Here is a 72,089-nt window from a genome sequence, read left to right on the forward strand (position 1 = left end):
CATGGCAATGCTTCGCCCAAGCCCATCATTACATGGAGAGCGGTTCACTTCCCCAAGTCTATTACTCTCTGAGTCAAGCTCAGACTTAGAGAGTAAGGGGCTTCTGTTATGGGTAAATTCGAACCGAGCAGCATTGAGGCTAACTCTAGCACCAAAGAGCAAGGCCTCAGACTGATAAGCTTCAAACCTGAGGTGAGCATCTGACCCGAGGGCTCTTGTAGAGTTATGACACCTACCTGGGACTGGGAAGAAGTCTTTACACCTACGAGTAGAACCTCGGAGTAGTGACAATACGTCCAAGCCGATCTGTCCTTTGCAAGAGCTCTCATGAAAGCTTGAAGAATAGTAGCCATCGCGCACCCGTTCGTCCTACCTCCGACCCGAACCTCTCTACTTAGCGTGTCAACGATCCACTTATCCATGGGCTCGGGTGGTTGAGCAAGATCCGAGCCATGAGGTCGGCTCGGACGGGAACCTGGTCAATGACAGCATTAATAGATAACCTAGTAACGCATGACAGGAGTAATGCTCTATGCACGATCTCCAGGTAACTGCCGACAACTACACACGCGTAGTTCTCGCGTAGTGGCAATTACCATGTCGAGATTATCGGACACGTTCAAGATAACCCTCATGTATAAATACGGATCATTTCTACAGGACCAGGTATGCAAGATCTAGTACCCTCGCGCTACTCTACACTACTTAGACCTGGTTTCCTAGCCTGACTTTGGCATCGGAGGCTCCCCCACTCTAGCCAGGGTCTCCTTTGTCTTCCATTTGTGTAGGACTAGGTTCACTCCGAGTACGCAGAGCTCAGCGGAGGGTGATCCAGATTTTTGCATCAACAACAATGATGCCTCAGCCCACGAATAGGTTGATCCACGGGTTAGGTGCACCATCGTTTGCAGAACAAATGTACAATTATGAAAAACTTACGCCGACATTTTCTAGCCCATCCAGCTGCTTTCAATAATGGGCCCACATGCTGAATATACCAAATTTATTTTTAGATAAATAAGTAGAAAGTGAGACTAACCTGAGGGATGGATTGGATCTTGAACCTTTGGCACACACTTGATGCTACATGAGATTTACTGCAGACGCATGTATGCTTAGGAAAATCTCTGCATAGGTTTCATTTATGACAAGTGTGGCCAGTATTTAGTGATCCAGGCCATTGATATGTTGCTTCCACACCTCAAAATGTCTCAGAACGAAATATTTTAGCTATCAATATTTCACCCTTCTTCGGTTAACCTTGGACGGTCATTGTGTTTTTCTTTCCAACCATTTATTTGTGAGCCAAAAGTGGAAAAGTTATGATTATCTTATCAACAAAACTCTCTCACGCTACCCATCTACGGCAGATAACATAAGATCAATGGTTGGATCATTGAACGGTCAGAGCGGGACTCGGATTCGGTAGAGCCCCCTTACCATCCTAGGTGCTAGAAAAACTCTGTGGGCCCACTATGATGTATGGTTCTATCCACGTCATCCATCTCATCTTGCCAGCTCATTTTAAGACTTGAGCAAAAAAAAAATATGGATCCTTTGCTGCTAGAAAATATTTTTTATTTCCTGCATTTTCATTCATCCTCCAAATATAAGGTGGACCATACCACAGGAAATAGTGGTGATGGAATGCCCACCATTTAAAGCTCACGGGGACAACAAATTTTTTAAGGGATTGACCATGTTGGCCTCATATGGTTAAATTCTCAAAAGAGATTCGACCTTCCAAATATTACAAGGCAACCTTCTAACGGGTCTTGAGAAGTTTTTTACAACAAATTGCCTTTATTCTTGGTTAAGTAGTTGTACAGTTTTTTTAGTGAATAACAAGTTACCTTGTATTTAATGCTGAGAAAGTGATGTGGAAGCCTTTTTGGGCATGGGCAAGGCCCAACTCGTGAGGCCCACATTGATGTATGCGTATAATCCATGTTGCCCATCCTTTTTGCCGTGTCATTTTAGGACTAGGGCCCAAATATCAACCTGATCCATAGCTCATGTGGGCCACATAATAGAAAAAAATGGTGACAATGGCACCCACTGTTAAAACTTTCCAAACTTATTGTGATATTTGTTAGAAGTGGACATTGCCCAAGTCAGGAGTTTTTGAGCCCATGGCGAGCTGGCCTACAAGGTGGATGGAACGGATCACCCCATTGTGGGCCTCAACTCCTATTATTTAAAAATAATCAAGTTATTAATTACATCACCCTAACAACCATGACCCTTACCACATTACAACCACGACCCTTACCATATTATATGGGTATGGGTTGTGGTTGCAATGTGGTAAGGGTCGAGATCGTTATGTTATATGGGTCAGGGTTGTCATGTTATATGGGTCGGGGTTGTCATGGGTCGAGGTTGTTATGTTATATAAGTCGTGGTTGTCATGTTATATGGGTCGCGGTTATCATGTTATATGAGTCGAGGTTGTCATGTGATGTGCGGAGGTCGTGGTTGTAACGTAATAAGGGTCGAGGTTGTCATGTTACAAGGGTCATGGGTCCTGTCGTGATTTATGTGTCTAATTCAATCTGTCCATTGGATTTAGAATTTAATTTAACATCATTGGCCAAAAAATGAGTTACATCCAAAAATTTTATGGCCCCCAAAAGGTTTTCAATTTCACTACTTTCCATGATGTGGTCTACATTAGCCTTTGATATGCCTCATTTTTGGGCTCATTCCTTAAAATGATATTTCAAAATAAATGGACAGCGTGGATAAAATATATACATCACAGTGGGCCCAATAAGACCATCCATCTCTACATAGGTCCGGTTACTCTACCCGCGTAAGTCACGTTACATTGACGCTGATTTCGAGGGTAGGGTAATGTGACTTACGCGAGTAAGGTAACCGGACCTATGTAGAGATGGATGATCTTATCGGGCCCACTATGATGTATATATTTTATCCACACCATCCATTCATTTTAAGGAATGAGCCTGAAAATGAGGCATATCAAAGGCTCATGTGGACCACACCATAAAAAGAAGTGAAATTGAAAATCTACCATTGAAAACTTTTGGGGGGCCATAAAATTTTTGGATGTAACTCATTTTTTGGCCCATGACGTTAAATTAAATTCTAAATCCAATGAATGGATTGGATTTGACACATAAATCACGATAGGACCCACGAGCCTTATAACATGACAACCTCGACCCTTATTATGTTACAACCACGACTTCCACACGCCACATGACAACCTTGACCCATATAACATGATAACCATGACCCATACCCATATAACATGGTAAGGGTCGTGGTTGTAATGTCGTAAGGGTCGTGATTATAATGTAGCAAGGGTCGTGGTTGTCAAGTTGATGTAATTAATAACTTGATTACTTTTAAATAATAGGAGTCAAAGCCCATAATGGGGTGATTCATTCCTTCCACCTTGTCGGTCAACTCGCCATGGGCCTAAAAAAGTCATGACTTAGGCAGTGTTTTGTTCTAACAAACATCACGATAAGCCTGGAAAGTTTCAACAGTGGGTGTCATTGTCACCATTATTTTCTATTATGTGGCCCTCACGAGCTCTGGATCATGTTGATATTTGGGCCCTAGCCCTAAAATGACATGGAAAAAAAGATGGGCGGCAAGGATTATACACATACATCAATGTGGGCCCCACAAGTTGGGCCTTGCCTATGCCCAAAAATGCTCCCGTACACATCACTTTCTCAGTATTAAATACGATGTAACTTCTTGTTCACTACAAAACCGTATAACTACCTAACCAAGAACAAGGCTAATTTGGTCTAAAAAACTTCTCAAGACCTATCAGAAGGCTACCCTCAGACTATTTGGAAGTTCGAATCTCTTTCGAGAATTTGACCATACAACTATGTCAGTACAGTCAAAATTTCTTTTTTTAATAAGGTGATATTTGTGTTTTTCCTTCATTTAAGTTCGAGTGACTTAATTAACAGCTTTTATGGGCAATAAACATTTTAATGGGCCCTAGGAAATTTTTCTTAGTGAAAGCTTAGTTACTGTTGTTTCCTATGGTATGGTCTACATGCAATTTGGATCTGCCTTAATTTTGAGCTCATGCTTTAAAATAAGCAGGCAAATTGAATGAACGGTGTGGATAAAATGAGTTCGGCTCCTCTCGTTGCCACAAGCAAAGCAGGGATTTTTTGCTTTTTGTAATGTGATTAGTATACATCATCACTAAAATTATCAGCATTGCTGGATTAGTAATAATGTGGTCTGTTATGGGAAGACCAGAGATGCATACTTTGGGGTTGTATAAGCGAAGGATAATCATCCGATTTGGCGACTGTAATGTTTCGAGACCCCAAACGGTATGACCCGAAGGTGAGTTGATATGTCCTAAGGTCATAACGAAATCCTGTAATACTTCGAGGATGGAGGTGTCGGCTCAGAGTCATTTGGGGCCGAGGTATTCGGATAAGGCCTCGGACTAAGATCCACTAATGAAGAAGGCTGTGAAGTATCCCACTATCACACGACTGGTGACGGTTACTCAACCGCCCACTTCTGCACGACTGTACTATGATGGGGTGACCGAATCACCCGCATGATGGGGTAAATGCCTTAAGACGCGCCGAGTTATGCTGACATGGCCATTCTAAGCATAAGGGTATAAATAGCATCTTGTGAGGAAGAAACAGGTACGCAATATCTCGCACTCTCCCTCTACTAATCAACTTAGACCCAATTCTCTTGACTTGACTTAGGCATCAGAGGGTCCCCTGCTTGAGCCAGGGTCTCCTTTGCTCACCAGTGTTGTGTAGGTTCAGGACACTAAAGTAACTCAAAGTTCATCAATTCGAGCAGAGAGTCATCCAGATTTTTTCAGCAACATTTTTTGGCGCCATTTGTGGGAAGCTGATACAAAAAGTAAGTTTCCTATTCATAAGTACAATGACAAGAGGAAAGAAGAAATCTACAGTTGTAGAACCGAAGCAGAATGATCAGACTCGGTCTTCCTCACTACTTCATGCCGAGTCAGCCCCGGGACCTTCCCAGCGTTCTCACAATCGGGCAAGCAAATATCAAGCTATGCAAAGCGAGATACAAGCTCTGCGCGACGAGATTAATCAGATGAAACAACGACAGGAGCAGCCGCAGCCGCATCCCGTCCAGGAAGCGGTTGGACCTGTGGTGGAAGTCCAGTCCGCACCGCAGAGCATGAGACCCGAGGGATCTCAACATCAATCCACTCGGGTTCTAGCCTCGGTCCCGAACCCTCTTCCGACTCAAATCCAAGTTCCAACTCAAAACACAACGACCCGAGTTCCAACGAATGCCTCGGTCACCTCGACTCTAGCACCAACGGATCTCCGTCACGAGCTAGAAAGGAGGAGGGGAAGAAGAACTCCTGAAGTGGAAGCTACACAAGAGATAGTAGCTGAAAACAAATATCCATAGGAGACACGGTTTGCTGAGCTCAATAACAAGATTCTGATGCTAGAGCAGAATTAGCAGCCCTCATCGGTTCCCACCGCCGTTCAAGCGATGATGGAAGAAACCGAACCTTCCTTCACCTCTGCAATTATGAGTGAGGTGATGCCACAGAAGTTCTAAATACCTCCCGTCATCCAATACTTTGGGTCTAGCGACTCGTCCGAACACGTAGAGGCTTACCGCTCATGGATGTAAATCCAGACAGCAATGGACGTGATGATGTGCAGAGGGTTTTCAATCACACTCACGGGATCCGCTCGGAGTTGGTATCGTCAGCTCAAACCCAATTCCATTAGTTTCTTTGTAGAGATCAGCAGATTATTCTTTACCCAATTCATAAGTGGTAAGAAGAGTCAGAAACCGAATACCCATTTGTTCACCATCAAGCAAGGGCCTAAGGAATTATTGAAGGGACTACATCGCCCGTTTCAATAAGAAAGCGTTGCAGGTGAAAGACTACGACAACAAAATGGCACTTTCTGCTGTGTTTAGTGGTTTGAAAGAGGGGAAGTTTACCTTCTCCATTGGAAAGAATCCACCGAAGACATTAGCTGAGCTCATCACAAGAGCTCAGAAGTATACTAACGCCGAAGAATTCTCTAACGCTTGTAAGAATGTTCGAGTAGCAAAGGCTCAAGGTTGAGGTCCGGATAGAGCTCCTGGACCACATCTATGCAAGCATCAAAGCCACAGTTATAGAACTTAGTGGCTTCGGCGGTCCTCTCCTCCGAGGACTTGAACGTATCCACTGCAACTGCCACCGCCGAGGCTAGGGAGGCCTCGTCTTCGGCCCGCTGAGCCTCCTTTATCAGGGTGACCGCTCATTACTACTCTTCCACCGCCTCAGCTTTGGTCCGCTCCAGCACGTACCCCAATCGGGCGCTCTCCTTAGCGAGCAAGTCGGCATGGGCCCTGGCTCGGGATAGTTCGGCTATAATAGCAGTGCATCGAGCTTCAAAATCGCTTGCGACCCCCTTTAGTTGTAGCTCACAGGCCTTTCCCTCGTCAAGCTGCCGGCGTAATTTCGTCTGCTCCATCCGGAGGAACGTAGCCTCATCTCGGAGGGTCCCTATCTCTGCATCTTTTTACGTAAGATCCCTCAACCTCTCCTGGGTCAAAAGGAGCCTCAGAACGGACTGAATCAAAGTAAGAGAATGAGCATATAAACGCAACAAAAGAAAGCAAAGGCAAGAAAGGTTAGTAGAAATATCCGGTAAAAGACGGAGGCCATGTCGTTGATGAAGGACTCATCCGACTTATTGAGAAGGGTTGCTATCTCCTCCTCCAGGGCATGTTTAGTAGCCCAGCAAACCAAGCACGACATGTGATAACCTAACTGAAACCTCTCTCCGCTTGTTCCAACCTGAGCCGACCCCGTCGCTCCCCTACCCCGGTCCTGCTATTCGTTGAGGCCTGGGCCTCAGCTTTGGGATCATCTCCGACCTCAGGAGGGGAGAGCATTGTGTCTGCCATCCGAATGGCCTCCTCCCATTCAGATGAAGATGGGTGGCTATGCAGGGCTCGGGAGCTGGGGGAGGCGCTTCGGGGACATGAGAGGTGAGGATAGGAGGAGGGGTTGGAGCTGGAGCGTTATCGGTTGTGGCCTCAACCACGACGAAAGCTGGAGCCGGAGCTACAGCAACAGAAATTGGAGCTACAGCCGAAGTTGCAGCGACAGAAATTAGGGCCAAGGGGCCCTCACCGCGAGGAGCCCCCTGTCTCCTCCGAACAGTCATTTTGTTCGAGGTTCAACCCTCAGCATCTCCTCAACGGTCAGAGCGGCCTTCCTCTTCCGGGATGCAGAAGCCTCGGCCATGCCTGCATACGGAATAATGAATCAATATTCGAGCTGAGGGATTCAGTTCCTTCAAAGTAAAAGATGAAGGGAAACTTACTGAATGAAGTGGGAAGTGGCTTGGACTTGCAGAGCCCGGATCGATAAAGATTATCGGCAGTGATCAGATCCGACCAGGAGCGTAGGTCTCCCGAGCATGCCTTGGCCTTGGCGATCTGGTTCTTTTAGCCCGAGGTGACGAGAGGCGAGCCCCTCGAGACGTCTACAAAAATAAAAAGAAGACTTCAGTCAGACCACAATAAATGAAGAAGTATCGTGAGAAGACTGTTCAAAATCCAACCTGAAGAGTTAAATCGGGTAGGAACCTGAGTCCTTAGGTTCCCGAGCTCCGCCGTCGGTGCCTCCCACACGCCCAAAGCCCAAAACCACTTATTCTTCCAGTCCTTGTTAGAGGATGGAAGTTGCAGGACTAGCCCCAAGCCCTTGCTGCCGCGAGTTGCAAAGCAATATCACGACTCTTGGCTATCGTGTTTAACTAAGTATAAGCTGATCAGCTCCTCTGGAGTTAGCTCTGGGTTCCTGACTTGGCGCCAGATAATGTAAGCAGATATCAAAACCCTCCAAGCGTTGGGGATAAACTAGCCTAGAGTCAATCCCAAGTTGGCCCTTAGGGCTCAGATGAAGGGGTGCATGGGAAGTCGGAGCCCACATTACAGCACACAGAAGAAGATCGCAACTTCCCCTTCGGTAGGAGCTCCGATGGTATCGAGGGGCTCTGGAGCCTGTATCTATATGGAGTCCAGGATTTCGAACTTCGACCGGATCCATCCCATCTGAGACTCAACTAATACAGAACCTCGTGGGATGGTTTCCGAAGCCTGCCCGCTCGCAGGCATCTCTGCTCCGCCCGCCGTTAAGTCTCGGGGGGGCTCGGGAGGTTTTCTTCTTGCCTATGAGGCGTGTCCTAGCCCCCACCTCTTTGCCCCTCCTAGGCGGAGGGAAGAGGGGTACTGCTTCAAGGGGGCCTTCGGAGGCCCCTCTTTTATTATCCGAGCTCCCCGGCCCGGAGTCATCATTAAAGTCGTAATCGCCTCGAACCATATTTGATTCGTCCGACATCTCGTAGAGGTGAAGGAAATAGTAGTAAAGCGAAAACGAAAGGGGGGACTCACCGGACGGTCACCGGGAATCGCTTCTACTAGAAACTTCGAGTCGGTCGGAATCACCCTCGCTAGAAATCATGGTTGCTGGAAATCATCTTCGTCAGAAATCGCCTCCTCAGGGAACCCACAGCAACACAAATTCAGGACGCGGAAATGAGAAACGCTTCCGAATGTTTGGGGTTTATATAATCCTTGGAGGATTCTTGCATTAATGGCGAGATATGATGACCGCAGCCGAACCGTCGTAAGCCGACTTCGGAATACATGTGGGTGAATGTCACTAGCCTAAGCACTGTCAGGCCGCGTGCCTCTGAGATTGAGCGACGAGCTCTGAGCGGTGGAAGCGTCGCTCGAGCGTCTTCTGTGGCTTATGTGGCAATCCTTCATAGGTTCTATGATGATTTGAGATCCTAACCGTACGTCGCCACGCGTCCATTCAAGGATAACTCGTGGGCAGAAAACCCCGAGGATGTATCTTTTTGGATATACATACCATGATTATAACCACACACGTCGGGATGTAACGAGGGAAATCACTGATCTTCCACGTATATTTACTCTCTGAGTCCGTGTCCAAACTCGGAGAGTAGGGAGCTTCTGTTATGGGAAGACCAGAAATACATACTTTTGGGTTGTATAGGCGAAAGATGATCATCTGATTCAACGACTGTAATGTTCCAAGACCCCAAACGGTATGATCCGAAGGTGAGTTGATACGTCCTAAGGTCAGAGCGGAATCCTGTAATACTTCAAGGATGGAGGTGTTGGCTCGGAGTCATTTGGGGCCAAGGTATTTAGATAAGGCCTCGGACCAGGATCCACTAGTGAACAAGGCTGTGAAGTATCTCACTGTCACACGACTGGTGATGGTTACTTAACTGCCCACTTCTGCATGATTGTAATACGATGGGGTGGCCGAATCACACACATGATGGGGTAAATGCCTTAAGATGCTCCAATTTATGTGGACAAAGTCATTCTAAGCATAAGGATATAAATAGCATCTTGTAAGGAAGAAATATGTACACAATATCTCGCACCCTCCCTTTACTAATTAACTTAGACATAGATTTTTTTGACCTGCCTTAGGCATCAGTGGGTCCGCTTGAGCCAGGGTCTCCTTTGCGGCTCATCAGTGTTGTGCAGGTTCACGGCGCTGAAGCAACTCGGAGTGTCACCGAGATTTTGTCAGCTAGATGGTACAATCACACTGTAGCTAATCCAAAATCCGCAAGCAGATAAAATGCATATATGATAGCACTGACCAGTACTACGTCGGTACTGGAGAGGTCATCCCCGAATCCGAGTCTGGAGCGGTGGGACCCACTTGACAGAACTGAAAACCCGAGCATGCCCAGATAAACCTCGGGTCCCAGTTCTCATAAATTATAATTCCCGCAGGGGGAGTCATTTGATACTCGGGCTGCTTATGATGCTTGATACGCAAGCACTTAAAAATTATCCATGCGGCATAATTTTACAAAAATTAAACCGTATATATTGGAAATTCATTTATCTACAAATTACACGTCAAAATCCAGATTGGTTGCACAATCTTAACCTGTGATTCTTCGAAACTTATTTGTGCAGAAAAGAACATTCGATATTTTCATTTGAACCGTCCAATAAATGTATACTAATCTGATAGCTAGATTAAAAAATAAGATTATTTTTTCTCTAATTATACATTTAAACTGGTATACATACTTTAAACGGTTTGATTCGAATTTATTATATGTCAATCATGAAATCTATAAGCAATAATTAAGTGCCTGTGTATCATCCATCACACTCCGCCAGAGTATCAAAGCTCTTCTCTTCCCCGAAAGCAAGTGTCAGGACATCCCCATCGTCCCAACGCCTTTTCAAATCTCGTTATGAGTTCCCAACGGCAATTCCAAACGAACTCTGAAAGTATGAAAAAATTAAAATAAATAAATAAAACCCAAAAATTCCGTCTTCTTCCTCTCATCAGATCGGAAGAACCGAACCCTAGAAAAATTGCCAAATGCATTTCCTCCAACGAGAGAGAGAGAAACAGAAACCCTAGAAAAACCGGTTCTTGATGAAGCAGAAGATCCGATGGCAGAGGATTCTCATCCTCCTCCTTCTTTCCATCACTTTCGTCTCTCCTATCCTCTATCTCCCCCGAAAAGTCGCGAATTTCACTTCTTCTTATGGTAATTCTTCCATTTTCTCTTCTTTTCTTTCTTTTTTTTCTTTGCTTTTTGTTTCTCGATTAGAACTTTTCTTTGGAAATTGAGCTTTTTCATTTGGGATTTTGATTGCTGCGATGAATCTGCCTCTGGCCGCTTGCAGCGCATGAGGAATTTATTGAAGATGTTTCCAGCATTGTAAGATAAATTCTTTTCTCAAATGCTTTCGAAGGATTCATGGTTCTTTTTTTTTCTTTTTTCTTTTTTTGAAATTTTATTCCAAGATTGATTCTTGATGTTTCGATTGCAGAAATATGCAACCGATACTCTGAAACTCAACGTAATCCAACAGGTTCAATCCTTTCTGTATTTAATTTTCCTGCTTTTAAGAAAAGCATGTATAATGTTAGGATCACCACTGTGGTGGGACCTACCTTTCTTGTCCAGTGGGCCCCATCATGTATTGGGTCATGTCCGAAAATCTATGATGTTGGAAATCTTTGCTGTTTATTTGGATTGTTTCTTGTTGGATGTGGGGCTGTTTGGTGGCCTGTCCACTGCATCAGAAAAGTAATTTCATCTCACAGAAGAGATTACTGGGTATAGCCCATCGATGATTGCCCCACCTGATGAATGGTCTGGATCTAGAAAAAGGTGGGCCCGCACTGTATGGTTGCTAGCCAAATGCAAAATGACGTTTTGTTCGCGGAGCATCATCTGATACCTCTCTTTCCATGGATTGATTGCTTTTGCGGAGTTGAATGTGCATGATTCTTTTTCCTTACTCTTTAAGGAAAGAATGTGTCACGTCAGGCTAGAACCCGTACAGTGGGACCCACCTTTCTCACGTCCCAGAAATTATCAATCATGGAAAATATTCGCTGTATCTGTAGATTGCTTCTTGTTGAATGTCGGGTTGCTGGTGGCCTGTCCACTGCAGGCAACTAATCAGAAAGTTTCAGTTCATCTGATGGAGGAGATCACTGGGCATTGGCAATTGATGATGGGTCCAACAGATGAACTATCTGGATTTATAAAATGTGGGCACCAATCGTATAGTGTTGGCCAAATGGAAAATATCATCTTAACCGTACGAGCATAGTACAATATCTCCTCTCTCCACTGATGATTGCTTATGCAGTGTTGAATGTGTGTGATTCCTTTTTCTTTCATGTTCTTGGATACTTTTTTATGTCAATACATAGCATTTTCACTGGTTGGAATTGGGTCTGGTTTGTAATTCAGGAAATAGATGAAGGTTTGAAAGAGCCAGCAGGAATTGTTTATAAAGACAGGGATTATAATTCAGTAGTTAGTGGGAATTCTTCTCATAATGATTTTGTGATCAAGGACAGTGAGAATGCCAAAGAGAGAGGTGGTTTATTGGCTAGAAATGGTTGGTCTTTGTAGTTTTGAAATTTTGCATTGTTGATAATGTATGGTTTTCCCCCCAATGACTTTAATCACTCTGTTTCTTCCAGTTAGTTCAGGGTTTGGTACTGTCAGAAGGGAAGGAAATCAACCCAGAACTATTTCAATTCCTTTGGGAAGAAAGGTACGATCTTGGTAAATTTTTTTACATTGGGATCAGAACGGTTCCTCATTTAGATGCTATTGATTTAGAAGAGGGACTCTTCATTTGACTTTTCAGTTGTTTCTACAGTCCTGAGTAGCTTTTTCTTTTCTTTTTGACATGACAGAAATTGTTGAAATTTGTGAAAGAGAATTGATAAAGAAATTAAAATAACATGTACAACATGCTTTGATTTCAATAAAAACCATGCATTTTTATTTGCACTGTAGCGTGCTACATTTTACCTTCAGATTTAGCTGTAGCTTTTGTCTTCATTCCAAACAATCATGGCCTTAAGAGTGATATTCCCAATTTCCATTATTGGTAAGAACTCCATGGCACCCAAAACAAATGAGTGTTTTGTGTTGAATCAAAGTAACGTCTCGTATTTGTCATCTGCTTCTAAATTTAGATTCGTAAGGCTATTTAACCGAAAACATGTCAACCAAGCTTCACCTAAGACAGTCCACCCGGTATGCGATTAGTGGTCTCCCCTACAGTGGATCATCAATGTGCGAATCAGAGATGCCATAGTCTTCAACCATGGCTAAAGGAGAATTTCATCCTTGCCTCTCAGTAATCCAGGCATATAATCACGCTGACATCCACAAACTGGCAACTGTATCTGAGATTTGAACCTATTCTGGCACACACCGGCGATTCCTATTGTTTGATTCTAGGCCTGCTTGAATTACAAGCATCAGATCTTCCAATTGATGGAAATGCAAGGATCAGATAATGCTCAAATATATACCAGAAGCACAATAAACGATGTCATCTCTACACGATCTCTGTGAGCAACTCTGACAAAAATGGAAGGAACATCGGCAAAGAAATGCCTTTCCAGGCAATGATTTTGTAAAACGTATGGTCATATTTGTCTGATAAATCTTACCTTTGGTTAAACTATCCAAGGATTTAGATGAAAATCACAAAATTACAAATATCATTAATTTTTTTAACATAAAGAACCCCCAAAGTTTTCCATCTGATCACTGTTAAATTTGCAGCGTGCGATTTCAGTGCATCGGAGCTACTGAGTCAATAATTTCATTGGTTCATGGTTAAGATCTGTTGTACAAAAGAAAACTCTTCATCAGCATTATGTACATATATAACTGGAAAAGGATTATGCCCTTCGCCTGTAGGTGCAATACCTCCCTCACCTCATCTATGCACCATAGCCTTCAAAAGTACCATTTTCTTCTTCTTGACAATCAATGCAAATTTTGTTCAGAAGATGAAAAAAGATACATCAATGGGAACGAATTTCTTCATTGAGAGGAGAGAGCCATCCCTCTATCTTAAACACTAGGTATCTCATTCTCCTCTACCAACATGGGCAAAGGAATGTTTAGTCTCGAACTGCTGAGCTAAATTGTGTTATTAAAATTAATAAATAAATAAATAAACCGTGAACTTCCCTGGCTCAGAATGGTCCTTGCCCAATTTATGGCATTTGAGTTGCTTTCAACAATCACGATTAACCTCCGCCCTTCTCTCAAGGCAAGAGCTTTCACTTTCATGTCTCCCATTCCAGCTGGCCCTGAAAAAGTGAAGATAGTGTTGCCCTTATTGTCATGTAACACACCACCCAAGCTGCAAGGGCCGGGGTTCCCTAGGGAGTAACCATCGAAATGAAGCCTCTGCTACCCTCCAAGTGGGCATCTCTAACCTGGCACAATTTTGGGACAAGAAGCTTCACTATTCACCACCAAAGACCAATCCACAAAAGCCGCATGACGTCAGTATCTTGCAAAATTCCTGGTACAAGATTACTTTTATTTTGTTCAGCTCGTATCCATTTGATTGGTTTGTCCACTAATGTCTTGGAATTTATAGGGATTTTATGTAATAGTGACGACTGGACAACTTGCCGTTTAAGTTGTGCTCGAAAGGTCCTTGTCTCTTGAAAGCTTCCCTCAAATTGTACTTGGCCATCTAAGGAGAATATTCCCAAAACCACCATTCTATAAAATAATAGGTAAATGCTGATAACAAAAAAGTATACCCGATAAACTCCCACTTTATATGTACAATAGGTAAGTTGGAAATGAAGGCTACCATTTTTATCAGCAGAATAGATGAGTTGGGAATAGAAGACATCCATTTTTGTAAGTAGAAGAATAGATAAGTTTCAGTGATATATTAGAGCTTTCAATGGGCTAGGCTGTCCCAATTCTCCCCAAGACCCATCAGGGCTGGTCTTACATGGGTTTAAATGCTGGGCCCATTCACAGCCCATTGATAACCAATTCTGCCCTGTACCTGGACCCTGTTCAGCTTGATATGCTGAGAGCCCTAGTGATTATAAATCTCTGTATTGATTTTATTTTTTATTTTTATTTTTATTTTTTTGGTTTGGAAGCAGTGGCAATCTAACCAAGCAACCGCTAGAGCAGAACCAAGCAAACCCTCCTCCCAGTCTCGGAAAGTAACTGTTAAGAAGATAAGAGAGATGAAAGATCAGCTGATCACGGCGAAGGCGTACTTGAATTTTGCACCACCAAAAAGCAACCCCCACTTGGTAAGAGATCTGAAACAGCGGTTAAAAGACGTAGAACGAGCAATTGGTGAAGCTACAAGGGACTCACATATGTCTAAGAGGTAAACGAATATGTGAGTGTGTTCTATTCGTTTTTACTCTATTCCTTTCTGAATTGATTGGGATGAAAAGTACAGAGAAACAAACCTTGTTTTGGATTGATAAATTGAAGGACAAAGTAAGAGCCCGATTGGTGCACTGCTATATAGTAGTAGGCAGGGCTTCCTGACCGTACTTAATGTGCATGGTGTTCGGGGCAGTACAGAAGATGAACCTCTAGTAGCAGGCTTCTGTTTTCCCACCTTTTACACCCCAGAACACCATTGACAGAAGAATGGGAAGGTTTTATTCTTATGTCAACCATGCCACCAGTTAGATTTATGGGGAGAAAATCATGCAGTTCTCTGCAGAGGATGAGATCCATGGAGGTTGCATTGTCCAAAGCCAGCCGAGTTTTCTCTGACTGCTCTCCAGTGGCAATGAAGCTCCGTGCTATGACTAAAAATGCTCAAGAACAGCTCCAGGCACAGAAGAGTCAGGCAGCTTATCTCAATCAACTTGCTGCAAGGACATTCCCTAAAGGTCTTCACTGCTTGTCCATGCTGCTCACTGCCGACTACTACTCTCTACAGCCCGAGGAGCGGGAGCTTCCCAATAGACAGAAATTTCAGCAGCCAGGTCTCTACCATTATGCTGTCTTCTCTGACAATGTCCTTGCGTGTGCTGTGGTTGTTAACTCTACCATCTCCACATCGATGGTAAGAAACTGAAACTGCAATGTAGGATGTTACAAATTGCAGTTTGACTTGAACAGATGCATTGTGGCAATGCATTTGCATGCATGTCAAGCAAGGTCTCAAGGCATGCGATATGCACATGCATGCAGCATAATCAGTTAGAACATTGCACACTAAACTGTAAACGTAAATGGACCTGTATCTGCCCAAAAAGCTATTTTACCAAGATGCTTCAAAATAAAGTAGCCCCATAATATTGTAAGATATTCATTTTTTTGTAAAATCCATAGTTTTCGAACTCAAAATTAAACTCAACTCAGGAGTCTGTCAAGTAATATTAAATATTTAGAATCGTAAGTACTTGTAGAGTTTTGGTGAGTTGAGTTTTTTTGAGCCTTGATGAAATCCGATCAAGTTGAATCGAGGTTTTTTTTTTTCTTTTCTTTTCTTTTTTTCTTTTTAAGTTCTCAAAGAGGTAAAATCCATACACCATATCTATTGACAACCATGGTGTATCTGTGTTGTATCTGGATACCATATTCCAAGTGATTCTTTAAGGCATGGAGCACATACGCATGGTGTTCTGATTACATGCTTTTCCATTGTCATATCTATCCATTTACAAAGGGATGTTGATATGGTATATGTGATGTACAATTTGCATATGCAACATATCCTGAACAATGTACATGTTTAGTATTTGCGCAATCATTTGCAGCTAGGAACTTAAAGATCATGGGATTATCCACGTTATAGTTGCAATGATGTGCCTTAACTTTATAAAAAACTGTTACCCAATTAGTACATGGAATTCTGATATGCCCAAGGATTTCTTTATTCTTTTAGTTTGTGATAGATAATCACAAACTTCATTAAAGAGTAAAGGAAGATCCAATGCAAAGTGCTCAGTAAAAAGAGAATTTTACTAGTTACAACTTTAGTTAGGGTGTTGGCAATATTGTTAGTTTCTCTGCTTGCATAAGCAGAAGAAAGGTTTGGCCAAGTGTCCAAGGATGGGAAAGAATATTAGTCATGTGATTGATTTGAATATTGATTTTTTCCCCTTTCTTTCCTTTTTATTGATTTGCATTGATGCTAGACAAAGACTGTAACTTGCGGAAAGAAGAAAATAAATAACTCAGTTTCCGAAAAATGCCTAAATGTTCGACGCTAATGGTTTTGAATTTGTTTTAATTTGAAAAGAACGTATCTGAAAAATAACTCACAAGTCATGTGATTTTCTTTGTAATTTTTCCTCCTGTTACTGTCAGCAATATATGTCTTTCACCAGAAAAGTTATCTAGGAACTCTGATTACTACCATAGGGTGCACAGCTTCTAGAAGGATCTGGTCTCTGAACCTGAATTAGGTGAAATAATTTCTATTTGAAGACCATTAGGTTGCACATATATAATGATAAGCAGAGCCTAGAAGTTCGACACTGTTTTGCTGGGATAAGAAAGATACCATTGCTGACCCTGAAGCCATTGCTGTTACCTGTGAAGTAATTTCTACATAATAAATGCTCTTGCCACTACAGAGGCATTCTTATTTGAAGGAATAACATACATACTGATGTCAGAAGCATTGTTTAAAAGCTAGGTAGGTCACTTGGATCTGTATTAAAATTAGCTGATTTCACATATGATTTGGGTGTACACAGGATTCGTGTGGTAGACACCCAATTAGTTGGGATAAGGCTTGGACGATGAGGATAATGACAATGATGATTCAGATGTATACAAAAATTGGGCACTTTCTCCTACCGAATTTTGCACTACTCCACTGGGTTGGTCAAGTTGTGTATGACGCAACCGAGTTTTGCAAACTGATTGTTTTTGGAAAAATAACAAGAGATTTGAACTGGGCATCTATGACTCATGAAAAGAATTCCTAACCACTAAGACAGTGAGTTTTGCAGTAACGTTCTATTTTTTATCGAAATATTGAAGCTTTACCTCTTCTTCTTCTTCTTCTTTTTTAAGTAAATTTGCCAAATAACACAAGACAACCCATCTCTGGCACCCCACCGTGTATGTGGATATTGTTTAGGATGATCAGGACCATTGAACTAGTGGGCACCGCTTTATGGATGGACTATAATATGAAAATCAGAAATTGTCAATCTTGCCAGCATATTAGTGGCATGCATGTAATCCTCTCTCTCTCTCTCTCTCTCTCTCTCTCTCTCTCTCTCTCTCTCTCTCTCTCTCTCTCTCTCTCTCTCTCTCTCTCTCTCTCTCTCTGCCAAAAGAACTAAAGAAGGGGACGACTAGACAACCTGGAATGGAAAGGTCTAAAATGTGCTACTCGTGAGTTGGAGACTCACAGTGCTGCAATGAGTCAGGCCAGAGAAAATGTCAGCAAGCAGCCATGACTATACAATTACAAACTGGCATGGCTCATCTTCTGGATATAAGTTCCCATAATGCATTTTACAATGATTCGTTATGTCTAGGACTCTCATCACCTTCCATGCCATGCAACATTTTTCTAGAAATTCATCAGACATACAGAGAAAAATGTTTAATTGTTCCAATTCTTTTGCAGGAGCCAGAGAAGATAGTCTTTCATGTGGTAACTGATTCTCTCAACCTCCCATCAATGATGATGTGGTTCTTGGCCAACCCACCTGGTGAAGCTGCGATCCAAGTTGAATGTATGGATGATTTTAAATGGCTGTCTTCCAATTTCCACTCAATGTCAAAGCAGCCAAACTCCAAGGACCCACGATACACTTCCACATTGAACCACCTTCGCTTCCATCTTCCACAAGTTTTTCCTATGTTGGATAAGGTTGTGCTCCTTGATCATGATGTGGCAGTGCAAAGGGATCTAAGGGGATTGTGGATCGTCGATATGAAGGGAAAAGTTAATGGAGCAGTCGAGACTTGTGGGGACAATGATACATTTCATCGGATGGATAAGTTTCTTGATTTTTCCGATCCAGCTATCTCAAAGACATTTGATGTCAACGCGTGCACATGGGCATTTGGGATGAACGTGTTTGATCTACAAGAGTGGAGGAGACGAGATCTGACGGCCATCTACCATAAATGGTTTCAATTGGTAAGGGAATTTATGTGCGGTTATGCATTCATTCATGTTGTATGTGTGCACTATATATATATATATATATATATATATATAAGATATGCTCACACACAACTAGTTGGACCTTTCAAATTGGTCCAACTAGCTGGGCATTAAATTGGCGAAAAAACTCTTGTTGTGAATACCTAATTATTTCTCGGATAAATTGTGTATACTATATCCTACTTAATAAAGATGGGTACACATATTAAAGTTATGGACCGTTTATCAAATGGCCTGCTAATTGGATATTATTTATTAAAAAAAAAAAAATTTATCGAAATATACTTATTTCTTTACCTACAGGTGCAAGTAAAATCTAGACCCTAGTAATACATTTTTAATTGTCCAAATTTCTCCTATAATTGTTTTAACTACAAAATAGAAAATAAATTTTTTATTTTTTTTTTACACAACATGATTACAATTTACTATATTTGTTCAATGGACCAGATGTCTTACATATTTGATCCATTATCTGAATAAATTACACTTGTACAACTCCAAAAGTATAATCCCTCTTATTGAAAAGGTAGTCTCTCTCTCTCCCCCATTCATTTATTACTCTCTCTCTTGATATTCTATCCAACAATAAGAGTGCCATGATCCATTATTACTTTGAGGGTCCAAAAATTATGCTGACACACGATTTAGGTAAGGTTACACTTAAGGCAAAAATTATGCTGAGTTTGGTAAATCTCTATAACACACCATATAATTAAAGTGGATTTTACATACAAGTCAATGTGGGCCCACCCTAATCCACCCCCTATTATTTGCATGGCTGACATGCAACCTCTGCATTCCCATGCAAACTGAGACGTGAATCCAGCCACTAGTCTCCGTGTCACACGAATAATGATGTGGTCTGTAGCAAATGGTGTGCCTCTCCTTGATTTGTGTGTGAAACCTACTCTGACCATAAGGTGTGCCATGGAATGTTAACTATAAGGTATATATATATATATATAAAATAAAAAAATCAGCAACTTTTATGGTTCAGGTAAGTTGTACAGGTGATAATAAGTATGTAGGGAGACAGTCACCATCCAAACTTTTTTATTAGATATGGCACACAAATCATGCATGGCCCTAATATTTGGTGCAAATGTATAACTTATCAAAATAAATCTAATAGTTGGAGTGGATTTCACATAAACATTAAGATAGCCCCAGTAGAAAATTAATGGTGGACATCCTATCAAAGTTGTTTTATTTTTTGTGGCATACCTAAATTGCATGACAACCTGAATTTTAGGATCTAGACATGGCTATGTCTGACTTAATTGATTGTCAGAGTGGATTGTCCATAAACATCACCATTGGCCTCATAAAAATCAAGGGTTGGCATCCGCCTCTTCTATTGTCTGTTGGTTTGGCCTACTTAATCACAAATTTACTTGTATTTTTAGCTCTATGGTTAAATTTCTACTATTCACATAATGGTTGGAGTGGATTCACCGTGCATATCAGGATGGGACGCCAAGCCCACATCTCCTCCGTGCTGTTTGGAGAGAGATTTTAAAACTATCCTTTCCTTTTAAAAAGGCGAGAAAAAAGGAGAGATTTAAACGGTGAGAGAGTAATAAATGAAGGGAGAGAAAGCGAGAGCATAGTCTTGTTTGCGGACTTTTTGGCTATATTTTAGGAGTTTTACATGTGTGATGCATTTGTACAATACGTTACATGCGTCGTAAATCTGATCTGTTTATCAAGTATAGCACCTTATGATAATATGAGAGGCCATTTTTTTTTCTCTTCTAATCAATAATTGATTAGAGTACCACTCTTTTAGGAGAAATTTGGAGTGGTTAGAAATGCATTACATTAATTTAAATTTAACTTCCATATGTGATTTAAATAACTAATATATTTTAATAAAATTTTGTAAATCACATCTAAGTAATGGGTCCTATTTGATATACTGAGAGGGTCTTTAATACTTATTACCATCTTAAGTGAGTAGGACATTGTATTACATCATCTTTTACAAGGGGCATTACATGTGAATCAAAAAGGCATTCTTATCATTTAATGCCCAACTAGTTGGACCAAAACTCATGGTCCACTAGTTGTGTGTCAGCATATATATATATATATATATATAGGAAAAGGTACTATGCGCTCGACCTTGCGATAAGCTCCCGTGAGGTCGAGCTATGTGGGCCCCACCGTGATGCCTGTCGACCATCAACACCGTGCATTTGATGTGTCCCATCTAAATTATGGGATATCCCAAAAATCAGCCGTATACGGAACTCAGGTGGGCCATACCATCTAAAATCATGTGAAGACAACGTTAAAACATATAAAAGCACTTGGTGGGGCCCAACTGAGTTTTGAATGCTGCTGAAACTTGGTCTGAACCCTCATACAAGTGGGACACACATAATGGATGGGCTGGATTTGCAAACCACATCTCGGTGGGCCCAAAAAATGATTATGAATGTTTTAATGGTGCACGGCCCCTCCCCACTTCTGTATGTGGTGTGGCCCACACAAGTCACGGATTGACTTGATTTTTGAGACCTAGGCCCACGATAGAATGGTGCATTTGACTGATGGAGTAGATGTTCGAAACGCATCATGATGGGGCCCACACAGCTTGACCTCATGGGACGGACTCGTGAGGTCGGAGCGCATAGTACCTTTTCCCAAGATAAGTTCCCGTGAGGTGGAGCTATGTACTATGCACTCGACCTCACGATAAGTTCCCGTGAGGTGGAGCTATGTATATACACACACACACATACATATACATGCATCTTTGCAGGAAAACCTGGTTAAAATCAAATTTCAGATGAACCGGACAATCCTAACCCTAGGATTCCAGGGGGGTTCTTTTCTTTCATGACAAAAATGGATGATCTGAGTTCTTGATTGACTGTTTCTTCAGAGCTCTGCTAAGTGCACACACAAGTGCAATAAAGCTCATATACTATGCCAGCCTGGCACATGGATGCGAGATCCAATCCATTCATCAGGTTGATCCAACCTTCTACATGCTGTCGAAAAAAAATTTTATGGTCCGGTGAACATGTGGGCCTCAGTATTGGAAACAGGTGGATGGGTTAGAAAACTAGAGCTAAGTTTTTCAGAGCCTTGCATTTGTTTTGCAAACAGTAGCCCACATGACCAGTGGAACAACCTGATTCTTGGGCTAGGGCATCAATATAGTGGTGCCGTTCAGATGGGTGGATCGGATTTCAGACCTATCATGCACTTCATTGCACATGTGTGTGAGCTTAGAGCAAACTCTTCTTCTTCTTCTTCTTCCTTCCATCTTATGCTGACTCTGCTGAATTCTATCCTTCTGTAGACATACAAAGCATTTCTCTTTTGGTCTACATATGTTTGAATGAATGCAACATGTTTAGGATTATGCACATATATAACTGTGTGTATGTATACACAAGCACACGTCTATCCACATATGTATGATAGATTCTGCTTTGCACGAAAGAATAAGTAAAAGATGTTCATGTTGTGAATGAATGGATGGCTTGCAGGGAAAAATGAGGCAACTGTGGAAGGATGAGAGGTTGCCATTGGGTCTGGTCACCTTCTATAACCTGACTGTAGCTCTAGACCGAAGGTGGCATGTCCATGGGCTTGGTTACGAGTCGGGCAAGAGTCAGGGAGAGATTGAGATTGCAGCGGTCATCCACTATGACGGAAGCATGAAACCTTGGCTGGATATTGGGATCGCAGAGTATAAGGGCTACTGGAAAAGGCACGTCCAGTCCGATCATCCTTACTTGCAACGGTGCAACATCCATCAGTAGTTGCAACTGCAGTAACTACCTCCCACTTCCCATGCAACTGTATGTATTTAAATTATATATTTTTTCAATATTTCTCATGTAAATATTCCTCTGTTTTCTTTTTTTCGCTCTTTCCAGCCATAATCTTCTGAGCTGAGTCGATTTATTTAATAAAATGGAGATGGAACAAGAGAGTTGTAATGTCAGCAGCATTGATTATTTATTTTATTTTTTTGTAGAATGATCTGTTACATGACTTTGTGGTTTCAAACGCATCCCAATCGTTCAATTGGACTGAGCAGATGGTAATTTTCCATGTTTCATTTCTAGCAGATAGTCTACACATCGAGTTCTTTATATTTCTGGTGGGCCATTAGATTCATTCACAAGTTTGGTAGATGCCCAAACTGGGGCTCATTTGGAATTAAATCTGATCGTCCCTAAGCCATTTGAGAACGTCATCTACTGATCACTTGAAACATCATTCACTGATGTACCAAATCAATGGAAAGATCATTGCCTTACATGAATCTGAACCATGATGATCAGATTCAACGTCTTATATAGTCAGGGTGCCTTCATCAGAGCATGCATATCATGCATTGTATTAATCAAGATTTTCTTACGAATGTTTTGCCTTGTTATTTATGATATGATTGAGTCTAGTACTTGATCTAACCTTTCGTCTTTTAATCAGACAGTGATCAGATGTGGAATTCACGACGGGGATGCCTAACATGCCTTTAGCAAGGGGTGACTGAATTTTTGTACATGCCAAACGATCAGCGGACTCTTTAATGGCTGCATAATAATGCGAGTACTAGCTGTTGGACAACTGTTTTCAACTGTCCTTTTTTTTTTTCCTTGAATCCAAAGGTCAGGATTGCTTCTCTTGCATGACTTTCGACCTGGCCACATCCAAGTTTTGGCCCATCTGATGAGCTGCTCATATTGGGTGTCGTACAAATCTGGAAAATGGGTGGCTTTGAATCTGCCAAGGGAGTCGGATGGGTTCAAAACCAGACTATTTTCTCCCAAGAATTGCCCAGTTTCTTACTGACTCAGTCTGAGTCGTCTTGACTCGGTGGCTCAGTGAAGTCACAAACGCAGTACTCTTTCAGTTAGTAGTTTCAGCAATAACTTAAAAGAATGATCTAGTGGGCTAAATGTACGGAAACATACCATCCTAGCCATCCAATTGGTGGCCCGAAAATAAACGATTAACACAGGTTGGGGCAAAAACGACAGCAATCCAATGGTCAGATTCTTTGACAAGGACTATATATAGAGGTAAGGTGTCATATGATGCTCCTCCATACAGGGAACAGGACCTTTTATTGTTCAACAGTGCAATTGTACAGGTGGGGTCCACCATTCAGTAGCCTAAACCCGTGGGCCCTATCATAGATTGGCATCTCCTAGAACCTCCGCTATAAAATGATCCTAGCAGTCTGATTAAATTGGAATTACAACTGGTGGTCTACATTTAATGGTGACCAAAATCAGACGGCTAGGATCATACCACGGGGAGGAATATTTTGTGGTTATCTCCAATCTACGCGATTTGAATCACCAGATAGTGGGAAACGGATTGGCTACTCCCCCTGCCACCAGCCAATGGCTATTGGTCGGTGCTCTGTGGGCCCCACCATGATGTATGTGTTTCATCCATGCCGTCCATCTATTTTTCTAGGTCATTTTATGGTATTTGACCAAAAATGAGGTATATCTCAATCTCAAATGGACCACGTTACAGGAAACAGTGTTGAATTAACATCAACTGTTAAAAACTTTTTAGGGGCCATAAAAGTTTTGGATCAAGCTGATCTTTTGTTTTTTCCCTTCATCTGGGTCTGTATGACCTAATCAACAGATTGGATGTCAACTAAACAGTACAGTGGGCCTTAGGAGGATTTTAATGGTGGGTATCCAATCACTATTGTTTTCCTGAGGTGTGGTCCACCTGAGATTTATATCCCTCTCATTTTTGTTATCAACCACTAAAATGATCTGTAAAAATGAATGAACGGAATGGATGAAACACATACATCATGATGGGGCCCACAGAGCACCGACCATCAGCCACGGGGCTGGTGGCAGGGGGAGTAGCCAATCCGTTTCCCAGATAGTGGACCCCACAGGGGCAGTTAAACTGACCTTACCTAATAGGGACACGTGGACAGTTCAATCAATCTATCTGGACAGTGCATTAGGCCTGGCCCACTTTTTATGGACCACTATATGATGCTTACCATCTAAGTTTACATCACATTAAATGGACGGTCAAGATTATTTATTGGAATATAGGTCCAATCGAAACTCCTCTTTTTCTTAATATATGATACTCAGATTGCGAAAGACGCTTGATACGCAAGCACTCAGAAATTGTACACGTGGCATATATTAACTCAAATAAAACGGACTAGATTGTGCATCCCACTATCACCGAGCCACAATCCCAGGATCAGATTGATGGAAAAATCCTAACCTCTAAATTCGTGGACACTAGTTTCTGGAAATATGACACTTATATATTCTATTTTTAACCGTCCAATAAATGTCAACCAATCCAATAACCAGATAATCAAATAAGCTTGAACTTTTGTTCGTCCTATATCTACACTGGAGTACCATAATTTGGACGGTTTAATTTGACTAACTATATGCCACATATTCAATTTCTTAGTGCCTGCGTATCATCAGTCACGCTCTTCCGGAGTATAAAGTTTTTCTCTTTCCTTTTGTCCTGACAGTCGGAAACAAGGTGTTTTTGGTCACTTCCCCTTTCAGCAGCCGTGGGGAGGGGTATCAATGGGCCACACTCGGGCCTAAAATTCAGAATATTGAATAGGCTGGCCCGGAACAGTTCAAAACCGGGCCGCAACCTAGCCAGGCCCGGCCTGTTGACAGCCCTACGTGGGATATTTGTTGGTGTTTTTGGTCATTTGGTGTAAGAGATCAACGGCGCTTCTGGGCACACAGAACAGCTATCCAGACCGTCCAAATTGTGGGGAACATCGAAAATGGACAAAGCTTGTAAATTAAGCTGATCGATCAATCCCAACCAACCATTAAATTATTGCTGTCAAATGGATGGTTAAAAGTAAAATAGTGAACAGTCCAGATTCAAAAGGCAAAAAAATGGGTAGTTATGATAATCTTCTCGATGGGATTTTTTGGGCTAATCTCCACCACAATAGGGACCCATTTTGACGCTCTGGATTGCCATACAGCTATGCCTATGATGGATGAGTCACCACCATTTTTAAAATGGTGCTGAACAATCACAGCTAGTACCAGAGAGAACTATTGGAATCTTCCACTCCAGAAATAAGAAAAAAGAAGGTGATGGATAGGCTGCCACGTGGAAGAATCTGGTTGGTCATTTTAGGATTAGATTTTCAAGGAGGATATCTATCTATCCATCCATCCATCAATCTTTATGTGGTGGACGGCCATTGGCTCATCTAACAATCTGTTAATTCCTACATAAATTAACTGCCACACTTACACTATCACTAGTACTTTCCACCCCCACACCATATCATATATTCTCTCTCTCATTTTGAAGAGAAAAAAAAGAAGAAGAAAATAAAATAAAATGGCCACCATCACTGCAAGCACTCCAACTTCATCCATAGCGGCCACTGCCGTGGCCCGTAAGAGGGCGATCGGGGCCTCTCCATCTCCTGTTCTAGGTAAATTCACATCCCATGGAATCATCTCAACCATTGATATCAATTTGGAGGGTCCAAATTATAAGAATTATCACATGAAAATGTCATATGATCACATCTACAATATCACATGTCCGTTCCGTATGGACCCATGATCAACGCTTGACGATGCTTTTATTTTCTTTCTTGTCGCTTTGATCTGTTAATTTGCTTTATTTCTTTTCAATTCTACGAGCGCCGCTATTTACACATTGCTTATTGATTTTAATACACCTATTTTCCATTTTAGGAACTGAAGTAGTACACTATTTTCTACTATTTCACTTCCCAAAATGAAAATTGGGTATATGACAATCATCAAGGGTGAGTGTAGATGTCCATTTAGTGGACATAATCAGACAGTAGAGATTGCTTACATAAATTTAGAGTGATCCAATTACTTTAGAGGATGAGTTTCAAATTATTCCAACGGCAAGTAATCAGCCCAAAATACTACATTTCACACTGTAATATGTATTTGAAAATTTTATCTATTTTTTTTATTTTTTATTTTTTAAATAACCGTTGCAACGATCATTACCGTTCGATAACAGGCCATTGTTTTCACTGAAGAAGAAGCAATGATCATTTGTGTAAATTACAATTTCATGGTGTTTTAGGTTTGCCGGCGATGGCTATGAAGGGAAGAGTGCGGTGCTCGGTGGAGGAGAAGCCTTCTGTAGGGGTAAACGGCACAGCCGTGAGTATGGGTGCATCATTGATGGCCGCTACATGTGCGGCGACTGTGTCGAGCCCAGCCTGGGCTCTGGTGGATGAGAGGATGACCACTGAAGGGACAGGACTGAGCTTGGGTGTGAGCAACAACCTTCTTGGGTGGATCCTACTTGGGGTGTTTGCCCTCATCTGGGCCCTCTTCTTTATCTACACTTCTACCCTTGAAGAGGATGAAGAGTCTGGATTGTCCCTCTAAGTGGGCTAAGGGGAAGGGCCACCCACAAGGGGAAAAGGCTTTGGTGGATTGCAATGGAAAGAAGAAGAGGATGGCGCTTTGTATGTTTGATTGAGAACTCCACTCTTGTGTTGAACTTGTTTGCTTGTTGCTATGTATTTTTTATTCTCTTGTTTTAGTTAGAATTGCAATTGTTAGAAATGCAATGATGAATACAGACTAATAACAATCTACCTTATGATATTAAGACCCGTTGGGAATGAGGATTAGTATGGTAATATAATGGAAGTATCATTATTATGATTTTACCATCGGGAAATCAAACATGATAATCATAGTCAAATACGAATGTTTTTAAGAGATGGGTAAAAGAATTTGTAATCATTAGTATATGAATTTAAAAAATTAACATTAAAGTAATGAAAAAATGATTTTGCTGTTGATAAACCAAACACAGCAATTATCAATCAAATCCAAATGCTTTTAAGAGATAGATAAAGAAATTTGTAATCATTACACATTTCCATTTCATTATTGTGATAATCCTAATCCTCAATCCAAATAGGTTCAAATCTAAATGCTTGGAAACATCGAACATGTGGCCTACCTATCCATGACCAAGACTACAATTTATTGGATGGATCCAACTGTGGATCACCCAAGTAGAAAAATCATACTAATGAGTCGAATGGTGATTATCAAAGACAAGTCAAGGTCCATCAATCAGATGGGTAGGATTAGGATATGTCAGCCCATTTGAGTCATGGATGGTTCACCAAGAGCAGGATCCATATGATGAGCAGTTAATATCAAATATTCAGCACTCTACCCAACAGGAAGAATTGAGATATTGATGGCTAGGATCTTCCAATCTTGGAGATTTTAGTGGTATTGTGGACATATCCGATCTACAGTCTCCATTACAAACCATGGGTCCCACTTGTACAAACATAGGACCCCAAAGGTACTCATATTCTCTGCGCAAGGATAGTGAAATTCATCTAATCCCAGCTGTGTTTCTCTTGCAACATTGTATCAAGGTTTTTAAACTATAGTCCGAAGCCAATACATATTGCCTGGCATGAACTGGTATTGTTCATGAACAATACGATTGTTTTATTGGTATGAAGTGTCCAACTCATCGAAGTCAATTCTCTCCAACCATAGAGAATGGTGTAGGCCTATGGCCTACCTAAGCCCACATCCCAGGGCCATATATGTGCTGATTTTGGGACTGTTTCTTTATAGATTTAAAGGCCTAAATCAAATATTACAATTTACTACTTTTGGAAGATATAATGACTGATTTAAAGATGTGATTGAAGATACAAGGCTAATTTAAATATATAATTAGAATTCTTTTTAGATTTACTTTATTATTATTAGGCTTTTACCATCTTAAATAGATTAGATTGATTTAAAGTCAGCTATGATTGATTTGAAATCAATCTCTTATCTATGAGAATTTTCATGAGGGTCGTTTGAACGGGACTAAATGGAGGTAATTGTTGTTTTAGGTGTGTCTAGATGGGAGTAAATGGGTGGAAATGAAATGGAATTGGAGAAAATGATCCTGTAAATGAAAGAGATGATTTGGAAGTAAATGGGGTAAAATGCCTTTTTGAGCTCCCTTTGAGAGTGTCAATAAATAAATGTGTCACTCAATACATGTTTGTCATATACATGGCACGCTAATGATACTCCAAAGCAATCCAATTATCAACTACATTATTAAAATCACACCAATATAATGATCCAAACCATCCAAAGGTTGACCATTTAAATTGATGGTTAAAAAACATGGCAAGTTACTTGTTTGTAATCTTTGCATTTGTGGCCCACCCAAGGCTCGAATTTTCCTAATTTTTGGCTAGAGTGTATATTTCAATAGGCCTATTACAAACATCATGTTAAATATCATGTGCTAAATCTAATTTAGGATATCACATGTGTTTCTGTGAATATATTGAAATTTTACAATGCATCCCAATTCCTCCCATTTGCTCTCATCCAGAGAGAATATATTGAAATTTTACAATGCATTCCAATTCCTCCCATTTGCTCTCATCCAAAGAGAATATTTAGATTTCTAATGCATTTCATTTACTCACATCCAAAAGCAACTAAGTCATTTACTCCCGATTCATTTACCTCCAATTCCATTTTACATTTAACTCCATTTACAAGCTCCCAAACCGGCCTTTAGAGATTTCACTTGGTCTGAGAGAGAGAGAGAGAGAGAGAGAGAGAGAGAGTGTGTGTGTGTGTGTATGAAAGAGTCATTCGAAGTTTTTCTGAGTGCAAGTTTTTGAAAATTTTGTAAGAAGCTTCATATCAAAGAAATTATTTTTCCTACTCGAATATTCTTGTGAGTGTAATTCGTGTCCATTTCTTTGCAAGTTGGGTGTCAGTATCTAAATGATTCAATAACTGGGTTACACCAGTATCCCATCCAATTGATGCACCCTGCCCCAATAAGGGGACACCCCAAAAACCAAGTCATTCCAAAACCAAAGGCAGACCCCACGACATGAATTTAGAAGTTTTAGGCATGTCTTATACCACTTTATGGTTTAGCCCACCAGAGTTTGTAATCACCCCACAACATGAAGTTAGAAGTTTTGGAAATGTTTTATACTAATTTCTATGGTTTAGTCCACCAGAGTTTGGATTCAGTCTGATTTTTGGGATCGCTAAGAAACAACGGAGCATTTGATGGACGGCGTGTATGCTCCCGCAAGCTGTTTAAGATTCGATAAGTGAAAAGGACTAGCATGCATTGGTGGTGCATGATCGTAGATGCCTGCATTCAGAAAATTGCACATGTACAATGGTTGTAAGACAATCAGACCATCCAAATTGATGGATCAAAGGGTGAGAGAAAAACTGAAAAATTGCACTCAACTCTCACACAGTGACATGAGAAAGCATCCCATATAAAAATGCTTCTCATTATCGACACATGCTTATACAAATGGCTAGTGTCAATGCCAAACAACACACATCATCACAACTTCAATCATCATAATCTCATCCAGCCAATGCTAAAGGATCCCAATAGTTAATAGAAGAAAAGCTAGTTTTCTGATAATTTCTTCTCTCTTTTCCTTCTTTTTTTCTTCTTATTTGGCCTACTAAATTGGTGAAATATGTAAACCAAGCTTTTAGGCCGGCAATGCAAAATGGGGCCATTTTTAGGAAACGCATTCCAGCCTCTAAATTGCTTCCAAATGCAAGAAACTTTCGTAGTGGAATTTGTTTCCACAGAGCCAAACGGTCCCTTAGTTTCTGTAGTTAAAATAGATACCTTTTGCTAGAGACAAAATGATCTAGTATTGTACTTATCCAGAAGAAAAATAAAATTGAAATTAATTATTATTATTTATTTATTTATTTATTTGGATAAGTACAGCACTAGGTCATTTTGTCTCTAGCAAAAATATTAATTTAAGAACCAATGATCAATGGAAGAAACGCTTGTTTTTTTTTTAATCATTTCTCTCTCTTACTTTCTACTTCCTGTCCAGCCAACTATCAATGTAAAGGATGTTATACTCATTTTTAAAGGAAGTCCGCTTCTTTCTTCCTGTTCGATGTTGTTTTTTTTTTCTTGTTCTTCTTACATGATCAATCACAGCATCTTTTCATCAACAGCCGCAGTCCAGTGTTTGCCTCTTGGATTTAAAAGCACTTCCATTTGGGAAACTTTTCAATCTATTCAACCCAAAAAGACTACATTGTGGAATTTTGTAAGTTTTTTACTTCATAGATAATAACTGGAATATATAGAAGAGACGGGGGATCTATAGTATTTGGCAAGATCTCAACAGATACATGTCTTAACAAATAAATATCCTAATCTAAAATATTGCCCTAATGCACTCTAATATCTCCCCTCAAATTAAAAGTACTCTAAAAAGAGTAACTAGAGTTAGAAAGGTACAGTGAACATTTATCTAAGGCAAAAAAAAAAAAAAAACCCCAATAACATGAGGCAAGCATGCACTTATAATGACTTCTAGGAATGCGAACCAATAGCACATTTAATGACGCGAATGATCCAGTGGCACTTGCGGTGGCTGAAATTTCAACCACTACTCTTCCGGTGGATACATAATTTCAATGGCTAGGAGTTCAACCATTGCTCTTCCGATGGCTCTAAATCTTCGGATAACAAAGAAAAAATGGTTATGGCACTAAATCATTATGATACAATCAATATGTACCGCAGCGACTGATAAGAAGCATCTCCCAACATCTGAATTTGAAGCTAGCAATCACATTACAAGCAGCCTCGCCTTGGAAATTTGGAAGCTCTATATTACTACCACCAAGAAACAAGGCCCAACCCATCATCAACTATACTCCCCTGACAAAGAATGCACACAAAGTTCATTAAAGAACGAATGAGTTATGCTCTCTTTTCTTTCTTTTTTCTTTCTTGCTTTTTATTTTTTTGAATTCACGAAATTTTATTAAAAGGAAGAAAAGGGCAGGGAGAAAATAAGGATATACACCAAGGGCATTATAAAGATTCTTACCAAAAAGAAGCAAATAAGAATCATAAGACCACATTACAAATGACTTGAGAAACAAAGCCCCAAGAAACCATGTCGATTTTGGCCCCCTCCTGAAACACCTTAGGACCATTGTGACAAATCTCATTCTCAGCAATCTCTCAGCCCAGAAACTTATCGAGAGACTTTCAAATTTTAGGTTTTTCTTGGGATGTTATAAGCAAAATCTCGCTGAAAATAAAAATATTTATTGTACATTATTAGAAAAGAAGGATACGATTAGAAATTAATGCATTCAAGGAAATTTAGGAGTAGCTCCAATAGGTAATAAGATGAGGGAATGTAGAATTAGATGGTTTGGGCATGTGCAACAAAACCAAGAACTACGCCAGTTAGGAGTGAGGTAGTATGAAGTTGAAGGCCCTAAAAGGGCTAGGGGAAGTCCCAAGAGGGTGTGCGTGGAGGTGGTAAGAAAAGGCTTGACCCATGGCCTAACTGAAGTTGTGGCCCTTGATAGAGTGGATGCTTAAAAGGATTCATGTAGCCGACCCTAATTGGTTGAGATAAGGCTGTTCTATGTGTACCCCACAAAGCATCACTGACCATACCAAATTTATAGGCATAAAGGTGGCACCTCACTGACTTGCGCCACAGCAGCAAGGTGAAAACTCAAGAATTTGAAAACAGGTCCATGATGCCATATTCTCTTCAAGGAATTGATGAAAAAGGGAGTGGCAGACAAGTTGTGCACCTAGAATAACAGATTTCTGTTAGAACATGGTTGCTGACAAAATTCTTACCCCTGATCACCTACAACATCGGCATCATAGTCTCCCTAAAATCTGTTTATAAGCAAAAGGGTGTAGGTATTGTTTAATCACCTCTCTGTGAGTTGTGAAGTGGCTTTAGAGCTATGGGGTAAGCCTTTTGATCATTCTAACACATCATGGGTGATTCATGGCTCAGTGGCAGACATCAGCAAGTGTAGAAAAGAGGACCATTAGAAAGAAAAGCAACCTTTGGCATTTATTCCACTTGGCGGTGCTAAGGGGTATATGGAATGTTTACAGAAGGTACTAAAATCTTTACCGGTTTTATGTTATGGTGCACAGCATGCATCCATGGATTGACACGAAAAAAACGCTGCTATTGAATGAATGACGACATGATGATTTTACCAGCACAATTTTATCATCCACTAATGATAATGCAAAAATGCAAGTGTTATTCAAGATTCAGGTGCAATATGGTTTATTTTAGTTTGTTTCTTGTTAAAGTAGCGTGCCTTAGCATGAGTGAGTGGATGTGTATTTGTGTGGAAATCTCATATATCTTTAGTGTGGGTGTACTGAATTGCTCCTACTGGACACTGTTCCTTTTTGTTTGTTATGTTGACTATAATAATACTAGGGCGTGCTTGCCGGATTGCCCAGCTGGGCTTGCCAATGTGTCTGGCTGGCTGGGCTCACTGGTGGGCCAAGCTGGACTGGCTGGACTCACCAGCGGGAGGGAAGGTACGGCTGTACCTTAAAAGAAAGAAAGAAAAGGCAAAAAGAGGAGAAAAGAAAGGTGTGTGTGTGTGTGTGTGTGTGTTATAAGAATGTGTTGCAGAAGCCATTCACTGCAAGCATTTTTAATTACTATTTTTTGAAAGGCAGTTAACCATAGTGCATCATAAAAAAATTTAAAAAAAAAAAAAAAAAATTCGAACAATTGTTTGATATGTAGCACATGGATCATCCTCACCATTATAGCCTTCTTGCAGTTATCTGGTTTGGCTTTACAAATCCTGTTTCACCCATCATCTCCTATTTCGTAGCACAATTGACTGGCCATCTCAATTGGCTATCCGTCAATATATCTCCGTTGAAGCTAGTCTTAAGCTGATTCACTTGACCTCATTCTTCATTTTATCCTTCCTAGTCTTCCCACACATCAATCTCAATATCCTCATCTCTGCTATACTCGTCCTCTCCCAACACTCTGCCCCATAAAACATAGCCCATAGAATAAAATCTTGCTTTCAAGCGTCATCAGCACACCTATATTATGTAGAACATACATAATTATACAAATTTGTAAATTAATGTTTGTTGAAAATCTATGGATAGTGGATGATGAAACTATATTACATATGTTATCATAAAATATTAGTTTTCTAGTACAAAATTATGAACATTCCTTGTGCGCTCCCGACCTTGGGATTCATACTGCCATGTCTGCTCCTGCTTCAAAGGTTTCACAATATTCATGCATCTTAGCTGAGGATGGTATTAGCATCGTTTTTTATTGAAGGATGAGGAACACTTAAAAGTAAAAGAGAAAACTAAATTGGGGGAGATGGAATGAATTCCCTACAAATAGGAGATCTAGAACCACAGTTCTTTGCGAAGATGTCATTCAAGTCATTCTCCTCTCTACCATCATGGGTTAAGGAAACTTTACAATGTAATTAGTAACATTGAAGGAGACTCCAGTAATGTCATAGTGTGCACCTCTAGAAAATTATATTCCATGGACATTGGCAGATTTAATAGACAAAGTTAGCAACTAGAGCTGGACACAAACCGAGCTAGCTCGGTTAACTCGCTCGACTCGGCTCTGATAAGCTTGGCTCGGCTCAGCTCGAAAGCTGGGTTCAGGGCAAGCCGAGGTGTTTCATTGAGCTAGAAAATATTTCGAGCTGAGCTCGACTCAGCTAAAAGCCAGCTTATATACCTTAGTTTACACACACACACACACACACACACACACACACACACACAAGAACATTTTTATTTTTTATTTAAAAAAAAAAAAAAGACTCGAAAGCTCAAACTCGAACTCGGCCCGAGCCGAGCCGAGCCGGCCAGTATGGCTCAAGGACGAGCCGAGCTGGCCGGTATGGCTCGAGGACCGAGTCGAGCTGAATTCGAGCCGAGGTAAGCTGCTGGCCAAACCGAATCAAGCTTGGCACAGCTCAGCTTGGATTGGCTCGATGTCCAGCTCTATTAGTGACTTATGAAGTGGCCAAGAGATCTCCTTTTTGTTAGTTCAAAGAGACATGAATTCAGAAGCGGATGTTCTAGCAAAGTCCAAAGCTAGTAGATCTGGTTTGTCAATCGTGGGCAGCAGATAAACTGATTCTAGTTCCTGTTGGGCACAGCTTCTTGCTTCCTACTGCTGTAATTTTCTTTTTGTGCTGGTTATAGGCTATTTTCGAAGCCTATTGTATTTTTTATTTTTTCTAATAGGAGTTCATGGTCATCCATCCATCCATCCATCCATCATCATCATCATCATAGTCTAAGCCTTATACCAATTAATTGGGGATCAGCTGCATGAATCCTTTTTTGCCATTCCACTCTATCAAGGGTCATACCTTCAGCTAGACCATAGGTCATCAAGTCTTTTCTTACTACCTCCATCCACGTCCTTTTGGGCATTCCCCTGCCCCTTTTAGTGCCTTCAACTTATATCAACTCACTCCTAACTTGCACAGTTACTGGTTTCCATCGCCCACAACCAAACCATCTAAGTCTACTTTACCTCATCTTATCACCTATTGGCATTACCCCCGAGTTCCCTTGAATGCATTCGTTTCTACTTCTATCCTTCCTCGTCTTGCCACTCATCCATCTCAACATCCTCATTTCAGCTACACATCCTATAAACATGTTGTTCCTTAACAGCCCAACATTCCATCCCATAAAGCATGGCTGGTCTTATAGCTATCCTATAAATTTTCCCTTCCAGTTTGAGTGGTACACAATGATCACATAAAAACTCCAAAGGCAAATCTCCATTTCTTCCACCTAGCTTGAATTTTATGGGCAACAATCTTTCTCAACCTCTCCACTCTCATGACTTATTGACCCAAGGTATTGAAAATAGTCATTTTGGGAAACTTCTTGGTCAGCAATCTTAACCAATTCCTCGTTTTCACTTCTAACATTACTAAAATTGTACTCCATATATTCTGTTTTAGTCAGACTAATTTTAAATACTTAAATTCTAAAGCATTCCTCCATAAATCTAGCTTTGCGTTTATGCCCTTCCTCATCCCATCAACTAAAACTTCTTTTTAAAGATAACGGCAAAACTTTATAAACAGAAAGCACCAAAAGGTGCAAAAAAAAACTATACAATGGGGAGCAGACCAGCCAAATGCCCGAAAATGGCCCCTTGCTCTCATCGTCGCCCACCCCAAGGAAGGACTCAAATGCCTAGAGCATCTCCCATTTCTTTCTTCCCAAATACCCACCAATGAGCACAAACGCCAAATACCTTTCATTTCCTTTGCAACCTCCATCCCGTGCCAGCCCAAAAGATAGAAGTCAATAGATCTCGAAGAGGCCCAATAGACATTGAAATTGAGTAAAAAATAGCTCCATAAACTGTTACCAAATGGGCAATGAAGGAGGTGATTAGCCAACTCCAAATTAGGCATGCACATCAAGCAGACATTTGAGAGCACCATCCCCCATTTCTGGAGATTATCCATTGTCAACACATTTTCCCTTCCAACAAGCCAAACAAAGGCTGCAACTTTTGGGGGGACACATTAAGACCAAACATACTTGGAAGTTATAATCTCCCCATCCCTGCAAACAACATACGCCATGGGATCTAATCCTACAAATGGCTCGTTAACACGTCCATAGCCAATGTAAAAAGGTAGGGGTTCAATGCCAACCCCCAATACATGAATACAGTAATTGGGAACCCACTTGTCTCTCCACTAGTGATTTGTTACTGCTCCCTCATCCATATCCTTAATCATGTCAATAAATCCTCTTGAAACTCCTCAACTCCCGCCAGATTAACTCTTTAGGGACATTGTCTTATGCTTTCTCTAAGTCAGTAAAGACCAAGTGGAGCTCCTTCCTCATCTCCTCTCCCTATATTTATCCATCGCTTGTCCAAGTAGAAAAACAGCTTCATCGGTAGACATCCTAGGCATGAAACCTAACTGATTTTCTGATACATTCTTCTCATGCCTTAGTTTTAGCTCAATCACTCTCTCCCAAGGTTTCGTAGTATGGCTCATAAGTTTAATTCCACAATAGCTAATGCAGCTCTGTATATCTCCATTATTCTTATAAATAGGTACCACAATACTTTTCCTCTACTCATTTGGCATTTTCTTCGATCTCAATCTTGTTGACTTTGTCAAAAAAAAGAATGTGGAATTCTACCGAACATATGTTTGATGTGCTACCAAGAAGAGAAATCAGTGGACCATCTTTTCTTCGATTGGTTGTATGCAAAAAGAATGCGGGATTGTTTTCTCAAACAGTTTGGAATGGATTGGATGTCACCAAACTCCATTGACCAATTCTTTTTGGTGTAGCATGGTGGGGGCAAAGGGAAGATTGGAAAGAAAGTATGGCAAATAAGCTTAGTAGCGGGTATTTGGTCTTTATGGCAAGAAAGGAATGGTCGATGTTTTAGAAATCGGAAAAGAGATGTGGCAGATGTGTTTAAAGGGGCCGTCTCAAGTTATGGAATGGGTGGTTGCTTCCACACTCTGGTCGCAATTTTATTTTATTTTTAGAAGTAACGAGATTATATTAAAGATAAAAAGATAGAACAAGGGAAAGGATCTGCTGAGATAGCAGGAAAAAAAAAAAAAAGCCTACAAGCCTAGAAACAAAGGTTATACTCCTAAAGGCCAATAATATTAACCACCCATTCTATAATCATCTTTTTGGCTCTAGACCCCACTGCTTGAACCGAGGCCTTGCTGTCATTGAAGCATCTGTCGTTTCTTTCCTCCCAAACTGCCCACCATATGGCCAGAATTGTCATTCTCCAAATCTGGGTTTTGACTTTGCCCAGCTTGAAGCCATGCCAATACGCTAACATGGAGGAAGCAGAGTGCGGGATACACCCACTGATGTTGAAATTGTTGAAGAAATCCTACCAAATCTGGGCAATAAACGGGCAGTGAACCAACAAGTGATCGATTGTTTCTTCAGTTTTCATGCAGCAGAGGCAAATGTTGACGAGTTGCATGCTCTCTTTCTCAGAGTATCTACTGTAAGAATCCGATTTTTCCCAACCATCCATCCGAAGCAGATTTTTTTTTTTTCTTTTTTTTTTTTGGGGGGGGGGCTGAATACTTCCATATGAAAAGGGGAAGCAAGGCTGGCTGGGGGGGAGGCAAGATAAGAGTAAAATGACTTAACCAAAAACTGACTGGATTTGTCCCTATTCCAAATCAGTTTATCTGGGGTGGCCTGGTCAAGAACCACCTTAGAGATGCAATCAAGCAGCCCCACAAATTCATTAACCTCCCAGTCATGAAGGTTTCTAACACACTTTACTTCCCACATTATTCCGACATCGGACTGAGCATAGCAGCTAGCAACCGGGATCTTCTTATCTGGGGCCAAGCAGAATATGTTTGGAAATCTAATTTTCAGAGGCACCTCCCCCACCCACTAATCTTCCCAAAAGCGAATAGCAGACCCATTCCCAAGCTCGAAGCCAATATTGTCGGTCACTGCTTGCTTAGAGCGCAGGATCCCTTTCCATATGAAGGAGGCTCTGTAAGCTGAAGACTCTTTGGTCCACCAACCTCCGGGGGAGGTTCCGTACTTTCCTTTAACAATATTGTTCCATAGAGCGTCTGCCTCAGTGCCCAATCTCCAAGTCCACTTCCCCAGGAGAGCTTGATTCATGATCTTCAAGTTTTTTATGCTCGCACCCCCTTCCTGAAAGTGCTTGCAGACTTCTTGCCAATCAAGAAGGTGCAGTTTCTTCTGATTCTCCTTACCGCACCATAGAAAATCTCTCCTAAGCTTGTCTATACGATCCAGAACTGACAACGGGCATCTGAAAAGGGACATGAAATAAATTGGAAGGTTTGAAAGGGCTACTTTGATAAGGGTAAGCCTCCCACCCATCGATAAGTATTGGCACTTCCACCTAGCTAGTAGCTTTTGGAATTTGTTCACAATCTTTTCCCACATATATATCGGCGGGGGGCCTATGGCGAGAGGAAGCCCTACAAATGTAGTAGGGAAGGAAGCAGACGAGCAGCCTAGGGAGTCAGCATAACCTGCTAGATCAGAAGCCGAGACATTTACGCCGAAGACTTTAGATTTGGTCATACTGATTCTCAACCCCGAAACACCGTAAGGTCGTATGCAGATTATCGATGAGAGTCGGATCCACTTCAGAAAGAATGAGCGTCATCAGCAAATTGGATGTGAGAGATTGAGTGGAGACACCTGGCATCATAATTCCTTTTAGGATCCCTGCATTCTGGCCACTAAGAAGCATCTACGATAGGGCCTCACCCACCACGAGAAAAAGGAGAGGGGATAGAGGATCCCCTTGACGAATTCCTCTCGTGCTGGGGAAGAACCCTTTAGGGGCGCCATTGATGAGGACAGAAAAGTGAGCCGATCCCACGCACGCTTTGATCTACCTTCTCCATCTCTCGCCAAACCCCATTCGGATTAACATGTATTGCAAAAATCCTCAATCCAAATGATCGTACGCCTTCTCGATATCCAACTTGCAGAAGATGCTCTTCTCCCCAGACTTCTGGCTCGAATGGAGACATTCGTTTGCAATCAGGGCACAATCGATAATCTGCTTGCCCCTTGTGAACGCATTCTGATATTTCGAAATTACCTTCCCCATAATTTTCGATAGTCTGGATGACAGAATTTTAGCCAGAATTTTGTATGGGCCTCCAATCAGACTAATGGGTCTGAATTTTGAGAAGGAACTCGCACCAGCAACTTTAGGGATTAACGCGATGAAGGAAGCGCCGAGACCTTTGGATAATATTCCCCTTTGATGAAACTCATGCAGAAAATCCATAACGTCTTTTCGTATGGTATCCCAAAATGCTTGAAAGAACAGCATGGGGTATCCGTCTGGGCCAGGAGATTTGTCTCCCCCCAACGAATCTATGGCTGCTTTAGCTTCTTCATCTGTAAACGCAGCCTCCAGAAGGTCCGCCTCATACCTTTCAAGGGAGTTGAAAGAAATGCCATCAAGACGAGGTCTAGACCAACCATCTGAAGAGAGGAGGGACTTGAAATAAGAGACTGCTTGCTCAGCTATCTCCTGTTTGTCGTCGATCTGCCTTCCTTCCACAGTGATACTCAGAATGGCTTTAGCTTGGGCTCGCATATTGGCTATACTGTGGAAATATTTAGTGTTCTTGTCATCCTCTGATATCCATCTTGCCCTCGATTTCAGCTTCCAGGATAATTCGTCTTCCAAAGCCCTGGCCGAGATGGATTGGATGATTTGAATGCGTCTGGACAGCACATCTAAGGGCATAGATCCACCTTCTGCTTTAGAATCTATCTGCTGCAATTCAGCGAATAGGGCTTCCGAGTTAGCCTCTCGCTTGCGGAGCTCGCCATCCTTCCATTCTTTGATTTTCTCCTTTAGAAGTATGAACTTACATAACAGCCTGTGACCAGCAAATCCGTTAGCCTGGAATGTGGGCCACCACTCCTCAATCTGCTGCAGAAAACCCTCTATCTTGAGCCACACAGAGTTGAATTTAAAGGGTTTGGGGTGCCAGTTCTTGTCTTCCATCGTTAGCAGGATCGGGCAATGGTCCGAAGTGGTTCTGGGAAGAGCTCTCTGGCACACTGAAGGGAAGGCCTCCAGCCAATCAGTGGACAAGAGAGACCTATCCAGTCTAGATTGGATTTGGATCCTGCGCCCATTGGACCAGGTGAATTTGGCTCCTGATAGCCGAAGATCTACCAACTCTTGGGACTGAATCCAATCTGAGAATGCTTCCATGGCCGAGGAAGCTCTTCTTTTGTGAGAATGCTCCGCGGCAAAACAAATGACATTGAAGTCCCCGACAAAGCAACACAGGCCTGAAAATGATTGTGTAATAGAAGACAGTTCGTCCCAAAATATTGGTCTGTAAGAGTCCTCATTAGGACCATAAACAGCGACAATGCGGCAGCAAAAGTTAGAGGACTTATCTTGAAGAATTGTTGTCGCCGAAAAGGCACCTATAGTTGAAGACTGCAGGTCCCATTTGGAAGACTTCCAAGCTATAAGGATACCTCCCGAAGGCCCATCAGCAACTAGCGTAACACGCTTAGCATCCTTTACTCTCCAAAGCGTGGCCAATAGTCTATCTGAGAACAAAGGGACTTTGGTTTCCTGGAAACCAATTGGCTAGAATTGTAATTTTATTTTTGGTTTTCGGTTATTGTACTCTATAGGCTGCGGCCCTTGATTAATAAATTCATCACTTAAAAAAAATAAAAATAAAAAACTTTGTCAACAAAAAAGAACCCAGTATCTCCTATATACTTCCAAACCTCTATTGGTATACCATTTGGTACGAGGGCCTTTCCTGTTTTCATATTTCTCAAAGCTTCTTTCAATTTAGACATCCTGATCCTATGAAAGTATCTATAGACTCCGACGTCATTTGAGTTTATAGTTTCTTTTATCCTTATGCTCTCAAAGTGGTTGTCATTTAACAAGTTTTAAAAATAGCTTATCCACCTTTTATTATCTCATTTCCTATACTAGTAACCTCTGGTTATACTTATCCCTTAAGTCTTAATGCATCTAACATGATCTAGGTCCTTACCCTTCCTCTCTCTCATTTTTGTAAGTTTGAAGACATCTTTCTCACCTTCTCTTGTTCCAAATCTATTGTAAACATCATTATAAGCCTTAAGTTTAATATCCCTTACCTTAGCAATCTTTTTGGCATTTCTATATTGTTAAAAAATTTCCTTGTTTCTAGTCTCTTGCCAAGCTCTGAAACATGAATGTTTATAATAGAAGTTCGTGATCATCCATTTTTTTTTAAAAGGTGCAATTAGCATGACGAGATTTACATGAAGACAACCTTAAAATCAAATTTTTTTTCTTGTAACATGTATCATTGACTTATTTTAATTTACTGCACAAACTCAAGTATTCCTTTTGTGCACCCACATTTACAGTTGCAAACCAATGTGTTCACTCCTGCTTACAAGGTCATTAGCAGCTGAACTTTGAATCAATTGGCTCAATAATATAAAGTAAGAGCAGTTGGGAGGATAAGAACATGAGATGTGCTAAAGTGATTAGCTTGAGGAGAGATTAAAGACATGAACATGCAACATTTGTGCAATATACGGGCCATGAACCAGGAAAGGTTCTATGCGAACATGCCCCTTCCCAAAATCCAGGCTTGTTGGGCCACACGTGAACGTTTATTTCCTTATACGAGTCTAGACCACCTGACGAGTCGATTGGCCTGGCTTATGGGCTAAGTAATGATGCCAATCAACCCAACCATATGACTAGCGCAGATCTCACATGCATGTGTGTTACACCTTTTTTTATTGATATGCCATGCACCTTGAATCTGTCCTCACATGCAATTGTTGTGGCATCTCTACGAGCATAATCTACTTGAAAGAATCAAGACAGCACCACCTAAATTGCCAACACCCTACATTTTCTGCTCAAGAATTGCAGATCCGGATTATGGGTCATCCGAGATCCTGGACACTTTTTAACGACTCAAAATTATAGTTCCATATTCTTATTTTTTATTAAGACGTAATTTAAATTATTGTTTTAGAATATAGAGGTTTATACTTTTGTTGAACACAATATTAAGCATATACAATATATACTATAGATGCATCATTTATAATAACAACATTCATCATTTCATATATAAACTAATAACTATATTGCGAATACTTTATGCTGTTTACTGCAACGACCACATGATCCTAGCCCTAGAGTACCCCACACTGGAGGAAGTACGTACTAGAGCAACGTGTGATCCAAGAAACCTTGCATCAAGATAGAGGTGGAGATAGATGAGCGCAGTGGAGGCGGAAGCAGAGTCGATAGGAAAGCATGGTATGTTTGTAACAGAGGTGACAGAAGAAGCTAGATTCAGAGGTGCTGCAGCTGCGAAGAAAGATGAGATCGTACACTCCGATCAGCGAGAGGAGGGAAGAGATTGGGTCTCCATATCGAAGAAGCATAGGGAAGACACACTATTCAGGAAGAATAAGAGAGATGTGGCCAGCTACCCAACACTATTTGTCAAGGGTTTCCCAGAAGGGTGGCTACCCGTAAACTTTTCCAGAGTATTTGGTAGGGCTGGAGCAGTGATGGACATGGTGCTGCCTAAAAACAAGATTAATGGTTCCTACAGGGGTTTTGTGTTGGTAAGAATGAGCTCAGAGAGAGAGCTACATAGGGCGATTCAAACTCTCAATGGCGAGAGTTTTGGGGGTGTTAGAATGTTGGTCCAGAGGGCGAGGTTTGGACCGAAACTCAAGGTTAAACCAGGAGGAACACACAAGCCGAAACCAATCCATGCGCCACAAAGATGTTCTTATATAAGGAGAACGTATCAGCAGGGAACATCTTCCTTTAAGGAGGTGCTTCTCAACACAAAAGGGACATATACTCCACAAGAAGACGGTCCAAACAGTGATGATAATAGTCATAAGGAGACGGTTAGAGAAGAAGTGAAGGTAGAAAAAGGTGATGTTAGGTGTGTTCACATAAACCAAGTATCATTTGATCGATTCAAAAGCGCTCTGCGGGATTCAGTGGTGGCTATCACCAAAAATGGAGCTTCAATAGCACAAGTTAGGCATTGGTTAGATGAATGCTACGAGACTCCAGCGAAGTGTTACACAATCAAACCCAATGGTTTCAATGAGCTCTGGATAAAGATGAGTCCAAGCTTTAATATTGATCTTCTAATCATCGCAGGTGCGTTGGATAAAGATGGTCCGGTAACCAGTATACAGAGGTGGGAAGAGTTCTCGATGTTTGGGTATGAAGATGTTTGGATATTGGTTTGGTCAGTTCCATTGGAAGTATGGTAAGAAGAATTTTTCCTCTCTGTCGCATCCCGACTGGGAAACTTCATCGAGTTGGATCCCAAAACGAAGCTGGGAGAGGAGATGGGAGTCATTAGAGTCAGGGTTCGTAGGAGGAAAGGCGAGTCGTTGCCGCCTTACATCCAAGTTTTGGCTAACGACAGGAAGGTGTTCCTGCCAATCCAACAGGACGCCAAAAATTATCCCATCCTGAGATGGGGTGACCTTTGGAGGTCTAGAGAGCTTGGGTTCCAGTCCTTGCCCAAGTGGTAGACTCTGAGGAGTTTCAACTCCAGGTCTTGGGTTCAAAACCTATAGGTGGTGAAATTCCACAATGGCGTGTGTGGGTGTGTGGCGGGTGCATGTGTGAAAAAAAAAAAAAAAAGGTCTAGAGAGTTGGAATCCCTGCCATCAGAATCCAGGAAAGCCAAGGAGGTGGAAGAAGGTGCATGCCTTCGGTGCCCCGTAGGTTCCTCTTTTCAGAGTGAGTTGCCGAATTCGTACATCGCAGGACCACCGAACTTTTCGAGTAACAAGTGTCTTCATCTAACCGATAGTAGCAGCAACGTGGATGGCGCAAATAGGGATGGTCAGGATGGCCAGTTTCACGCCAAAGCTACTCCAGCGGGTGTTACGTGTCAACCTGCAGTGGGAGGATCCTTTCCGGCCTCGAATCAATGGACGATGGAGACGGTTCCTCGTGTCAACCTCAATTCACTCGATTCGAGGGATCGAGACCTCTGTCAGGTCCCTGGGACACTCGTCAATTGAAATAGCCTCGACGCTACAGGTGGTGAACATCGGGAGGCTCGGGTGATGAAAAGCTACCTCGGTTATACTTTCAGGTCCCTGTCAGGTGCTTTGAACCCATTGAACCAGTCCTCTTTAAATCTAAACCTTTCGTTGCGGGGCAGAGCCTATCTCCGAACGACGTATTGTTCCCAGGGACTTAGATTCGGAAGTTCCTTATGCAGCGTCCGAGTCCCATCATGGGGAGCCCCCTCTCCCATTTCATCTTCGTAATCCATGGGTTGGTCCTCTGCCAGCGATTGAAAAGCACCCTCCGGGAATTGAATCCAGTCGATTGCCATGTTCCCCTTCTCAGTCCGTAGCTCCCTCCCTTGCGTTGGAACGTGGAGATCCTTACAAATCCAACAGAGACTCTCAATCGTCATCCTCGGATTATGCCAATTCCCCTATTTGCTATTTGCCCCGTTCCGTGTCCCAATCTAATATCATGTCAGATACAACGCTAATAGCTCTATTTCAGGAAGAAGCCGGGGAACGAATCATTGAAGCGGAGCCTCTTTAGATTAGGGTGGGGAGTTTTTCAGAAGCTATGGGGGAGGATCAATCGTCAAAAAAGGAAATCACAGTTCATAGGGCAAAGCTAGTCTACACTATTCAGAAGAAGAGATGGATCAGGGATGCCATGGGCCATGTCAGCAAGTCCATAGGTTTATCGTTCGGCGACCATCCTGAAGACTTTATTGCCCTATTCCATTGCATCAAGTCTCGTGGTCGTCCCTTGATAGGGTCTAAATCACCCAGGAATCTTTCATCCAAGTCAGGCAGCAATAGGGAACTACAGAGCCTTCAATCCAGTCCCAATTCTCCCTGCGGAACTATATCGGGAAGTGCCAGAGGAGGTAGGCAGGGTAGATCAATTTCCAAGATGAGAATCTTTTCGTGGAATGTTAGAGAGGTGGGGTTCAAGCAGAAGAGAAGCCTTATAAAAGATATCAGTGGTAGAAGCAAGGTAGACATAATCTATTTTCAGGAAACTAAGGTTCAGAATTTTAACAATAAGCTAATGGGATCGTTTTGGAAGGAAGAAGATGCGAAGTAGGTGACGTTGAATGCGACAGGAAGTGCGGGCAGTATTCTGTTAGCGTGGAATTCGTCACTTTGGTCTATGGTGCTTAGTTGGTCCGGAGTCTACTCAATTTCGGTCGTCCTCAATTGTGACAGGAAGTGCGGGCGGTATTCTGTTAGCGTGGAAATCGTCCCTTTGGTCGGTGCTTAGTTGGTCCGGAGACTACTCAATTTCGGTCGTCCTCAAAGAGGTATGCTCTAATTTCAGTTGTCTCATTACCTCTATGTATGGTCCTAACCAAGAAGATAGAAGAAAAGTTTGTTGGGAAGAACTGAATGCAGCTAGGCAGATTTTCAGCGGTCCTTGGTGCATTGGAGGAGATTTCAACATAACGCAATATGCAAACGACAAATCCAATGGAGGTAAAGTCACCTCAGCGATGCGCTCCTTCTCTCATTGGATAGATGATCAGGAACTGGTGGATCTCCCTCTGATTGGATCCAAATTTACCTGGTCAAATGAGCGAGCAAATCCGACGCTTGCTAGGTTGGATAGATTCCTGGTGTCGGATGATTGGCTCTAAGTGTTCCCTCTTCTTTCGCAATCTCTCCTTCCAAGACCCATGTCTGATCACAGCCCTCTGATCATGGTGTACCGTAAAGGCCGTTACGGGGCTGTAAAAGCCGTTACGTAAAGGTAACTGTGGCAACCGCTACACGTTACCGGGTTGTAACGGCCGCAATAGCGGTTATGGAAAAAAAAAAATGACTTGTAATTGTTGTTAACGGCACGTTACGTCCCCTATAAAGGCCATAACAACCCTATAATTGTCTGTTATGGGGCAGATACAGGTTTTCCATACTTATTAATCAACATTACGAGGCAGATACATGTTTTTCGGATTTTTTTCAATAGAGAGAGAGAGAGAGAAAGAGACTGTAACAACCGTTAGGGGGGCCATAACAGCCGTCACGACCCATATCGTAAAGGTAACAGTGGTGGTTGTTACATCCACCGTTACCATTATAGAACACTTTGCCTCTGATCCTTTCAATCGACGAGGATAATGGAGGGCCAAAGCCGTTCAGATTTGATATTTCGTGGCTGAAGATAGAAGGATTTCAGCAGCTAATCAAAGATTGGTGGTTAGGTTTCAGAGTTCATGGCTATGCGGGGTACAGATTATGTAAAAAAGCTGAATCTTCTAAAGGAGAACATAAATGGGTAGAAAAAGGTTGAACTTTGTAAAAGGGAGCTAGAAACAGATGCAATTCTTACCGAACTGCAGTCGATTGATTCATTAGCTAAAGAAGATCCGATGGTCAGTGAAAGTTGGTCCAGAAGAGTTCAGTTAGTCCAAGACTATTCAGCCAGGGTGATTAAAGATGAAATCTCTTGGACGCAGAAATCTCAAAGCAAATAGATAAAAGAAGGTGATAAAAATACAAAATATTTCCATAGTATTGCCAGCGCACGAGCAAGAGTTACCAAGATCAGCAGCTTGGTAGTGAATGGGGTTCGAACAGAGGATAAACAACACATTTTCGAAGAGGCCATTAGTTATTTTAGTAATCTCCTTTAGGAAGAAGGATGGCATAGGCCTAAGCTGGATCATCTCCATTTTGATCGTCTCCCACACATGGAAGTCAGGGCTCTTGAATCTCAATTTACACCTGAAGAAGTTAAAGATGCGCTGCAAGCTTTGGGAGGAGATAAGGCCCCCGGGCCAGATGGCATTCCGATTTCTTTCTTTCAAACTTTTTGGGATGTTCTTCAGGGAGATGTTGTGGAATTTTTCATTGAATTCCACGAAAGAGGTCGTATATCCAAAGCGCTTGGGGCGTCTTTCGTTGTGCTTATTCCTAAAATCTCGGGAGCAGATTCCTTGCAGGATTTCAGACCAATCAGTCAAATCGGTGGACCCTGTAAGATTTTGGCTAAAGTCTTGGCATCTCGGTTGAGAGGGCTATTGGGTAAGATTATATCTCATAAGTGCGTTCATTACGAGAAGACAAATTATCAATAGTGCCCTGATTGCCTACGAATGTTTGGATCTAGCCATAAATCTGCATCCAAGGGCCTTTTATGCAAGGTTGATTTAGAGAAGGCATACGACCATGTCAACTAGAATTTCCTTCAATATATGTTGCACTAGATGGGCTTCGAGGTCAAACGGCAAACATGGATGAGGGAATGCGTCAGATCGGTGTTCTTCTCGATTTTAATCAACGGATCTCCTAAAGGTTTCTTCAAAAGTTCTAGGGGCTTGCGTCAGGGTGATCCGCTATCTCCATTTCTATTCCTTATAGTGGGGGAGGCCCTCTCCAAAGTAAAGGTCAGTTCGAAGGCACCATCAGCGGATTCAAGGTTAAAGGAATGGACTCTTTCATATCTCATATCCAGTTCGCAGACGACACTCTTCTATTCTGTGAAGCAGACCTGGATAAAGTTAGTAATCTTTGTACTCCTATTTGCTGTTCCGAAGCAGTCTCGGGTCTCAAAGTTAATTTGAATAAGTCGAAGATGTTTGCCGTCAACATGGATGAAGCAAAAACAAGAATCAAGAATCTTTGTTGATTTCTTTGACTGTTCAATGGGAAGCTTTCCAACAACTTTTGTCGACCTTCCACTGAGTGGGTAAACCCCCAAAGGTTTTATGGGATAAAGTCATAGATAGATTTGAAACATACTTAGCCAGATGGAAATGCAGATATTTATCCTTGGGAGGTCGCCTCACTCTGATTAAAGCAGCACTATCAAATTTGCCCCTATACTTCATGTCCCTGTTCAAATGTCCGACTACGATTCTGGCAACTCTGGAAAGATTAAGACGAGATTTTCTTTGGCATGGGAAGGAGGAAAAGAAGAAATTTCATTTGGTTGACTGGAAGGAGGTGTGTCAGCATATTCAAGAAGGCGGTGCAGGAGTTAGAGATCTTAAAAATATGAAGCGGGCCCTTTTAGCAGGTGGTTTTGGAGATTCAGAACTAAAGATGGGACTCTATGGAATACTCTGATTAAATGCAAATATGGTCATTCGGCGGGTGGTTGGTGGACCAAGGATTCTTCAATCTATAGAGCATCAGCATTGTGGAGAGGCGTGTTATCTATTCAGAAGGAAGTCCACATGGGTATCAGACATTCCATAGGAATAGGTGACAATACTCGCTTTTGGGAAGATATTTGGGTGGGAGCAGTCGCCTTAAAAGAGGAATTTCCGAGTATCTATCGTTTGGCCCCAAATAGATCCATATCGGTCGTTGATTGCTATTCCATCCTCGGGAATGATATCGTATGGAACCCTCCCTGCAGAAGGAATCTTTATGACTAGGAAATCGGAGAATTTACTGCCTTACTCGGGCGCATCTGCAATGGCAAACCAGATCAGCAACGTGCAAATAGGCTCGTTTGGAGACCCGATAAAAATGGAATCTTTTCGGTGAAGTCCTTGTATTATTGCACTGACAGGAAAGCAGATGTCACAATGGAGACCATGACAGATAAAGTGTGGAAATATAAAGTCCCTCCAAAGATTGCGGTTTTCGGTTGGTTGGTTGGTAAGAGGAAGGCTTTAATAGTCGATAATCTGAGGAAAAGGGGAATGATAATTACTAATATTTGTCTTTGTTGCATGGCTAATGAAGAATCGGTGGACATCTCTTCATTCATTGCCCCTTTTTTAATCAGGTTTGGTCAGCAATCCTATCCTCTTTTGCCGTCTCTTGGTCCTTTCCTAATTCGACGGATCGTCTGCTTAAAGCCTGGCATGGTGTTATCCTAGGTAAGCAAAGATTTACGGTCTAGAGAACAGCCCTTTTAGTTGTGTGGTGGGCAGTGTGGGAAGAAAGAAATGGGAGATGTTTCCAATCCGGTGGGATCCAGAGTCAAAAGAGTGCATCAGTATATTATTGAATGGGCTTGTACTGCGGTAAATTTAAAGGGTTGTAATCTGTTTCTATCTGGAGGGCAATCGGTTCGCTATCTCAGCGGGTTGTTCCCCTCTTTGTATCTTTCCTCTTTAATGAATTCGTTGTTGATTCTCAAAAAAATAAAAAAAAAGATATCGCATTACTCCAATCATCATTTTAACATACACTAAGAAGGCGAGAGCTCATGAATGACCCCACAAGTAGCCCTACCTCTATGTTTCCAATGTATAAATTTCGAGGAAATAGGCAATCGTCCATCAGGCTATTTAGTCAGCCAAACAAAATGTACACGTGGGACCTAACTTCTGGTTATCCAAACCATTCGTATGGTGTGCCCCATCATGGATGAGGGAAGCCCCAGGCATCACCGTATTGGATGATCCTAAACCATTCAATAGCCCCTCTAAATGTGGGCCATTGGCACTGTGCATTTGCAAACAACCAATTGGATGGCTAGAAGCCTCTGATCAGAGGGATATTTGGGCACATCTGCCACATGATCAGGTCCAACAGATGAATGGTTTAGATTACCAAAAGGCAGGCCCCAGCTGTGCAATTATTGGGTCAAATGGAAAATGTTGTTCCTTTGGATCAAGCATCATATATTATCCCGAACAATCAATAAAGACAGCATGTGAAAGGCATGCACCCCATCTACAAAGGATGTTACAGAGTTTTTCATGGGTGACAGAAAGAGTGATCCAACTTTGCCACAAGATAACCCCAAGTATGTTAAAGATTGGTATTGGAAACATTTGACTCAATAGAAGTTCATCGATCAGGAAAACAAGAAGAGTTAATGCTGCTAGACAGGATTCCATCAGATAAAGTATGCAGAACTTACGGTAATCTCCATAGGAGCAAATGGCTCTGCATCTTTGCCTCGCTCAACCGGGATTGGAGGATACTTAACACTCTGTACACGGAAACGAATCTGCAAGTTGAATCACAAAAGTTAGCATGCACGAATTTCAAAAGGAATCATGCACCAGATTTAGTTAAAGTGTAATTTAAAGATCATGAGATTACAAGACACACCTCCTCGTCTAGATCTAAAAATAACTCTCCTTGTTCATCATACTCCCAAACCCATATGCCACTTTCCTCCCTATAGTGCTCAAAAAAGATTTGAGAGTGACGTTATGAAAAAAAGAAAAAAAAAATTATATATATATATATATGAAGAATCGTCACAGAGCAGTCTTAAATAACAATCTTCCCGCAAGATCATGTAACATCAAACAATCACATAAATAGTTATCAGTAAAAGCAAGGGTTCTTACATCCTGTATGGCTGTCTCAGAAGATGGACGGGTACAAAAATGTCATTAAAAAACCCAACAGACACTGCAATGACAAGTTCAACATCAGTTTGTACATACAGATACAAAATGAAGTAATTTATAGCTGAAGTGTTCATGATAACTAAACCAGCAAACAGAATATGAACCTGCAAAATCAATAGACATAAGAAATGTTTTACGTCATCAAGATGAATCTCAACATGAATTTGTTTTCATTTAGAGTTGAAAACATTGATCTTAATATTAGATGGCCTCAAATAAATTCCATAGCGGAAAACCATGCCTTGCAAGAAATAAGGAAACAGAGCCCTCAAGTGTGACAGTGAAGCCCAATCATTACAAACTTACAGGTCAAAGATAGAACCAAACCTTCGTTACAAAACAGATGGTTAACTAGGTCCTTACTTCTCAACTATGGGGTTAGGGAATTGCCTGTTTCCCTGGGGGTGTTTGGATAGGAAGAATCCAAAAATGCAGATATGGAAAACCTCCTGTGGAAATATCACAATGCGGAACGTGTGTGTGTGTGTGTGTGTGTGTGTGTATCCACTCTTTGTTTTGCATGCTCCATTTCCATGGTAAAGGGTCAACAGTGAGAGGCATCTCTCGTTACCGTGGAAATGCCCATAGATTAGCTTTTGGGGAAGAAATCAATTCACTCATTGTCCGCAAGAAAGCGCAATAGTGACAGTCTATTGCCACAGCTACTTTTTATAATACAACAACGGAAAAAACAATCTGTGGAAATTGATTTCATTTCTAGCTTCCCACACAGCTGATATGGGAGGATTTTTTAGAAGGGAAGCAAGTGAATTTGATGCAGGACATGAAAATTAAATATGATATGCGAGATTTCAGGCTTAAGATCACGTTAGTTCAGAAACAATTACACAAATTCCATATCCCACATGAAAGTCCAAGCATTCAATTAAAGGGAATCTATGTGGGTCCAGGCCTACACATGATAGGGCTGGATCAATAAAAATTATAAACCAAACGATACTTAAAGATAAGAAACAATCATCCACACATGCGTAGTAATCAGTCCCTAATCCAAGGGATTCACCAATTTCAAATCAAGGAACCCTAGGATAAGAAAAGGGGGCATAAAATTGGAGATTTGAGTAATTTAGGGTTAGGTTTAGGGATTTTGGGTGAAAGCGAAGTGAAAGAGAGGAGAGAGACACATCAAAGAAGTACCGCACGCGTGGAAAACAACAATGGCCCAGACGCACATACGTGTGATCTCAGCCGCACGTGTGTGGGGCCCACTATTCAGAAAAAAGCCACCTTGGCCCTGGTCAGCCAGGGATGGACTCCAAAACCCCCAAATCTCATTTCGATCCGATGTACGGTTTGTGCGTGGTGCTCCACCGAAGTTTCAGCCCTCCTGTAGGGCCAGATTCTGAAATTCTGCTGTGGGGAGGAGAATTGCTGCAATAGATGATTGATTGGAAGTGTAGATGATGGGGTGAGATGAGAAGAAGAGATAGTAGAAAATGGGTAATAGAGATGGCGATGGATGGGAACGAATCGGGATAGATGTGGCTTCGCACCATGGTAGTTAACCCTTCGATGAAGGGAGGGCTTCACACCCAATTAGGCTTCACAACTCAGAGAGTAGGAAAACGCAGAATTTTTATTATTCTTCAATGAATGAAAAAAAGCTACAAGGGGTGCCTATTTATAAGAAAACCATATACCCCAAAACTCGCGCCATGTGCACAACCTATTACTTGGCAATGAAGTAAACCAAAATAAAAACTAATCATAGAAATCTGAAGCATCCATGATGTTCTAAATAACATTAATAAGCAAAACCTAAAATATGAAATCAATCTGACTAGTGGGCCACGATCATGAGATCTCATGATGGGCTTTTCTTGACTAACGGGCCCACCCTTTTGAATCAAAACTTCGTCTTCTAGCTAGGAGGCCCTCCCTGGACGTCGTCATTGATCCAGATCGACGGTGGGGCCCTCCTTCTAGCGTACATGCGTAGGGGGGGGCGACGTGAGTGCGCGTGCGCGCGTGATGTCCCCATCAATATTATGTGTGGCATTTTCAACGACAGGCATCCACAAATTTCACAACTTATCACCCACTTGTGACATTTCACATGCTAGTTCAGGGACCTGCAGCTTTAACACTTATTCCCCATAGACATTAGGTCTCTAGAGAGATCAAGGCAAGGTTTGGAAGCATTGTCCAGTTTGATATAGATTAACCTGTGGGTCCCATCTATTTACAGGACTTTGCTAGATCTTGAATATAGTCATAGATCTCCCTCAATGGAAGCTTACAGTAGGTCCAACAACTCTATCCTTCCAGGCTCTACTTGCGGAAAGGTACATGTTCAAACCACTACGGTCTCAGAACCAACTACAGCACCTTCTCCATGGCATATGGCATGTAAAGGTAAGATAATATCTTAATTAATACACGATCATCACATAGGACGCAATTAGTATAGTTAATTGACTACATAAATAGCAGTCTTCTCATATTTATATAGGTGGATTGATTTAACAAGTAAAAGCCACAAGTCCTTGGCGTGGGCCGACCGGTTGGCCTCTCAGTATGTGCGACTCATCTTTTCCCATCCATGGACAATGCCCTCCCGGCCTTAATTGGTCACATCGTGCCACCGATGCTATCACTTTGAAAAAATTAGATTGCTCAAAGCAAGTCGAAGCTTTGTATGGATGCTACTTGGGCTCCTCCCAGTGCTGCCTAGGCATGTCGCACTGCTTGGACCCATCCCAATGTTTCCTAGGCACACCTTGGCTCTGTTTGGGCCATCCAGATGCTACTTCAGGCCCATACCGATGCTGCTTAGTACCACATTGGATAGCTAGTTATTCATTGAACTGGACCTTTTGCTTCACAGTTCATGTTTGTACTTGGGCATTGCAAAGCTTGTTCTAGCCTTGTGTAGGTCTGTCTGGTCCCATTTTAGGCACCTAGCTCTGTTAGACCCGCCACTAACCGGACTTGCATGTGCAAACTATTATATGCATAAGGTACGAATTAATCCCATGGTCAACCCTTACCCATACAATTGACCGTATTTTAGCAAGATACACTCAATTTTTCATATTTTGATAATTAGACACCCCATCTACATACAACATATCCACGCAAAATCCTCTAGGGTGTTTCTAGGACACGCCATAAGCATGCTCTGACACTAAGGTAAAAAATGCATTAGAGCGATGGACCAATGGTCATAAAAACAGGTCCTAAGCAATTGTATAAGATGAAAATTACAGTATACAGTATCAATAAGTCAAACTTAGCAATGCAGCCGGTTCAATAGAAGCAAAGAAAAGTGGGAATGATTCAGCCTAGGGCAAGAGGTGTGGCAGAATGATTTTTTTTAGGTAAAGGTGTGACAGATTGATGCGACAGAGAAGGCTACATAAAGAAAAACAAATGATAGGTAGCACTATAGCATAATAATAAAAATAATATAATATTGTTATTGTCACCATCATTATTACGACTATTATCATACTTAAAAAGGATGGAGAGATTGATAAGGACATTTTCAACGTAACCATAGTTGGGTGGATGCAATAGTGAAGCGCCACTAAAGTTTGAAACTTCGGGGAAATTTTTATGACACAACCATCTATGTTGTAAGGGGCAGTATGTTGTTCAGCTAGATGGTAATGGCTTCAAAGACCAAGTGTTGTAGAGATGAGGATGTTGAGATGGATGTGTGGGAAGACTAAGAAGGATAAAATCCAGAATAGGGTCATCTAAGGAAACCTAGGATTAGGAGTAGTTCTAATAAGAGATAAAATAATGGAGAGCAAATTGAGATGGTTTGGACATGTGCAACAAACCCAGGAGATGGCTCTAGTAACAAGGGGAACATTGATTAGGGTTTGAAGGCCCTTTGATAGGATTGATTAGTAAATGAGATGCAAGAAACCAGCACCAAATATCTTTGACAAGAATGATGATGATGAACAACCACCACAATCATCATCATCATTATTATTATTACAAGAAGAATTGTGGTAGCAAGAACATGACAAACATCATAGAAATAACCACCCTAGAACAATACAATTGCTAAAAAGGAAAGAAAATGGAAAGGTAGCAATAAAAAAAGAAAAACACAAATAGAAGAGAAAGCTTCAATCATCAAGAAAAGTAGCACATAGATTGCCCAAAAAAGGAAAACAACCATAACAACGACAACGACGACAACAACAAAAAGCATGGTAGGAGTGCTTGCATCGAGGTCCAAAACAAAATACACTATAAGGATGATGTCTCATGGATCACACTAGATGTAGTAAAAAAGTCCTTATTGATGCAGGACAGATGGCCTAGCCTAGAATGATGCAATGAGATTATCAACAAATTAGATTAACTAGAACAATTTAAAGAACAAAATAATGTTAATCAATCACAAGCTTAATGAATTCAAGTATTTAACTATGCTCAGATTCCAAACTGAATCACAACCCGTCAGTTAAATCTTATAAAATGTGATTGGATAGGACCTATGGAAGGTAGGACTTCCATCTAGCATAGGTACTGATCATCATTCAAAGGAAGTACTTAGTCCTTGTTAGGGTTGATAGGCTAGGGCTGATTTGGAGGTTTAAGGAATTGTAAAATAGGTTCAGCTTTTCATATTTGGGGAATATAACGTTTGGGGATTTGGGGATTTTGGATTTGGAAATTAGGGTTTGTGGTTTTAGGGATTTGGGGTTAGGGTTTTAGGGATTTAAGGGTTATAGGAAACTAGGTTTGGGATTTTAGATTTTATAGATTATGGTTTGAATAGTGTAAACAAATGATGAAAGGAATGGAAGGCTAACCATACGGACAGCCTCTATCCATACGGTTGTACGGACAGATGGGTATGGCATGGTATGGTCGTACGGGTGTACGGTCAGTGGAGGTGGGTTGGACGGGAGTTTGGGATAGGTTAGGTTACGGGTGCATAGTTTGGGAGAAAGAAGAACAATGATAGATGTAGAGATTGTTGGTTGATGAGAAATAAAAAATAAAAAATAAACGGGGGAGAGAAAGAGAGAGAAAAGAGAAGAAATAAAGGATAACTAGGAATCACTCCATGGCATCACACCAAATTGCTCCAATCAAAAGAAGTTTTACTTCATCACAAAACAAAGAGAGAGGATTTTTTTATTTCATATCCAATAATGGCTAGAGTGGGGACATCCAACCCGTATATAGTCTCAGGGAAGGCTTTTTATAAAAAGACGTTCTCAAATAAAAAAATTCACATAAAAACACTCAATAAAATAAAATTTGTTCCTAACTTCCTAAACTCAGCAAAAATATAACCTAAACCAAAAATAACAAACATATAAACCACTAAATAAACTAAACTATTTCATGGCCCATGATCAATATGTCCAATGAAGATGATCTAACGGTCGGAATGGTCTAACTAAGTCACCCGCATGCATCTTCCCAATGTGGGGCCTTCAAAGATGCACAATCATGCATGTGGTTTCTTAAACGGGCTAGGCACTCGAATTGTTCCAAAACTCAACAATGACAATGGTCCAACTAAAAAAATTTCACATAAAAACACTCGATAAAATAAAATTTGTTCCTAACTTCCTAAACTCAGCAAAAATATAAGCTAAACTAAAAATAACAAACATATAAACAACTAAATAAACTAAACTATTTCGTGGCCCACGATCAATATGTCCAATGACGATGATCTAATGGTCGAAATGGTCCAACTAGGTAGCCCACATGCATCTTCCCAATGTGGGGCCTTCAAAGATGCACAATCATGCATGTGGTTTCTTCAACAGGCTAGGCACTTGAATTGGACCCATGGGACCCATGTATACATCACCTAGCCAAAAAGAAATGGGAGCTCTCCTCATCTAGTATATACTCTAACTAGTGCTCTAATGTCCTCATCAATTATTAACACACAAAACAAAAGGAAAAGAATCAAAGTTATGGCGCAACTGACAATACATTATACAAAATATCACTCAATACTCTTGAGAGGGATCACATATAGTTCAACAATGTGTTTATGCCCACATGAGTAGAGTTTAACATTCATAGAGGGTGCAATCTCAGAATCCCCAGGATAAAACAAAGGGTACACACCTGGAGAAAGATGAAATAAACAATAACATAAGGCTGCAAAAGAACCTTAGAATAACCCATTTCTCACTATGGATAAAGGTATGCCAAAACATTTCCATAATGGCCGTAATGTAACAGCAACAATGGTGATTGTTATGCGTTACGACCCAAAACAGGCGTTACAAGCCGTTACAGGGCGAAAATAAAAATTAAAAAAAAAAAAAAAATTTAAGCCCATAGTGGCTGTAACCATCACAGCCCGTATCATAATGGTAACGGTGGTGGCCATTACGGCCACCATTACCGTTATGGAATACCTTGCTATGGATTTGTACTCTAGAACATCATCAAGTATGGGAGAACCCTCATTCCGTTATAAGATGGGTACGCATACAAAGCACAAAGAAAAAAGACACTTTGGCACTAATGAACGGCTCACCAAACATAAAGAAAAATTTTGCCCATGCCTAGAACAAGAAAAGAATAATATTATGTGCATTGTTCAATCAAAGAGCAGGACGACAAAACCAAAACAAGCTCCAAATGTTTTGTTGATGAGCAAAAAAGTATCATGGTAGTCATAAGTGGAAAAACATTTGCACAACATACAACGCAAACCATAAGCACCAGACTTTTCAATCTTTCCCGTGAGAACCTCTCCAACAAATGGGCGAAACATAACCAATCTAAAAGTCACCTGCCAAAAGACCATGACATTCAATGAGTTACACCAACAAACATAAAGCAGAGAGAGAGGGGGAGAGAACGAGAGTAAACTTGAAAAAGAAAGTTTTGAGAAGATAAAAGCTTACTTCAGGCCGAACAAAACATTTTTTAACTTACACTTGAACAAAGCCTCTCTTTTAGAAAAAAAAAAAAAAAAAACACTTTGAAACTCCTGGAAGTTACCACCTTTACTTAGATGTCCCACAAAATGTTGTAAAAATGCAACAGACTGTCCATTGTTATGGAATTACAACAGCTTCTCCATTTGGCAGGCCCAATGCAGATGGAAAGAGGGACACATACTGCCAACCACATTTTGGGGGCGGGACAAGCAGTCCTTCCCCAAAGCTTTCATGGGTGGATGTGCATGCCTCACATTCCTCATATTGATATACATCCAAATAAGTATAAAGTTGCTCTCAAGACAAGTGAAAGAAGCTGAAGTTGTTGGTATTATCCATGCATATTTCATTGGAATAATTAAAGAGATCAGGAAAACATGAAATCATATTAATTAACTATAGCTTCCAAATTGTAAATATTTCATCCATTTAAGGTCAATGTTCAATTTTTTTAAATTTTACTTATGGAAGGGGTCAATGAGCTATCATCAATGACAACATGGCTAGATTCTACAAGATCTCTAATGTTTTGAGGGTTAAGTTCTAGAGAAACAAGGTTGGTTGATGTGGTCCACAGCCTTCTTACCAATCGTTTTGGAGGTAGACAACATCTCTTCTTATGCTCCATCTATCGAAAAGTAGAGCCCTACTAACAACTCATTCTCTTCATATCGTAAGGATATCAAGCAGTACACCCAATCCCAAACCCCTTCAAGGTTCAAACCATGTCTCCCAACATCACCTCCTTTCCTTACAATCAAGCAATAGTCTCATATCATAAACACAGCAAGTTCTAACATATCATCAGTAGCCTATGGATTTGAACCCACCCTAAAAATGATACATCATCAGTCCCAACTACCCAGACCCGAGCATCCTCTCAAAGAAACAAAGACATTTCAAAAATAATATTCTACTGGCGAGAAATTAGATCAGTAACACAACCAACTAATCAAATTCTTAACTACTAGGAGTTATGGCACATGCAATGCACATGTAGAGAGTAGGTTAGGGAAAAAAACCAGATAGATACTGAGACATGCATCAGGCTACACATGGAGAGAGAGATAGAGAGAGAAGGGTTTCAACAATGGGCGACCCATACCCACTTTTCCTACGTTGGGACTCACTCAAGCTTTAGATCTGCCTTATTTTTGGGTCCTACATCCCTAACATGAGCCAGCATAACAAATGTACGGTGTGGATGTTGCATATTCATCACAGTGGCTCCACGAAGTCTTCATCACATAGGCTCCCTGATGCTACACGCTTTCTGTGTGGCTACATGAAAGAGAAAAACTGAAGCTTTTTCTCTCCCGACTAATTGCAAGGGCAAAAATGTCCAAAAGATGCTCATGTTATATAAAGTATAGATGTAAATATACTCCATCATTGCAAGAAGAGATCCATTTCTTTGAAAGGATGCAAGAAGAGATGATATGGTGTATATTGTTTGTAGATGGCATAGTTTTGATGGGCCAAACGAGGGAGGGCATAAACACAAAGCTAGATTTAGTGAGGATGTTCTAGAATCTGAAGGATTTAAAATTAGTCAACTAAAAAAAAGTATATGAAGTGCAATTTTAGTAACAATAGGAGTGAAAATGAGGAACTAGTTAAGATTGTTGATCAAGAATTTTTCCAAAATGACCACTTTCAATACTGTGGATCAATTACTCATGCATTAAGAGATTGAGAAGGATGATGCCCATAGAATTCAAGCTGGATGGAAGAAATGGAGATGTGCCTTTGGAGTTTTATGTGATCGTATTGTGTACCACTCAAACTGAAAGGGAAATGTTATGGGATAGCTATAAGACTAGCCATGCTTTATGGGATAGAATGTTGGACAGTTGAGGAACAGCATGGTCATAGGAGTGTAGCTAAAATGAGGATATTGAGATAGATGAGTGGCAAGAAGATGAAGGATAGAACTAGAAATGACTGCATTCGAGGAAACTTAGGAGTACCACCAATAGGTAATAAGATGAGGGAAAGTAGAGTTAGATGGTTTGGTCATGTGCAACGGAGACCAAGAACCACACCCAGTTAGGAGTGAGTTGGTACAAGTTGAAGGCTCTAAAAGGGCAAGGTGAAGGCCCAAAGTGATGTTGATGGGGGTAACAATAAAAGACTTTATGACCTATGGTCTATCTGAAAGTATGGCCTTTGATAGAGTAGAATGGCGAAAAAGGATTCATGTAGCTGACCCCAATTAATTGGGATAAGGCTTAGATGATGATGATGATGATGTAAATGTACTCTATGAGTAAACTCTCACTGTACTAACATGCAAAATCAGAGTTTAAAGAAATGGCTTTGTAATCAAAATACATATGTTGCTAGACAACCACGTTAAAGAAAATGCATTCAAATGAACAAAGGAGATCATCAAACGCCAGCAAGTCCTTTATCAACAGCAATAGGTACGTAGGAGAAAGGGAAGATGGTTTACATACTTCATAGGTCGCAGCGCCTTCTCCGGGGACGATGAAGCCACCATTGATCTTTTCGATGTCATAGATAGAAATGCAAAGCCCCAAATTAGGGATAACCTAGACCCCATTAAAAAAAAAAAAAAAAAACTTTTGCTTAGATGGGCTGGTAACATTAGAAAGCAAGATTTTTAAGAAAAGAAAATGTGCAGACCTTATCCAAGAAGAGTCTTTCAAGCTCCTGTTTGACTGCCTGCTCGCGGGGAAGGCCAAGGAGATGAGGAGGTAAAGGCAACTTATGCTCGATGCAGCTAAGGGCAAACATGGAGCCGCCTGCCTTAAAATTCAATTCTCAAACAGAATAAAGCAGAATGAAAATTCATTACAGCATGGAGCCGCCTGCCTTAAAATTCAAATCTCAGACAGCTACCCAAATCTCTCTCTCTCTCTCTCTCTCTCTCTCTCTCTCTCTCTCTATTCAGGCGAGCTCTACTGTCTCTATTCCTTCCGGCAAGCTCCCGCTTCAGGTGAATTCGCCCTTTTGTTTTTACTGCTTTTTGTTTTCCGGAGGGCTGCGCGAAAGAGGGGTTTGAAGAAGATGAAGAGAGGCAGCCGGCTGTTCCTGATGGACCGAGCCAGTGGAAGGCGGATTGGCTGGTGTACCACACACCAGCTTTATAGCCGATGTATTGACGTCAGCAAGTTACGTGGGTCCAATCATGCGCTATGTGTTATATCCAAACCGTCCATCCGTTTTAATAGCTCGTCGTAGGGGATTGAACATCTACCATTGAAACTCTCACGGGGTCACAGAAATCTCGGATCAATATGAAATTTGTTTTTCCTCCCAATACAAGTATTTTTGACATTATGAATAGATTGGATGGAAAATAAACCTTATGGCAGGCTTAGGAATTTTTTAACGCGGAAATCATTACCCTGCTGCTAGTTTTGGTTTGGTCCATTTGAGAATTCGATAGGATTAATTTTTTTTGGCTGATGTTCTAAAATATTCTCCAAAAATTGATAAACAGTATATATATAATAAATACATCACTGTGGGGCTCATGTAACTTTGTTCTCCTTTGAGCTGTTCGTACAACTCGATCTCTAGCGTCAACGAGCCGGAAGCGGATTGAGCCGGAAGCGGATTGGCTAGTGTACCACACCTCAGCTATATAGCCATTGACGTGAGCAAGTTCTATGGGTCCAATCATGATGTATATGCTATATCCAAACCATCCATTCATTTTAAGAGCTCTTCATAATGCTTAAGACAAAAGATAAGAAGATATAAAGATAAAGTGGACCACACTGCAAAAAGCAGTGGGGGATTGAACGTCTACCATTGAAACCCTTTTGGGGTCACAGAAGTTTCGGATCAATATGAAATTTGTTTCTCCTCTTAATACAGGTATTTCTTTTTCTTGGCTCGTGCTCTAAAATGATCTTGAAAAATTGATGAACGATGTGGATATAATAAATATATTATTGTGGGGCTCATGTAACTTTGATTTCCTTTGAACTGTTTGTACAACTAGGAGCTCTAGGAGCGTTGGCGCTCGTCTTCGCACGACATGTATCTACACCAGCTATATAGTTGGTATGTGGTACACCAGCCAATCCGCTTTTGCCCCAAAGCAGTGTGGGCCCACCAAGATGCTCTTTTGGAATTATCTGCATCGTCTATCAGTTCTGCTAGATCATTTAACGATATTAAAAAAAAAAAAAAAAATGAGGCCTATTCAAAACTCAAACGGACTATACCACGAGAAATAGTGAGGATTGAATACTTACCATCCAAACCCTATTGGATTTCTTACTCAGGAAGATACTGCACGATGCTAGGTGGTGCCGAACGAGATGTTTGTGTTAAATCCACCTTGTCCATCCATTTTGAGAGCTCATTTTAGGAGATGTGACCAAAAATAGGTATTTCCCAGAGGAAATATTGGATATTCAGTGGGCACCGTTTAAGCATTCTTATGGCCATGAAAGTTCTATGTTGTACTATTAATGGTTTGGATGGCATATAAAAGTAAAAGTGGAGGCTAGGAAGGTTTTGACTTTTGATGGAAATTTCTTTCCCCAATTTTCTCTCCTGTGACCCACTTGAGTTTTGTTTACACCTCATTTTTTGTCTCATGTCTTAGTATGAGCTTACAAAAGGGATAGACGGAATGAATTTCTAACATGCGTTGCGGTGGGCCCTACCCCCTTCATCATGGTAAGATTCACCTTAGGAATGGCTTGGATTAAAAATAAAAAGGCCGTGGCATAGGAAGGTTTCAATCGTGGACGTTTACCTCCACACTGTTAAGAATAGTGTGGCCCACTTGGGCTTTGAATATTTTTTTCTTTTTTTCTTAAAAAATAAATAAATTAAATATCTCATTTGAACATGATTAAGGAAACTAAAGTCACAATTCGACGTCCTGATCCATAGCTCAAGTGAAAGATACCTCATTTCAACACCGAGGTCTTGGCATTGATCCCTAGTGGGGATGGCTAACATTGAAGTGTGAACTGACAATATTGTGTACTAACATGCTAACAAAAAAAAAAAGGGTCACAATTGGAGAACTCATTATGAAAAGTGAGTGAAATTGAAAGACATTATATTTCATGCAGACATGAGAGTGAAACTAAGGAAGATTTGAATCATTCAATAATACGGATAGGTATATACAGGGTTATATGACAATTAGAGCCTATTTGGGAGCGTGGATTTAGAACCTCTGGATTCGAACCCCTAAGTTGAAACCCCCTGGATTTGAAATCCTCTTATTGTGTTTGGCACCTTGGATTGAGAATCAACCTTAATCCAAAAGTAGCTATGCATGGCATATTTACAGGGCTTGAATTTAATTACTAAATCAACTTTAATATATTTAATTAGTGAATGTATGTAATGTTCAACACAGTGGTTGCTAAGCCCATTGAAATATATGCTTTGCCTGAAAATGATGAAATTACAAGTCTTGGATGGGCCACAAGCACAAAATCATGTCCAAGCGACTAACCAACAATTTTTAACCGTTGATTTACATGGATAATGTTTGAACGGTGTTGATAATCTAATTGTTTTAGGGCATCATTGGTGGCCCATGTGCCCAATAGATGGTTATACAACTGATAATCTAATTGTTTTGGTACATCATTAGTGGCCCATGTGCCCAAGAGAATGATAGTCGGGTGACATACATGTTACACATGCAACTCTTGGAAGGATTTTAGATGTAATCCAAGCTCTCACCATGGATTTCAAACCCCCCGGATTTGAAACCCTCGGTTACTTTATAGTGCCAAACAACCAAGGGATCTAAAATCCCCTCAAATTCCCCCAAAATCCATGGTGCCAAACGACCCATTAGGCTGAGTATTTTGATACACAAACACTTATAAATCATACATGTGTCATTTATTAATATAGATTAAACTGATAGAATTGTATGGTCCACTTTCACCAATTTATGGAGCCAAGTTCAAACCATCTTAACCTCTATTTAATAGACACTTGTTAGTGAAAATATGACCGTCGATTTTTTCACTTCTAACCGTCCAATAAAAGTCAATCAATCCAACAATAAGATAATCAAATAAGCTTCATTTTCATTTAATGATACATCTACACAGGCTACCATAGTTCGGATAGTTCAATGTGGCTACTCATGTGCCACGTGCATAATATATAAGTCATTTATAAGTGTTAATATATCATCATCACACTTTGCAGTGAATCTCTAGGCCCACTTATCTTGTCTACTTAATGATTAGTTTAACATAAAAATCAGTTTAATTTTTTTTAGATTGGCTCAACCCATTAGTATAACTTATGCCCAGCTTTATATATATATATATATATATATATAAAATTTATAGATTTTGGAGTTATCCCTTACTTTAAATTTTATTTTGTGTGAATACATGCTCTTACCTATAAATGTTTTACTAGTTATCATGACAAATATAAAAAGTGTTTGCTAGAAAGTGACTTACAAATTATATCCAAAGAAACAACACGTAAACAACTTAAATTTGAAAGTGATTTATAACTTAAAAAACTATATGTATCTAGGTGAACCTTTGATGGATAAGGTATTCCAACTTATTCATGCCCAATGATATATTTCTAAAGATGAAATATTTGAAAATTTCAAGATGTATAAGATAGAAGTAAGGAACTAGTTAAACCGAAAGATTAAAATCCAAATGTCTAATACAAGAGGAAAATATTTATCCTCTTAATTCTCAAAGTTTTGCGAAACTAATTGTATTATTTACCAAGTCGTAACTTTTTATTCACTCTAACAAAATAGGATAGCATAGCATAACATGAATATAGGTCTCTTATAAGGTGAACCTTTGGTGGATAAAGTATTCCAACTTATTCATGCTCAATGATATATTTGTAAAGATGGAACATTTGAAAATTTCAAGATGTATAAGATAGAAGTAAAGAACTAGTTAAACCGAAATATTAAAATCCAAATGTCTAATATAGGAGGAGAATATTTATCCTTAGAATTCTCAAAGTTTTGCGAAACTAATTGTATTATTTACCAAGTCATAACTTTTTATTCACTCTAACAAAATAGGATAGCATAACATGAATATAGGTCTCTTATAAACATGGAAAATTCTATATACAGGCATAAGTTAAGTTTTTTTTTTTTTAAGAAATATTATTAATTACTTGGCACATCTTGAATATAGTATCTCATTCTAAAATTCATAAGATTTCATACGAACTATGGATAACATGACTCTAAATCTCTTGTAGTTAGTATAAAGCTATAGAGCTTTAATTAGACTATTGGCCCAAAAAATTTAAGATTAAGCTAAGATCTCTTGAATGCATTTTCATAGAAAATGCATAAAATATTAAGGTCTATATGTTTTTAGTTGTATGATGTAATGATGTTATCCTATTAAACACTAATATAATTTGAAAATATTGATTTATATGAGAAATGTTTCTTTTCCATAATTATAAAAGAGTCAAAATCTTAATATCTTAGTATCAATAATAACATTCAAATATTTCAAGGCACCACTAATTTCAATAAAGAGAGCATAAGACCTACAAGGACTAACAAGATTAAAAGAAGTACATCATTTGGACTCAACTTCTACACTTTACTAATAAGAGGGAGAAAAATAACAGAAAAAAATAAAACAAAACTATATTACCATGTAACATAGAAAATTATTCTTTAATTTAAATAATACACTTAGTTCTTAATATGTTTTTTTTTTTAAAGTTGTGAACGATAGGATTAATTTTATAATGCAAAATAAGATATGAAAACTACTAGATCCACTCATAAGATCAAAATTAATAAGCTATAAATGGATACTAAATAATGGCTAGATGGAGCAACCAAAATATTCAAAACTTGACTAGTTGCTAGATGATTTACACGAAGATAATGTATTAACTTTTTTAACACTTATAATCCAATAGTCAGGATATCAATTATCCAAAATTTAATTGATTTGGTATCTAGTTATAAATAAAAATTCATCAAATAGATGTAAAAAATAGTTTTTCTAAATGGTAACCTTGGTGAAGAGGTGTACATTGAGCAACCAGAAAATTTTATAATTTTGGGACAAGAAAACAATGTGAGAGTCTATTTGAACCGCGGGATTAGACAATATAGAGTTGCATTAGATGGAATTAACACCATTATTGCACAGTGATTATATATATATGAAAATATCATGGTATTTTGACCGTCTAAACTCACACTTGGGATCAAATTCTTCACTTGAAAAATAAATTATATTAAGTGAAAGTTTATGTTCAGTGGACCATGGAACTGTAATCAACGGACTACATTTCACAATTGATGATGGTCGCTTATACACATGTAACTTAAACGTTACATGTAAAGGATACATATGGATGAACGGCATAGATAAAATATCCGCATCAACGTAAGGCCCACAAATATAGTAGATTTCCAAATCCACTAGAAATCCTTCAGTATCTATCATTGGCTTTGAATGATATGATGCCGAGATTAATCCAGTCATTTCAGTCATTTCCAAACAACGTATAGAATTTGCATGAGACCAAATGTAATTCCATACCACCAAATCAGCTAATCCCACCTAATGACATATACCAAACTTATCCTGGATTCATCAAGTCATTGTATGGACTTGAATAGGCACTTAAACAATAACATAAAAAGTTTGATAAAGTACTTACATCATATGACTTTAAATTAATAAATCTCATAAAAGCGTAAATTTAAAATTATATGATAATGAATGAATAATTATATGCCTATATATGTGTATATGTGTGTTAATCTTTAATACATATATACATGACATTAAAAGATTATTATCTAATTTTGATATAAATGATATGAGTGAAGCTAATGTGATATAGATAACAAGTTGATGAGAACAACAATGGTATAATTTTGTCTCAATCACTTCATATTGAAAAGATACTTAGAAAGTTTAATTATTATGATAAAATTATATTTTTACTTTTTGATGTTAATATCATGTTAGCTAGAAATGAAAGTTAATAGTGTATCTTAGTTAGAATATTCAAAAGTGACTGGTAGCCTTATTTATACAATGATATTTACTACACTTAACATTGCTTTTATGTCACGTCCTAAAAATTAGCACCCGAGTACGGTGATACTAATCCTAAGTTTTCGGGCGTAAACCTAATAAAAATGCACTTGGATAAGTTTTCATGTCCCTGTGTAGTTTGTTTAACATTCACCTATGATTAATAATAAAAGTACCTTTAAATCAGCAGCATCAAAAGTTAAGAAAATATAACTAAATCAATAGATATATGGTTAATATTTCAAATTGTACAATTTCAAAAGTAGTATTCTCCCAAATAGGGATTATACAAGCTCTAATATATATTCGATAAAACTAAACCATAAATTTCACCATACGATTGGGGGCTCCAAAATACAAATCCTAAGGATGTACAAAAATGAGAGAAGTGAAACACTCTATTCAAACATGCCCATCCAATAACTGGAAGTACACAGCGCCTTCAATAAGGTTTACTATGTCTCATCCAATATGTCAGTCTCAATGGTACCTGCATTAATAGTATCGTCTAGTTGGTATTTTAAAATACTACCCCGGGTGAGAGTGAGTAGCTAACTCAGTGGTACCATTTTCTAAGTAATATATGTCATAAATACAATCAAGCATAGGTAATGATAGCGATACAAAATGAATAGTTCCTAAGTTCTTTAAATGGATGGATGACATGATATGCACATGTATGGCTCGGGAATAACAACCATTGTGTACTTTCCACTTCAACACTATCACTGGTAAGACAGTTAATGATATGCACAATGGTTGGCCTGCAACACAACCCAACAATATTTACTATGATGACATGTGCAATGGTTGGCCCACACTGCAACCCAACTATGCTTACCATGATGATATGCATGATTAGTTAGGTAATTATTATTTCTGGATTAAATAGCAGATTGGCAAAGCTAGCATACATCCATTCTATTAAAAGTTGGTAAACGGATCACGTGACTCGTGGTGGCACATAGCGGTCCCTCATTGGTGTCCCTTAATTATGTTATGGGTTCGTCACCCAAAAGTCTAACTTATACAATTAAACAATAGTAAGGGTTCATCGTCTAATGTTGATCACAAATAATATAAGGGTCGTCACCTAAACATAAATATGGTGAAGATACGACATCAAATCCATCAACAATATAGTAGACTTGTGGCATTTTACTAGTGCTTAATGATCACTACGAGGAGGCTCGTCATCTAATGTTTTACCAATATAACGGGTTCGATACCTACTATTTTACCATTATGACAAGCATGTCACCCCAACATAGGGCTACTAGCTCGGACGCGATTTCGATACCATCATGCACGACTCATGAGTCTTTGTAAGATAATGATGCACTAAAGGTTATTAATGGACTTAATCATGGGTAATAGTGATATTCCTAGTTCCTTTCAATATTATACAACTATCAAATATAAGAATGATCGAGTCATGCATTGGACTGATCCGATCAACAATGGGAGACCCCTATCTGTCATTCATGTTCAACCTCAGTCAACCATATAAGTATGGGATAGCCAACTCAAAGCGGGCTACCCATTTACGTGATTTGTAAAGCTCGATCCACCACATCAACAATTTAGATTATCAATATATAATCATAATCACAAATTAACTTAATACCACATCACGGTATATCACTTAAACACATGTATGAGCTAACATAATTCAAGATATATGAATATAATCCAACATATATCAATAACACAAATTAATACCATACTTAGGTATATCAATAGAACACATTTACTAATTAGTACAATCCAGTGCACATCAATACAAATCAATGTGTAACAGTGACACTTATTAAATGACATAAAGGAGTAATCATAGTAGAAATTTCATATTGATCAAGCATTTCATCAAACAAGTTGGCTACCGACAATACATAACATTAATGTTACACTAAAAAAAGCAATCCAAACACTAAAAAAATAATTCAATCACTAATAGCATATGAAATCATACCAATAATTAAAAATCATTATCTAATACTATTAAAGGTTGATAAAATGAAAATTTAGATGAATGGTTTGTACCTTAGGAGAAGATTATGCAATATAACTATACTAGGGTTGGAGTTTTTTGGAGAAATTAAATTTTCTAATACAAAATAAGTAAATATGATTAATAATCAAAAAAGCTACGAGCAGGTCGTAGAATCGAATTATTGTATATAAATCTTATCTTCGATTGCATGTAAGGGTGAATTCAGCAGAGGATTAGAAAGCTTTAACATATAATTTAATGGATTCGATGAATGAGGTATCAATCTTCCCTTCTCTCTCTCTCTCTCTCTCTCTCTCTCTCTCTCTTTTCCTCTCCCATAAAATCTAGGGTTTGAAATTTGGATAGTGCCCAAAATGAAGCGTTTATAGCTCCACACATGGTGCAAATATCCTTATGAGCTAGGTATTTACGATTTTAACCCTATGGAAGGTTGTTTCTAACTTTTGGGGTCCACTAGGAGATGTATGAGTCGATTTACGTCATATGATAGTTAACCCTAGTGATGATTTACTTATAGATACAATTGACATTCTATTTGGAAGTGTCAGTTGACAGGTATGATTAGAAGTCAATTCGACAGTCATTGATCATCGATCGAGGTACCAACTATACTGATATGTGTAGGATATTAACTCAAATTAGTACCCTAAATTTGGTTGTGATCTAACTGTCCGAAAGCCACAACTTTGGCAAAAATCGGACATGCATAATTAACTTAATTTTTTGATAATTTTTAAAGGCATTCACATATCTCAGGCACTCACCTTATGAGCACAAGTTGAACGATTCGAGACATGATCTCGGCTCAATGTCCCATGATGGACGTCAAGCCAGTTAATACGAATGACTTTCTATATTTTCGTGTTTAGTGGCCCACTAATGAGCAGTATAGAGTCAGTTTGAATAATCATGGCATTTATAGAATGAATTAAGCAGCGAGATTTCTTGTGCATGATAATTAGGGTTTTGATTAGTTAGGTTCATAGCATGACCTATTTGTAATTAGTGAAAATTGTGATTTGGTCCTAATAATCACAAATCATTAATTTTATGTAAAAAGAGTGACTAGGTCAATTTGGCCTATGTGCATGGAATGATCCAGATTTAATCCATTTGTTATCTTAGCTTTAGATAGACCTTCGCTAAGTTGGTGGTGGGTTGACTAGATTTGGGCCATGAATGAATAGATCACAAGGCTAGACTTGAGGTTTAAATGATCGGCCAGATTCGATAGCTTCTTAAGGGTATGTAATCAAATTTGTATGATTCGATTTATCTTTAAAGGCTTTGTTCAAAGTTTTGTCAAGATCTAATGCTTAGAGATAGGTTTCCATGCATAAGTTTTCTGAAATTTTGAGTGTGGACGCACATATTCATCCATATTTATTTAAGGTCTTAATAGTAACGCCTGAAAAAATTTTAGATTCCAATTTGGCAAAAATATGAGGTGTTACATTTTGTAGTGGATCCGAAATCAAATATTTGGCATGTTATTTGTAGAAAACGTAGATACCTAAAGAAAATGATTAATTATGACTTGCGCTTTTCTAGTTATCTTAGTGTGCTTGAAAGGTATAGGATGGAAATTGGATAACTAAGTCTGATGAATTCAAGTTTACCAGTAGATGAAATTTTACACTTAAAAGACCCATAATTTATTGAAAATTTAAAAAGTAGGCTTGTATATCTCATTCTGACATAGAATATGAATTTATAACTTTGGTGGCTAGTAGCAGAGAAGCAAAATAGTTACGGGGCTTGTTATTAGAAATATTGTTATTGGCAAGACCATTGTCACCTATTTCTATCTACAAAGAACGGTGAAGCAACACTATTAAAAGCATAATAGACATGACAAAAAATATATAAATATCAGTTTGAGGTACGTATAGTTTTGTGCGATAGCTACGTAGTAATGACATTATAACAATTTAGTAATATATGGTCCATCCAAAATCTATCAGTCCCATTCACTAAAGGATTGGTAAGGGATGTTGTTAATGCAATATTAAGAGGAATGAAATTTAAGACAATATCTAGCACACTAAATGAAGGTAAACTCAACCTAAGTTAATATATTCAACTGACAAATTACTTCACAGGAAGTAGCTAAAGCAACACTATACATTTTCTTATCTGTCACATTCTTGAATGTATGTACATTATTGGGTACTTATAATAATCAAAAGGAAGATGAGCATTTACTCTTAACGAGTTATTTCAAGGGTGCTATCGTTACATGAGTATTTATAAGGTCTCGCTCATATGAGTATTGAAAGTGAGTTGTTTCTTGATACTTAAAAGTTTTGGCTATTATCATAAACTCATGAATCAAAGATTAAGCAAAAATATACTATTGATTTTAGAGCCCATGACAACTAAAAATATATGTATGTAACATAGCCCTTTATGTCACATAGAATACTTAGTTTAAGACCATTGTCACTAAGGATTTTGATGCAACTTTGGCGTGTCTACACTAAGTGAAGGTTTAAGTTTATAAGACACTTTCTTTCATGCACATATCTTCCATACAACTTTGGTGTCTCTTCGTTTCTTTTTTTTCTTTTTTTTTTAATAGTGAAAAATTATTTAATTTTTTAAAAATAAAATAAAAATAAAACAAATCAAAAAATATTTTTGTGATTTTTTGGTAAACATTGGTTGAGAATCATGGGAACTCTTAGTGAATGAGGCATCTTTTGAAATCGAAATTATGGATAGTTGCAATTTAATAAAAGGACACAATGAAGAGCAATGTGTCACTTCATGAAAAGAATTCCAAATATCTATTCTAAATTAATAAAAGCATATGTTCGGATCATAATAAAAATAATAATTTATTATAATATTCTCTCTTTATTATTTTCTTATTTTTTAGTCTTTTTAAAAATTTACAAAAATTTAAAAAAAAATAAAAATCAGAGGTATAAATTGCAAATAGTAAATAGGTCAGGGTGTAAGTTATAAAAGAAGAAGCCCGGGTGTATACTGCAAAAGTGTGCTCGGGGTGCAATTTTTTGATTTTGTAAGTTGAAACTCACATTTGTCTGATTCAGAACATGAGATTTATTGTATCCTAGAGACAAATCTAGTATAACTTTTTCCACAAACTGGTTTAAACACCAGTAGGGTGCAACTATCACTTTAAAGATAGTGACATTATAACGCATGTTAAGCCTATCTTTAAATATATTTTTCTATTATTTTCATATCTTTTACGCACTTCTCATCTTTCATTTTAGTCATTTTGCTAGCCTAAAAGCACTTTACTATATTTTTAAAATGTGGAAGCATTGTTTATAAAATAAATAATCATGATAATTTTTTCTATAAACATTTGAAAGAATTATTACTTTGTGAATGCCACTAGTGTAGGAGGTTGTGTGCGCCCTTCCTTGGCTATGTTCTTGATTGGACTGGACTTGCTTTTGTTTCAACGAATTATTACTCTATGAATGCCACCCGTATAAGAAGTTGCGCGCGCCCTTCCTTGGCATATGTTTTTATTAGACTGGACTTGCTTTTGTTTCCTTAATTGTGTAATATCTAAAGGGTACAATTTGGATACGAAAGATACGCTTTGAGTTTTGGAGTCAGCACTAGCCAACGAAGATATTGAATCTATGGTCGGTAGAAATCATATAATTGCTCATAAACTGGAGAATCGTGATATTCTCCGATTCAAATGACTCCTACAGTTGATTTGTGATCCTAGATTTATGTATAAGAGTATCAGTGATATAAGATAAATACGTTAGACACCCCC

At 39.8% G+C, this 72,089-nt stretch overlaps 3 protein-coding genes across 6 annotated transcripts; 2 read left to right on the top strand and 1 right to left on the bottom strand.

Annotated features, from left to right (window-relative positions):
• Positions 1–10,149: 10,149 nt before the first annotated feature.
• Positions 10,150–22,820, top strand: LOC131233836 (probable galacturonosyltransferase 6). Its single transcript, XM_058230648.1, has 9 exons — positions 10,150–10,601; positions 10,741–10,775; positions 10,888–10,929; positions 11,823–11,952; positions 12,059–12,132; positions 14,522–14,757; positions 15,096–15,453; positions 17,983–18,501; positions 22,035–22,820. Exons 1-9 carry the CDS (start codon positions 10,487–10,489, stop codon positions 22,308–22,310), a joined length of 1,785 nt encoding a protein of 594 aa, XP_058086631.1. The 5' UTR covers positions 10,150–10,486; the 3' UTR covers positions 22,311–22,820.
• Positions 22,821–25,789: 2,969 nt separating this feature from the next.
• LOC131233283 (photosystem II reaction center W protein, chloroplastic) lies at positions 25,790–27,158 on the top strand. The gene is made up of 2 exons (XM_058229931.1): positions 25,790–25,987; positions 26,626–27,158. The coding sequence occupies exons 1-2, from the start codon at positions 25,891–25,893 to the stop codon at positions 26,934–26,936; spliced, it is 408 nt and encodes a 135-aa protein (XP_058085914.1). The 5' UTR covers positions 25,790–25,890; the 3' UTR covers positions 26,937–27,158.
• Positions 27,159–30,794: 3,636 nt separating this feature from the next.
• On the bottom strand, positions 30,795–60,331 carry LOC131232521 (uncharacterized). Of its 4 annotated transcripts, XR_009164877.1 has the most exons (8): positions 59,918–60,327; positions 59,728–59,823; positions 57,030–57,117; positions 50,295–50,358; positions 50,050–50,119; positions 49,856–49,945; positions 33,179–33,474; positions 31,164–31,284 (listed from the first exon to the last, which is right to left on the bottom strand). XR_009164877.1 is itself a non-coding variant. In XM_058228812.1 (7 exons), the coding sequence occupies exons 1-7, from the start codon at positions 60,026–60,028 to the stop codon at positions 31,131–31,133; spliced, it is 615 nt and encodes a 204-aa protein (XP_058084795.1). In that variant the 5' UTR covers positions 60,029–60,331; the 3' UTR covers positions 30,795–31,130. The 4 variants fall into 4 exon arrangements, 3 of the variants coding, with proteins under 3 accessions (XP_058084795.1, XP_058084794.1, XP_058084796.1); XM_058228812.1 differs by lacking the exon at positions 33,179–33,474 and having other exon boundaries at positions 30,795–31,274; positions 59,728–59,775; positions 59,918–60,331; XM_058228811.1 differs by lacking the exon at positions 33,179–33,474 and having other exon boundaries at positions 30,795–31,274.
• Between the last annotated feature and the right edge of the window lie 11,758 nt (positions 60,332–72,089).

This window comes from Magnolia sinica, chromosome 18, assembly GCF_029962835.1.
Source record: "Magnolia sinica isolate HGM2019 chromosome 18, MsV1, whole genome shotgun sequence".
Lineage (NCBI taxonomy): Eukaryota > Viridiplantae > Streptophyta > Magnoliopsida > Magnoliales > Magnoliaceae > Magnolia > Magnolia sinica.

Bases quoted from the DNA above. Each gene is read 5' to 3' on its own strand.
- LOC131232521 (XM_058228811.1), bottom strand. From the start codon at position 60,028: ATGTTTGCCCTTAGCTGCATCGAGCATAAGTTGCCTTTACCTCCTCAT. The intron at 50,359-57,029 runs GTATGTTGTGCA...TTGTCATTGCAG, and splicing joins TGGTGCTTATGGTTTGCGTT to TGTCTGTTGGGTTTTTTAAT. The intron at 31,275-49,855 runs GTAAGTTCTGCA...AGGGGAGTATAG, and splicing joins TTGCTCCTATGGAGATTACC to TTGATGATGGGTTGGGCCTT.
- LOC131233283 (XM_058229931.1), top strand. From the start codon at position 25,891: ATGGCCACCATCACTGCAAGCACTCCAACTTCATCCATAGCGGCCACT. The intron at 25,988-26,625 runs GTAAATTCACAT...ATGGTGTTTTAG, and splicing joins CTCTCCATCTCCTGTTCTAG to GTTTGCCGGCGATGGCTATG.
- LOC131233836 (XM_058230648.1), top strand. From the start codon at position 10,487: ATGAAGCAGAAGATCCGATGGCAGAGGATTCTCATCCTCCTCCTTCTT. The intron at 10,776-10,887 runs GTAAGATAAATT...TTTCGATTGCAG, and splicing joins TTGAAGATGTTTCCAGCATT to AAATATGCAACCGATACTCT. The intron at 14,758-15,095 runs GTAAACGAATAT...AAAATCATGCAG, and splicing joins GACTCACATATGTCTAAGAG to TTCTCTGCAGAGGATGAGAT.